A 72089-nucleotide genomic window follows, 5' to 3' on the forward strand; every position below is an offset into this window, starting at 1 on the left:
GTGAATGATTCCTATATCTACTCTCTTAGGGGGTATACTAGATGATTTTTGAATTCCAGGCTCCTAGCCAATCATGGACTCTGTTCATCAGGGCATAGTTGTTTGTAAGAGAATGAGCTAGTTCTTGCCTTTTAGCTTCAACTTCAGTTATTTTTCCTTTGACTATCCTCGTATATATTTCAACTGGGTCCAATAGTGTTGATCTTACTGTCTCCAGTTTCTTTTTCATATCAGCATTAGTGGCTACTAGATTCGAGCATGTTGCTTGGATATGGTCACAACAGCTTACCAGTGCACAGGCTGTGATATCCACTAGGGCTTCCATGTTTGCATCAATGATCGTTGGCCATAATGATCGAAATCTCTGTGTGACATGGTCAATCTGGGCTTGTAAATCTGTGTTTGCCCTTCTCCGCTGATCTCACTCTTCCATCACCATCTGTAGTTGTTTTTTCTGCTGCTCATACTCTTTGGCCAGATCATCATGGATCTTTTCGGCCCTATGTGTTGCTTTTTGTATGAATGCAAATATATGCGCCAACAACCAATGTTGTAGTGTGTTGGCTTTCAATTTGCTAGGCTCTGGAAAATGTTGTTGTATGGGTAGGCCGCTAGCTATGGATTTTTCGAAGTGGGATGTGGGTGAATGAATGTGTTGTAATTGTGGAGGGAACTGAGGAGTAGGGAGAACAATGTTATGGTTTAGGACCATCGATAGATTTATAGGAAAAATTGGTTGGTACGGTTTAACCCTTTCCCTATATGGAGTAATTGCGCTTGTGCTTTTCTGTTATGGTGGGTCTGACCTAACAAGTAGTGATGCTAGTGATGCTTGTTTGGTATCGCTGGCAGAGGTGGTGCCCTTATCCCACTCTTCTGACTCAACTTCAATTTCCCTAGTTGTTCATCGTCGGCCAGATAGGATGGTTTCTGACAGGGTCAGTGGAGGCTGTGTGTGGGAAAGATTCCTGCGACTGATGTGAGGCAGCGGAGGTGGTGGGAGGAATTTCTTCGACTATTGGGGATGTAGAAACTAAGAGTTCAACCTCATCAGTAAGGTCAGCAATTGGAGCTAGTGCAGCAATTCTCAGCCTTTTAACGGTCGGACTGCAAATGACTCTTTTCTTCTTTAGCTTGGGGACTGTTGGTTGGGATGGAGTGTGAGCGACTCCAGTGGGGAGTTTCATAGCCAACGGAGTTGTGATGATGGGAAAAAACATAGTGGAACCTTGAAATTGTAAGGGTTGGTTACTCTCACCTGATTGGCCTTCAAAACTTGCAATTGTTTGCCTCAGTGTAAACATTTTCTCCTCCATCTGCAACACCATCGGGTGAAGCACATCTTCAGCTGGTATCTTTTTGCTACTTTTCACTACACCTCCCCATTGCTCTTGTGGCTTCAAGGCGCTAAACAGATATTTGTACTTCCCATCAGTAATCTCGCAGTCCACCCCCGGCCATGTTCCCAGCTCAGTATGTAGTGCCACTTCATTCAGAATAAATTTTTGTGGCCTCATCTTGAATGTTTCCAGATGGATGAACTGTGGTCTAAGGTAGGTGTGCCCATGTGAGGCTTCGAACCAAAATTCTTCAAAAAACTCATCTAGAAGAGTTTTGGGTATCCTCTGCATCGACCTCATTATAGTTAGTATCATTTCATACTAGTCTCTAAAATTCGTTTCATTTACCTCCTTCGTGCTCAGATCTCCCGACCCTCTCCATGGTTCATACCGGAGTTCTAATAGTTGTCCTTCGACAATAGGCATCATTTCCATCTCTCTTGGCACCCTCCATTTCCACATGGCCAAAGACATTAGAATGTACCCAGACAAAAAATTGGTACTCCACCTATACACATATTCGTGTGCTTCAAAAAGTTCGTTGAGAACAAAATAAGACTAGTTGAGTACCTCCCCTTTGCAACAAGTCTCTGCAACTGAAATTGTGTCCAATGTGCATTCATTTCTCGAATAGTGTCTCATAGTTTTTTCTACTATGATGTAGCAGGAAAATATGATGTCGAAATTATTTATCATATCAATCTTTGCTCCTCTTCCACTCCATTTAGTTTCATATCTTGCATAGTAGTTATCTTTGCTCTGCTTCTTGGCCCTTTTAGCACCTTCCTGGAACATTGTGGTTACTATGTTCCCTCCGTCTAACAGCCCTGTCAGACGATGAATATCGTCTATGTGAATGGGGTACTCTTTTTCAAGCCACGTTGATCCCCCATGCATTATGTTGGCCAGTAGTTTAGTACATTACATGGCGGTGAATTGAGTGATGAAAACATGTAGGCTTCTTAAATTGAGTAATGTCAACCTCTACAATCCTCTAAAATCCTCCTTGACTCTAGAGGTCTTGATGTCATCATCCTTCTGGATGTCTTCTGTGTAGACCTCTGTCTTCAGATTTGGGAACTGGAAGCAATCCGTAAGGTCATTGTTGATTAGAATCTCCTTATCATATTTCCCATACAGATTGTCACCAAATTCAATTCTTTCATCTAACTGGTCTTGTGGAACTGAGATAATTCCTTTCGTCATCTCCTTGCATCTCTAATAAATAATTCTCACCTAAGGTTTCGCACTTCTGCGTTTCTGTAGCTATTCTTAAAAGTGGGCTTGGATTTCTTCTGCTATCTGCAATTGAAACTCTGTAGTTTCCTTCATTATCCTGCAAGTTAAGTAGTCAGTGTTGACACAACATTTCCTAACTGGAATTTTAGCAACTAATTACTCCATAAACTTTCCCCATGTGTTATAACCATGCTTTTCCAACATTGGTTGATCTAGAAATGACAATCATGACATGGAATGGGGAACGACCAAGTGGGTTACATGGCATATTAATTTTGCTGTGATGGGGTTATTTATTAACTAAACTTGTTCCTAACAAGAAAATATTTTATGGATCCTACTTGACAGTTGCATTATTAGTTACTTATTATGGAAATGACTACTGGTACAACGGAAAGGAGGGTTACAGCGTCTAACCATAAAGACTGAAAAGGTGTCTGCCTACGTGTATCCTGCGGACTGTGACTGCATATGTGACTACTAACTCTAATCCCCCCTACCCTGACCATAAATGGGTTGTGGCAAGATGATACTGTTGCTGCAACATTATTGGCATTTTTTTTTCTTATTTCTAGAAAAGGATATAAAAGACATGACTGCAACTAACTTCTTAACATGGTTGACTAACTCTCATTACCTCCTACCTACTTGCAGGCTCGTTTCAGAGACCCTATTTATCTTGAACTTGTGTTTGGTGACTTGTGGAAGGGCTTTAGGCATGTGCCATTTACCCATCCTTGCCACATGATTCAATCTAGTTGTGTCAATCTTACTGCTCCCAAATCTTTGACTTTTGCGACTATGAACAGGCCTAGCCAGTGCATTTGTAGTTTTCCTGGGAATTTTCTGGAACTTGTTGTCATATAGTAATACATGATCCCCAACTTTGAATGTCTTCTTCCTCATATGCCTGTCATTCCAAGCCTTTTTCCTTCTCTGATCCACTGACTGATGAAACTCGGCCAAGAACTTGGATTCATCAAGTTCCATTAGTTGACTTAGCCTTTCTCTCAATGCCATATCATTTTTCATTCTCATTGCTTCAGATATGAACATGTTTGGTATTATGAACCCTGCTGGAATTATTAATTCCTTTATGTATACTAGCTGAAATAGTGTTTGTTTATGAAATCTCTTCACCGTTGTTTTGTACACCCATAGAGCTGTTGGTATTCTCTCATCCCAATCATCCTTTTTGGCTGATATAATATTTGTTAGACCTATCTCCAAGATTTTATTGAATGCTTCAATAGTTTCATTGACTGGTGAGTGATATGGACTACTTTTATTGTGTTGAATCATGAAATTCTTCAGAAGAGCCTCAATAGTTTCATTTATAAAATGTGTTCCTTGGTCACTTGTGACGCTCTTTAGGAATCCAAATCTCGAGATTATGTTCTTGAAAATAAACCTTGCGGTCATGTCTGCTCTACAGTCCCTAACAGGTGCTCCTTCTGCCCATCTGGTGAGGTATTCAGTTGTGATTATTATGTATCTTGCACGTGAATGCCTTGCTGGTGGTGTGATGGGTCCAATGAAATATATTTCCCATTTCTCAAAGATTTGCACTGTGTGAATGGGATTTAAGGGCAGTTCATCCTATTAGGAAGGCTTCCCAACTCTCTGATAAACATCGCAGCCCTTAGCATATTCCTTAGAATCTTTTTGAAGGGTTGGCCACCATAGTCCCACCTGTAGTATCTTCCTTGCAGTGTCTTTTCCTCCCACATGGCCTCCTGCAACCCCCGCATGACATTCCCATAATACATCTTCTCTTTCATGCTGAAGTATGCAGCGTCTCAGTACTTGATCTAAGCCCTTTTTGCAGAGGTGTCCTTGTTATAGACATTTTTGTGCCTTACAGCATGAAGCATGAAATGTCCATAATCTAAGGGATCCAAAGTCCCTAAACATGTTGTTCCTACCCCTAGAGGAACAAGGTCAGCAAACCACAACACTGAATATCAGTTCTCCACCTGAAAACACTCAAAAACAAGCTAATTCTGGATCATGTCAACTGCTCCACTGAGCATCTGTGCTGAATGTCAACTGCTCCACTGTGTACCTGCGCTGAATGTCAACTGCAAAGAAGGCTACCTGCGCTGGGTGAGTTGGGACAAGTGGCACAGTCATTCTTCAAGGTGTCAATGCCCAGGAAGCTTCCAAAATGACACTTGGATTAGGGAATTCGACTGGTGATGAGTAAGAGGGTCTAGATCTCCAAGTGGAAGCAAGAACCTCCAAGTGGACTCAAGAACTGAAGAATAACTGAAGTGGGAGAGGACACTAGTCAGCTTCATGCCAGCTACAAGCTGACTCATCCTTTCTCCAAAACTCCTATATATAGAGCTCTCTCATGAGGTCTAGGGAGGCTGGAATCTGGTGAATGTAAGGAAGTGTTGTTGGTTTGAGTATAGAACTATTGGGTGATTTGCTTTGAAGGAGGTGAAGAGGAGATTTCTTTCTGCTGGGAGGTGATGCTGGATTGGGCCTTTTATGGTTGTATATCACTTCCTGAACTTTACTTCTTCCATTAATAAAGCATTTGAGGTTCTTCTATATACATGTGTCTCAATGGTGTATTGTTATACTTGTGTATTTGATTTATTCTAATCCTTGAATCAATTATGAATGTATGCTTCTTGTAGTTTCCCTCTCTTGCCATTTTGCAGGATTTTGGTGTAGCTGGCCAGTGAAAGAGCAAGGAGTTGGGAGCAAGCAGCAAGGAGAGAAGATTGGATCAACCATTAGCGAAAGACATCGGTTAGTGGATCTCCTTCTCCCCTATTTTACTTTCATAAAGAAGAAATCTTAGATAGCTTTACTTCGATTGTTGTTGAGGTACTATCACCCTTAGAGTGGGATAGGGTCATTCCGTATTGTATACTTTTCCCAACAAAATTGGCGACTCCATCGATCTTCACTCTAAGTACAAGTCGATCCATGTGAGAATTGCGCTGAAGTCGAACATGGAAAGACATCGCTTGATTACCGGTCAATGATGTAAACCATTAACAAGCGCGAGAGGAATCACCGAAAATGATAATGACCCTCAAGGTACTGCAGTACAATTCACGTGGTGTGAATAAAGGATTTGGCTTCGAACACCACGCAAAATCTTCTGGTCGAAGGCCATTGATGTATACCTATCGCCGGAAGTGAGAAACTTGCCATTGAGGCATGCAAGCTTCAAAGTACTGAGGGGGTTGTTCCTAGATCAACTTCTTGGATAATGAGCTGAAGTCGACAAGAAGCGATCCGTCAAAGGATGGCCTTAATGAATCCCACATCAGTGACATGGAACGGAGCTAATGATTTTAGTGGAGGTGAAAACAATCTGTGACATATGATTCAGGGTGGCGATCATGGATGGATGAAGGATAATGTATGGCAGTGGATGGGACACGGTTGACTCTTTCTGAACAATATCTCTTGAACATATAACGACACTGATGCGATGGATCGGTAGCATTACCCCAAAGGTGGATGGTTTGGCGAGACCAAGGTGATGAGACCGGTGAATGAAACAACCCAACCTGATGTGATACGGAGGAAAAGTGTCATGTTCAAGAGTGACTTGCTACCATTAAAGCTTTGAGGTTCTCCCAATTTTTCCCCAGTCATTTCTGACCAGTACCTCTTTATTTTTGTCAAGCTTGAGGAGGATAACATATGCTTGTTCTATAACCTGCCCTTCGGGCAAGCCCATCGCTATGTTTTAACGAGCCTAGCGATAGGGAAACTCGTTCTCGTCTAAAGACAAGTTTGTCACTATTTAATCATTTTAACGAGTCTAACGACAAGGAAAACTCGGTCCTTTTCATTTTTAGAGAGTCTGAAAAGGTACATAAAGTTAACTCCAAAATTCCTTTTTCATCATCTAATCCCTTAAGTCCGAAAAAGTATAAAAAAATACAGAAGGGATGAGTTTTCGATAACTTTAACGAGCTGAATAAAACAAGCGCTCGACCTTTTTGTGCAATAATCCCTCAGGTTCAAAAAGATTAAAATCTAGAGGAGGGATAGCTCTTCTGGTCACTTTAACGAGCTGGAAGGCCAAAACTCGGCAAACTTTTCATATTTTATGAGTCAGATGAAAAGAGCTCAAAGAAGACTCGTCTTTTGAGGAACGAGTGATAAACAGGGATAGCAGCAGATTCCAGGTACAGGTTGGAATTTTCCAATCATGGCAGTGTCACAAGGATGGCTAGGTGAAATCACTCTTCGCAGTTGTTCCTCAAAATGGGTAAACAATCATATGGAGGTGAACGATCGGCCAAATGGAATGGAGGTGGCAGGTGAAAAACACGACCAAGGCTTTTTATGGCTAATAAATTTACGATCACAGTGGTTATTTACCGGGATAGGTTCATTTTTTAATGAGCTTGAACTCTGGAGGAAACTCTTGCTCACAATCGCTTTTCTATTTTTTAACGAGCATAAATTCCGCGTTAAAACTGCTCGGATCTTGCGTTTATTTTTTAACGAGCATGAACTTTATGCTAAAACTGCTTGGATCTCGCTTTTCTATTTTTTAACGAGCATAAATTCCGCGGTAAAACTGCTCGATTATACCAGTCATAAGATGAGAAATGTCTCCTGTAAGATCCCATTTTTTATAGAGCTCGCGCCTTACCAAAGCTATGCTCCCTCTCATCCTTTCTTTATGCAAGTTTGGACACGGCTAATCCCAAAAACAGATAAATAACCGCTCTTAGCTTGCACTCCAAAAGGTTTGCATGCCCCCGGGTATAAAGTACAATTTCAAGGCTGCCCCTACTTATCCATTAAAATATTTTGTTTTAAAGGGTGAGGCTTGCCTCTCTCTGGTTACCCAAAGATTGTTTTGTTAACTTCTTCAAACGAAAACATTTCCTCGGCACTGTCTACCGAAGTAGACAATGGTGAATGACCTTTGTCAAACAAGTAACCTTGACAAAAGAATCCTATTCTAGAACAACCCCTCTTCCATCCACGGACGGGGTACGGACTAGTCATATTCTCTCGCGGAAATTCTACCTTATACCCAAAGTTTCCTCTGCCCGAAGCAGACTAGGATGCATGCCCCCTGGGTTCCAGTCCCATATTTCCGAATCACTCGCACTCATCGGGAAGGAGGACTAGGGTGGAGACATTTCTTGATTGAATAGACCATTCAGGGTTGGTATGTGACTATTTGCGATGCGTGATCCCGGAAATGAAAGTTGGTCTACGAGCTTGACCATCCTTCCTTCGTGCGGAAAACACATTACTCTAAAGAGTGAGGAGACTATTGCTCCCATGCAATATATATAGTCTCGTCCAAGGAGTAGGTTATAATCCAAGGGTCCTTGAACAACCATCACGTTCATTTGAACGGACTTCCCTTTCAATGTAACAGGCACATTGGGGAGGATCCCTAATGGTCGACTGGTTCCTTTATCAAAACCCGAGAGATTTCTTATCTCAGGCAAAAGCGCTAGGGAACCCAGTGCTTTCCAAGCAACAGAGGAAAGGATACTCACAGATGCCCCTTCATCAATGATAGTGCCGGCCATTACCATTCTATAAATTTGGATTATGATTCTGAATGGTATACTGGCTGGCAACCGGGGTCTGCCTAGTTGGTTCCAATCAAAGGACACAACCAGGTTGCTTGGTGGTGGGACCGAATACACGGCCGGATATGACCCTGACGATGTTCCTTCCTGCGATAAAGGAATGGGCGCATTGCCCTGACACTCATCAGAGTCTGTGTTGATGAAAAGAATCTGGATGGTGTCATCCTTATTCTCTTCAGTGAGGGTGTCATTTGAAGATGAATCTTCATTAACGGTGTCATTTGAAGATGAAACCTCCGAAGGCAGAACCGGGTCAACTGCCGTTTCGACCTTTGGACTTTCGTCCGGTCTGGATTTAGTAGGTTCATTTTCAATGACTGACGCTTCAGCTGACCACTTGAGCGGCCCAGCTGTATTTTCAACCAACGAAGGACTTGGCACGAGTTTTTTGTATCCAGGAGGAAGTCTCAACGGTGAAACCGGGCGATCTTCCAAAAATCTCTTCGCTTCATCTAAGAAGGGACAACGGTGGATGGCGTGATCGCCTTCACACAGTCTGCAGGGGGATCTTGCTCCCCCTCTTTGTCTTGAACCTTCACTTTCGCTGGTTGACGGTAAGAATTCAACATGGCTATCAGAGGTTGATGCTCCCGAATTGTGCAACCGAGGGGACCAGTCCCTTAGTATCCGGGGAATACAGGGACAATCTCTATGGAAGTGGTATCCTCTACATATGACACATGGCGATTTAGGCCCGGTCTGTGCTGTGTGTGGATTTTTGTCAGATGTCTTTTGCTTGCCCCCAGTCGCCTTAGGCTCCTTCTTCTTCTTTTCTCTCTTCTTCTTCTCCTTCTTCTCCATGGGAGCTTGGCTTTTGCCGGCTCTACCTTGCGAAGATGAAGGATTGGAGGAAGAGTTATAGGAAGTAGAAGGCTGGTGGGTAGCTCTAGATTGATCTAACTGTTGACTCGACTGTTCAGGAACCATGGTGTTCTGAACTACATTGGTTGAGAATAGCCAAATTGGCAGGCCAATTGTCAGTCCTGGAAGCGACAATGTGGCCATGTGGGGCGCACCGACTTCTCCCCAAGAGGAGAAAGGACTAGGATTTCCATCATGTGGAATTCCTTGGTTGGGGTGTTCCATGTTCTCAACCTACAGATCAACGCAGGAATAGAAGGTGATTATGTTCCGTTTAAAATAAATTTTATAACGACGCTTTAGACACAACTTGCTTTTTCACTTTTTAAGAGTCGAGAAAAAGCTAAAGATGACTCTAGTCTCCTTCGATGTTTTAACGAGCCCGAAGTGACAAATGCTCGGATGGACTTTTTCAGCTATAGAGTTTGAAAAAGGCCAAAAGAAACTACTCTGGAGTTCTAGGTAGAGGGTGTGCCAAACTTTTCGCAAAACCACAGAATATGTTTTATGGTACGAGTGGTCGATCTTCGTGAATGCTGTGTTCACTGCATTGCGATCAGTAGGGCGGCCGACACGGTTTCCGATGGATAAAGGCTTTGTTCCTATAGGGGTCTCCCAATATATACGCGACGGTACGTGGGAGCACAAGTCCGTATTGATACTTATCGCTTCACCGTGGAGGAATCACCCAACCACTCAACGCTAAGATATCACGTTTAACGACGCCGGAACACGTCTCTAGCTTAGACCTCTATGTGTTTGCGTTATGTTTCAATGCGTTGTTATGTAAATTCAATTTATTTTAAGGTTGATCTTGTTTATCAGTTTGCCTTTATGGATCACCACGAGATGTATAGTAACACTCCTAAATGCAGTCTAAGATGATAAGCAAGCTTTTCAATCTTTCAACTTTGAAAATCTTAACTACGGAGGGAAAAGAAAGACATCATCTTTTCACACAGATCATAGAGCACACACTAATGCACTTTTCCTAAATCAACATGCAAACTGTCAAAATGGACATGCACAATGCAGGTATTTCTTTTCTCTTTCTTAATGTTGATGTAATACAAAAAGAAAGCTGTTGTATAACTTTGAATTCAATTTCAAGTGAAAGCAAACAAGCTTGTCCAAAATCAAAAGACACCTTAAGATTTACTTGTTTCGACACTAGAAATATATAACTTCAAACCATATGACGAAAGCAAAAGCTCAATCAGCTATGAACAGCAAATAAACTAACTCTTAAGATCAAAACGACACTTATCACAGGTCTAGATCTAAGAGGCCACAGCAAGACTAGTTCACTTTCGTTACGGGAAACTGTAAATGATATAAGAAATACACAAAGAACAAATACAGTTTCTTTATACAACCAAGGCAGAATAGTGGCAAGGAAAGTTGGTTTCAGATAGGCACATTGACTGACAACAGGCTGCAAAAACAAGGATGAAAACAGGGCAATAAACAGCAGGGAACCCCAGTAGCACAATGCAAAATTGGTTCAGTGCAGGTAGTACACTGTCAGTTTGACATTCAGCGCAGGTAGCCCCTTCGGGATCTGCGCTGAAATGCAGACTGCCTTCACAGTGCCTGCATTGAAGAGATAAACTTTCGTTTTTCTCAGTTTTCGGGTCACAGATTGCTCAGAAATCAACAGTTTTTGGCCAAATCAGAAGCTATCAATCAAGTACACACTAAGGGATGAAAAGGAGGATGAAAAGCTATCACTAAGAGCTATTTAGAGTCCTTGTGGATCAGCTCTTCAAATCATAAACATGCCCAGAAACTAAGCTAGAGTAGCCGCCCTCTACTTTGCATTTGAAAGATCCAAATGCAGTTCGATTCGGTACTCCCTGTGTTTATGAAATGAATAGCAAATACACAAACAACCAACAAGATACGTTCCCCAGCGGAGTCGCCAATTTGTTGTTGGGAAAAGTATCCAATACGGAATGACCCTATCCCACTCTAAGGGTGATAGTACCTCAGCAACAGTCCTGTGATAAGTTGATAGTCTGTTGCCCTTACTATTAAGTGTCAACTTTGTGTTCTTGTATATGCTTCTGGGAAATTCCATGTTATCAATAGTGTAGCGATCTCTTCTAGGTGATCCGAGATTGCCTCTATTCTAAAGAAGTTGGCATCGAGCAACTGATCATCCAATGCTCCTTTGTCTCTCTAGTCTCTAGTCGTGAAAAATGGTCTGGCCCCACATTCCCTCTCTCTGGTTTTATGACCAACTCGAAAGTGAATTCTTGGAATAGTAATAACCATCGGAATATCCTACCCTCTAGTACTAGCTTGTTTAGTAATTACTTCAGTGCGTAATGGTCTGTGAAACACTTGAATGGTGCCCCCAATAAGTAATGCTTGAAATTTTGCAGAGAATACACCATGGCCAAGGCCTCCCTCTCGGTTGTCGTATAATTCATTTCTGTCTTTGACAGTTTTTTGTTGGTTTAATACACTAGGTGATCCATATTTCTTTCCCATGGTTGTGCTAAGACTGCTCCTAGCATTATCCCTGACGCACCAATATGCACATGAAACATTTTGTTCCAATCAGGATAGACAAGGATCGTGGCACTTACCATTTTTTCATTCATTATATTCAATGTTGCTTGGCAGTCCTCAATCCAAACAAACACTTCAGTCCTTTTCAGTAATTTCTCCATTGGTGTTGTTATTGATGTATAATTCCTAATGAAGTGCTGGTAATACCCCATATGGCCTAGAGTGGACGTCAGCTACTTCACGTTGTGCGGCGGCTCCATGTTGACAATTTTTGCAACCTTTCCTGAGTCTATGCATACTCCATCTTTGCAAATGATGTGGCCTAGAAATGTTCCAAACGAGACTACGAAAATACACTTCTTGAGGTTTATGGAAATTTGCAATTGTCGGCACCTTTCAAACATGACCCTTAGTAAGATTGTGTGTTTCTTCAGTAGGCTATATATTGTCCATTCATCCATGTACACCTCTAGAAACCTTTCAATGTAATCTCATAATGCAACAATGACAATCCTCAAGAAGACCGTTGGTGCATTCTTCAAACCAAATGGAATTACATTGTATGCATATGACCCCCATTTGATAGTGAATATTGTTTTATTTTTATCCTCCTCAGCTATTCGAACCTGATGGTAGCCTGAGAATCCATCTATAAACGAATATGCTTCATTACCTGCCACGTTGTCCAGGACTTCATCACTAAAAGGTGTCGAGAATGGATCATACACACATGCATTGTTGAGACTTATGTAATCAACACAGACCATGATTTCGGTCTCATCTTTCTTGTTTTGTATGACTATTGGACTTATCCACTCTACTTCATCTATCAGAAATATAATCCCTACTTCCAACATTTTGTCAATTTCCTTCTTAACCTTCTCCTTCATCCTAGGGCTCAGTCTATATGGTATACTCTTCATTGGACGGGCATCCGGTCATAGAACAATCTTCATCTCCCTTATTTCTCCTTTTATCCCCTTTAGCTCTACCACTTATGCTGGAAACAAGTCCTGATATTCCTGTAATAGGTCAAAAATTTCTTTTGTAGTCTGTTCATCCCAATAATCTCCCACAGACGCCATTTTGGGTTTATCCTTTGTCCCCACACTTTTTTTTCTCAGCTTCATTAGTAGAAGGTGAGCACCTTCTCTTGAGGGACTCTCCTAGATGTCTCTCTCTACTTCTGTTTCCTCGAAGGTTAGGTGTCTCAATCCATCTAAACCACCCTCATCTGGCTCTGCATCCACCTTGTCATAGGTCACATATTCTGGAGAATCCATTTCGTACAGACACTGTAGGAAATTTTCGTCAGGACGACCTTCAGCTAACTGTCCTGGGGCGAACAGAACCCTTTTGATCACATGGAGGGTCTCAGTCATGCATGGATCGTCACACCTGAATGAAAAGTTGCTAACGAACTATGCCTCCAGAACATCCTAATCCGTTGTTTGCCTATGGAGTTCCTCTTGCACGTACCAAGCTCGAGGAATAATTACTAAGGTATGTATGAATATATGTACCCAAAGTTCCTTTGGGATTCCATGTCTTCTCCAACATTTTATGCAGGCCTCAATGTGCCTCTCAGGAGTTGAATTCCCTTTGTATTTCGTATTATCTTGCATTCGATCTTCCTCCTAGCCAAACCTTTCCCTCATGGCTTGCTTTATGGCTTCCTAGTCTCGCAACGTGTTGTGGTGTGTTCTCCACCATCTTTCCAGTGTTTCCAGGAGCATGATATCAAGAAAAGGAATCTTTTGATCTTCCCTCATTTCTCTATCTACCTTGTTCAAGAAGACGTCAACTGGTTCAATGCCGTGGAACTTGAGATAATCGCTTACCTATGTTCCTATCTAATTAACTAGGCCTATCATTGCACAACGTCTAGTGGTTAGTTTGTATCTGCCTTTCTACCATGCGTCACATGTATCTTCTGAACCAACCTTTGAGCTCTGAATACTCCTCCAGCTAATGGATCCTCCTACAATAGGATTTATGTAATATTCCCTTTTTCCTGCCATTAGGGTGCATAGCCAGTCTAGAATTCCTGGCTCGTCCCGGTCATCTATAGGCTCTATGAACCTAGATCCTTGATGAGGGTCCAAGGGTTGGATCACCCTCATTCCTTCTGCTTTGAAAATCATCAATTATTTCTTTAGGTCGATGACAGCATAGTTTTTATATGACCAGTCGATCCCAAGGGGCACTAGATATGGGTCCTTATCTCCCATTACATCGATCTATTCGAACTCAGTGTGTGTCTTCACCCCCGCCACGTCTAGTTCTATGTTTTCTAGCCATCCAATGAGTGTTATACAATAATTATTTGCCATTCTTAGTTGAATCAATGAGTATTTCAGTTGCGGCTCCCCCATTTCCTCCCATGTTTCATAGGTAGGATTTCACATCCAATCCCAGGGCTAGCATTGTGTCCCTGATTTGGAATCCCACAACCTGAGCATTAATTCAGAATTCCTTTATGCTTCTCTTCTTGTTTTTCTGCACTCTTCTGGTATTAGTTTTTGGTAGGTTGGTCGATGATCATTCTGCTTCCCCTGTTATACAGGAAAATGACCTCCTCACTAGCTTAGAGGAGAAAGACATGATGACTGAAGAAATGTCCAAGTTCATAGGCCTAGTTGTCAAGCTAACGATGTCTAGGCACTAGCAACCTCCTTTATAAAGCTTCCTAGCAAGGCTAAGGGTGTGTTAGTGCCTAGGGTAACTCTGTCTGTTACCTCAGGAAGAGCATTAGTAAAACTAAATGAGTTTCTATGGGTCAAGTGAACAAGTTGACCAAGAAATATCCTAATATTCTCTCCTATGTTAGCTCACAAAAGCAAGGAAACATCAGAACTTGACATGTTTGGAGGAAGTACGAATTCCTAATGGAGTCTACAAATGGGAAAGAGAACAAAGGCATGGAAATATCACTGCTTTTGTGTAATGGAACTCATGGAAGACTTGCGAACCCTATCCTCACATGCTATATATGCAAGGCTAGGGCCATTATGGACGAGGTTGGACCATTTGAAAGTATTTCCTATTTAACTATCAAGCATAGTCTCTGACTAAGGCATCAGAAGAGGTTAAGAAGGGAGAGAGAGAGAGGAATTGGAGGGGTAAGGGAAGGTTGATACAACTGATGGTTGTAATCACTCTTTTCTACATCAGTATAGAACTGCAATTATGTTGTCCACTCTGTGATGTTGGTAGTATAAATTGTTTATATGTTTATGCAATGTCATTATTATAAGTGGCTTAGACATATTCAACTAGATATCTTTATATGTTCATGCATTGTTTATCAAGGTTTTATGTTGTGATATTATGCTTGTCTTATCTATGTGCATGTTTTGATCTAGAGCTGGCTCAGGGGTCTTCCACCTAGCTGCATTGCACTCTCCATCAACACCACACTCAGACTCGAGGTAATAAGTCCTTCTTCCGGCTTTTATATTCATTTGTTAAACATAGATATGCATGAATATTTGGGATAACTATCGCTAATCTGACTATCTTCCAAGGAATCCAAGAAGATCCTTGAGGGTTTCTACATCACCAAACACCCGTGCATTAATCCCTAGTCAATAATGAAAAGGAAGCCTCCTCAAGTCAAAACCCACCGCTGCCTAACAATTTGCACATCAAAAGGTCAGTTGGTGATCTTGTGATTCTCCCCCAAAATGGGTCATTTCAGTGCACAATGCATAATACATCTGCACGTGTTGCCTAGAATTATAGTATTATATAATATTTGGTGCAAGCACCATTACCTATGTCAATGCTCGAAGTATTACAAACCTTTCAAGCACAGAAAAAGCTTTTCTTTCGTCAATTGGTGGGGTCAACCCCTAGGATTCCATGCTTGCAATTTTTGACATGGACAAATGTAAACCTCCCCTTTCACACCAGCTTGCATTTCAGGTGAAAATATTTTCGAAAGGGTGACGAGTACATAGAACTGTCATTGACGAAGGTGCTTCAACTTGCATCATTTCAGCTTCATGTTGGCTCGCTTTGGGTTCTCCAACCCTATCCCCACCATCAAATTTCCTTAAATCTTTTGACGACCACACTTTCATCCCAAAAGGTTACCTAGCTAGCTACCCCATCACTTTGAGTGGGAAAATGGTAATGGTGGACATTGAAGTCGTAGATAGAAATCTCAACTATAATATATTTTTGGGTCACAATTGGACTTACGCCATGACTGCCATTGTGTCTATTGTCTTTCACATCATCTTATTCCCATTGGATGGAAACATAGTGATAGTGGACCAGCTGTCCTTTTGCACCCCTGATTATACCCTGTTACGCAGTGGCCTTGTACCCTTAGTGGGTGGTGTACCTGACTCTTATGTCAGTATCAGTACCAATCTATTGAAGGGCTTTTCCCTGATGGGTTGTTTCCCTCTTCGACCGCCCACGGTTCCACAGATGGTCTCTATGGTTTCATCCATTCCTCATGAACTGACTGATCCTTGGATCCTCCTAACCCCTTTAGACATTGACACTTACGGAGAACAAATGTTGTTGTCACCAAATGAATTGGCCTACCAAGCCATTCAATCTGTATCTAAATCTTTGGTCACATTGGTCACGGCCAACAGTTCCACCTCCCCTCCCATAACTACTCCTTCTTTTGATCTCCTCAATCAAGTCCTACCTTCGGACAAAGCTATTCGAGAGATCATGTGTTTAGAAGAGTGACCTTGGGAGGACTCTCACCATCATGTTTCGATATCTAATTCGGACATGATTCCCCTTCAAATCCTATTATTTGATGCACCTGAAATTGTTTCCTCACCTTATAAAACTATCCAAACTTCGGACTTGGAGGGAAACATGGGAAATATTTTAAAGACATTGCTCATCGATATTTTTGTCAAGACAGGCATCGTGGAAAACATCCAGGTTGGAGCTGATTGCACTCCTGAGGAAATTAAAAGCTTCACCTGCATTTTTAAGGAATTCCGCGATGTATTTGCTTGGTCTTACGAGGAAATTCCTGGAATAGATCCATCTATTGTCGAGCATGAGATCAAGATATATGACAATGCCAAGCCTGTCTACCAAAGGCTTCGACCAATCCACCCCTACAAAACTACAGCCATCAAGATTGAGGCAAAAAAATTGGTAAGTGATGGTTTCATCTACCCCATTCCCTTAACGAAACGGGTTTCCAATCTAATTCCTGTCAATAAGAAACAAGGTACCATCCGTGTATGTGTCAACTATCGGAACTTGAACATCGCGTGTCCGAAGGATAATTATCCGACACCGTTCATTGAAAAAATCATCGAGGACTGTGCCAGTTGTGAATCATTCTCATTTATTGATGGTTTCTCAAGTTATAATGAGATTTCCATAAAACCAATAGACCAGCACAAAACTACCTTCATTTTCCCTTGGGGAATCTTTGCCTATCGCAAAATCCCATTCGATTTAAAGAATGCTAGAGAAAAATTTCAAAGGGCCATGGACTACCCATTTCACGATATCGGATATATCATTCAAGCTTACATGTATGGCCTTCCATCCCATCCCAAGAAGCGAGCTCAACACCTAGATCACATACGAGCTATCTTTCTATAGTTAAGATTCTATGGCATATGCTTGAATCTACATAAATGCATTTTCTTTTTCAAGTATAGATGCTTACTTGGTTTCATTGTCTCCAAGTATGGGATTAGGGTTGATCCCAATAAGGTAAAGGAAATTACTCAATTGCCCAAACCACAATCCATTTTGTAGCTCAACCGTTTGTAGGGAAAAGAAAACTTCATACGACGGTTCATCATAAATTATGTTGAGTTGACGAAAGGCCTTATGTGCCTTCTCAAGAAGGGAGTTTCATACTTGTGGGATGGTCAAGATCAACAATCATTCGATACCTTGAAAAATGTGCTTATATCAGCCCCACTCCTCAGTGCTCCCAACTATGGGCGTGACTTTATTCTATACCTAGCAGCCTCACCATCCTCTTTAGGAATGGTCTTGGTTCAAAATCATGATGACCTAAGTGAGCATGTGATATATTATCTTTCGAAAGGCCTCGCTGGGCCCGAACTTAGATATTCACATGTGGAAAATTTATCCTTGCCATTTGTCTTTGTTGTCAACCACTTTTAACATTACGTATTGTTGCGACAGACTACTATAATTTCCATGGAGAATCCCATGAGACACATTTTGTCTCTTCAAGTCATTGGAGGGAAATATTCCAAATGGATAGTGATCCTCCAACAATTTGATTTGGTTTTCACCGCTGCCAAGGCGAAAAATTCCTTAGTATTCACTGAAGTTTTGTTGGATCTTCCCATTTTTTATCCTAACGAGATTTCCCATGATCCTCTCTCGGATGAAGTTGAATATCTTATCAACTCTGCTGACCCTTGGTATGGTGACAATCTTGTCTACCTCCAATGATCCAGGTGGACATTGGTGGCCACCTGCCAAGTCCACCTGGAACCCCACCATTGTTTCTTTCAATTTTTCAATTTCCTTACTTATAGCGCAGTTTACTATTTTTAGCAGTTTTTCAGGTCCTAAACTTCCAAAGCCGTTTTGAGGCCCTAAACGACGTTTTTTGGGAAATCTACCGCCAGCGGTTTTTTTGATATAAATCACCTTTTCCGTCACAATCCTCGGAGAGATCTTTCCAACGGGCTATCATGTGCGTCAAACGGAGATAATACGACCAATTCGCGACCCCGGGAAGTTGGCTGTCCAACTCACCCCAAAACGGGGCCCACAATTTGGCGTTTCATCTTCTAGGGTTAGGTTTTGGAATGTGAAGGGTTTTCCATTGTTTCTCAATAATAAATAGGCCTTCGAGCCTCATTGTAAAGATAGTTCGGAACAGTTCAGAGGCATGTAGCCACCAAATCTCTTCTCAGAGATAAGCTACCATCGCCCTAGCTGGCTTATTTCCATTTTTTGTTGTAAGCATATTTTAGTATTTTCCATTAATGAAATGAAATATTATTTCCGCTGCATCTTTGCGTATATGGTTATCTTTGTAATTTGTTGCGTTCTTGTTTAAATCCGGATCAATGGTATCAGAGCGGTCTGCTTTTTCTCTATTTTTCTTTGCATGTCCCCAACAAGGTCGGGATATAAGGAGTTAGGGCTTGAACTGGTCGAACCTTTGCAAGACCAGCCTCGGAAATCTTGACGGCCTCCCATGGCGAATGAGAAGAAAGATGAGGGGGTAGGAGATCCCATCAAAATCTTGCTCGAAGAAGCCCTCGAGCGACAATGGAACGCGATGATGGACAGCTTTGCCCAGATCCTTCAGGGCTACCCAGAAGCAACGCATCGGCTTCCAGCAGCTATTCTGGAAATGCCACGACCTTTAAGGTACAAGTTAATTTTTAAATCCCCTTATTCGAGGGTCAGATAGACGCAGATGCCGTAGATAAATGGTTAAATCTGCTAGAGGGTTATTTTTCTGTTCATGAATTTTCGAGTCGGGAAAAGATTGTTTTCGTTCTTCTCAAAGCAGCCCCCCACGTCAAGGACTGGTGGGAAACCTACTGTGAGCTGAAGGATGAAAGTACTGGCTCACTATTTTCAACCGCACCCACTTGGAATTCATTCCGGGATGCCATCAAGGAGCAGTACTACCCTGTCGGAAGCTATGAGGATGAATACATAAAGTGGACCACGCTGCGGCAGGGAAGGGACCAAGACGTGCCGGAGTTCACCAATCTTTTCCATACCCTTCACACAAAGTTGGGTATCAAGGATTCGGAGCAACATTTGATACTCAAATACCGTGGCTGCCTACACAAGTACAGCCAGGAAGAAATACAATTCCTGAACATCTCCTCGCTCGGCGCAGCATACCGATATGCCGTCAAGGTCGAGCAGAAGTTTAAAAAAAAGAAGCGAGACTTTGGATCTGCGAATCCAAAGCAGGGGAAAGGTGCCCCTAAACCATAGAACAAAGGACAAAGCCAAGGCGGGATAGCCCAAGACAACCCGCCGAAGCTGCAAGCAAAGAACAGTACCGCGAAGCCGAAAAAGGACACGGGAAAATGGTGTGAGTTCCATAAGAGCTCCACCCACAACACAAGTGAGTGTCGGGCCAAGCAGTCATTGGTGGCTGAGCTAAAGGTTTTAGAATCAGATGCATGTTCCGACTCTGAGTCAGAACCCGATAAGGGGAATGATAAAGGGAAGCAGATCATTGATGCGGATCCCAACGCCACTGTTGCTACTGCCAAGATCCAGAAAAATGAACTCGAAGATCCAGAGGAGGAGGAGTGTCTCTTCCACTCCCAGATGTGGGTAAAGGGCTCCCCGATACAGTTCATTGTTGATAGCGGGAGTCAAAAGAACCTCATTTCGGCAGAGTTCATGAAGCGGTTGGGCTTACCGACCATAGCACACCCACAACCATACACCATTGGGTGGCTTCACCAAGGACGAGATCTTCGCATGAGCCAGCAGTGTCGCCTTCCATACAACATCAAGCCCTTCACGGATGAGGTATTGTGTGACATTGATCCCCTTGAAGTTTGTGATGTATTATTAGGACAGCCATACTTGTGGAAGCGACATGTTGTGTATGAATCAAGGCCCCGTGCTGTTATTATTACATTGGGAAATAAGTTGTACAGGATACCAGAGGTAGCACCACCTACCGCCATCTCTTTGATTACTGCAAAACAATGTAGTAAGATCATTTCCAAAACCAGGAAATTTGTTTTCCTGATGATACGCCCTCAAGGAAAGAAGAAGACGGTGGCTATGGCATCCAGACGGGTCCCTCTGCACGACAACTACAGATGGACAAGGTTGTGGAGGAGTACGAGGACATCTTCACCTCCCCTGTAGGGGTTCCTCTGCACTGTCAGGTCAAGCACTCCATCGATCTGACCCCAGGTGCGCCGCTACCCAATGGACCAATTTATCGGTGCTCCGTTTTGGAGAATAATGAAATCAAGAGGCAGATTCAAGAGCTCCTGCAGAAAGGTCACATCCGTCCGATTTCATCGCCTTGTGGGAGCCCGATCGTGTTGGTACAGAAGAAGGATGGGACGTGGAGACTCTGTATTTACTATCGGGCGCTGAACAAGATCACTGTCCATAATAGGTACCCGATCCCGTGGATTGATGACCTCCTAGCCCAACTAAAGGGGGCGAAATATTTCAGCAAGATCGATCTGAAGTCAGGATATCACCAGATACCAATCGAACCCTTTGATGTGTGGAAGACTGCCTTCAAATCCAAGGAGGGCCTTTTCGAATGGTTGGTTATGCCTTTCGGATTGACGAATGCTCATGCAACCTTCATGAGGCTAATGGATGACATCTTGCGGCCATTCACCAACTCCTTTGTAGTAGTATACTTGGATGACATTCTAATCTTTAGCGAGAGTTGGGAAGAGCACCTCCACCGCATCCGACAGGTTCTCCAAACACTGCGACAACACAAGCTATGTGCCAATTTGGAGAAATGCACTTTTGGCATGACCCAGGTTCAGTGTTTGGGATACATCATTGATGAACAGGGGGTGCATGTCGATCCAGCCAAGATCCAAGTCATTCGGGATTGGCCATCTCCAACCACTCTAACAGAGCTCCGCAGCTTTCTAGGTCTTGCCAACTTCTACCACAGGTTTGTGTTGGGGTTTTCTCATATTACTTGGCCCTTGAGTCAAGTCACCAAGGGAGGGGCGAAAGCAAAATTCTTTTGGTTTGAATCTCAATAGAAGGCATTCATGGAGTTGAAGGATCGCCTCTTCATGACACCAGTGCTCGCGTTACCAGATTTACAACAACCATTTGAGGTCGAGACAGATGCCTCTGACTATGCTATTGGGGCAGTCCTTACTCAACATGGACATCCAGTGGCATATCACAGTGAAACACTTTTAGACACAGTCCGGAAGTACCCCACTTATGATAAAGAGATGTATTCCATTGTACAGGCTTGCCGACAATGGAAGCATTACATTTTGGGGAAGGAAACGGTCATCCACACAGACCACCGACCCCTGCAGTTCATACAGACCCAAGGGAAATTGCAAAATGATCGCCATCAGAAGTGGTCTACATACCTGCAACAGTTCCACTTGAATATCAAGTATAAGAAGGGCAGCACCAATAATGTTGCAGATTGCCTCAGTCGACCACCGATCATGGCGTTAAACACCGTGCTCAACTCTTGTGGGCACGAGACTTCTGATTGGCCACTTCTCTACAAAAGTGACCCAGAATTTGGCCACACATACCAGACACTCTTGGAGGGTCGGCATGTTCCAGATTTTCACCTCCAGGATGCCCTATTATGCCACCTCGGTCACATTTGTGTTCCTTCAAGCGAGCGTGCCAAGATGATTTGGGAAGCACACTAGAGTCGGGCTGCTGGGCATTTTGGGGTCAAGAAAACAGTGGCAGTACTGCAAAATTATTTCTATTGGCCGAATCTTCGACATGATGTTGGGAAGTACATCAGATCATGTACTGCCTGTGCCATTGCCAAACTGACCATTAAGAAGCACGGCCTCTATACCCTGTTGCCTACCCCTAGCCGACCTTGGAATCCATCTCCATGGATTACATGTCAGGCCTTCCTTCCACTAAGCATGGAAATGACTGTATTTTTGTGGTCGTCGACAGGTTCTCGAAGATGGCCATTATGGCGGCCTGCAAGAAGAATATCACAGCAGAAGCCACTGCTAAACTCTTCTTTGAACGAGTGTGGGTGCACTTTGGGATCCCACAGTCTATCAACTCAGATCATGACAATCGGTTTCTCAGCACATTTTGGTCCAGTCTCTGGTCAATGCTGGACACCAAACTCACGAAGTCCATAGCCTTCCATCCTCAAACTGATGGCCAGACAGAGGTTTTCAATAGGATGATTGTGCACATTCTATGCATGTATAACTCAAAGCATCCATGCACATGGGACGAGAGCCTCCCCTATGTTCAGCACATCTACAACCGAGCTCTTCACAGCTCCACTGGCCATAGCCCTTTTCAGGTGGGTTTGGGATTCCAGCCACTATGCCCCATTGATGTGGCCATGCCACTTGTAGCTACTCACATAAATTCAGCTCATGTCCAGTCCGAAACAGATAAGGCCACCAGCTTCATTGAGCGCATCCAACATATTCACCAGTAGGTCCATGACATTCTGGAGAAATCAAATGCCAAGTACAAGTAGTGACATGATCAACATCGGGTGCCACACAAGTTTCAGGTGGGCGACAAACTCTGGTTGCATTTGCAAAAGGAACGCCCTACTCGAGCCTATCAGAAACTGAGACCACTCCAATATTGTCCTTACAACATTACTAAGGCTATGGGAGATAATGCATTTGAGCTCAGCATTCCCCCATTTCTTGGCCTGCACCCAGTGTTCAATGTGGACCGCCTTCGGCCATACTTTCCACCATTGCTAGACACATCCAACATTACAGAACAACTCACACCCACAGAATTAAATCCAAATTGCATGGAACAAGCTGCAACTGATTGGATCATGGACACACAGATCAAGAACACTCACCAACAGAATATCCAACTGTATCGATTTGTCAAAGCAGGCCAACTCCTTCAGCAGGGAAAGTGGCTCACCAGGGAACAAGTTCAGCAAAAGCTTCCTCATCTCATGGAGGAACTCAACGCAATGGGGACCATTGCTTCCTAAGGGGGGAGGAATGATCCAGTTGGATATTGGTGGCCACCTGCCAAGTCCACCTGGACCCCCACCATTGTTTCTTTCAGTTTTTCAGTTTCCTTAATTATAGCGCAGTTTACTATTTTTAGTAGTTTTTCGGGTCCTAAACTTCCGGAGCCGTTTTTGAGGCCCTAGAGATTTTTCTGATAACAATCGTCTTTTCTGTCATAGTCCTCAGAGAGATCTTTCCAACGGGCTATCATGCGCGTCAAACGGAGATAATACGACCAATTTGCAACCCCGGGAAGTTGGTTGTCCAACTCACCCCAAAACGGGGCCCACAATTTGGTGTTTCATCTTCTAGGGTTAGGTTTTGGAATGTGAAGGGTTTTCCATTGTTTCTCAATAATAAATACGCCTTCGAGCCTCATTGTAAAGACAATTCGGAACAGTTCAGAGGCATGTAGCCACCACATCTCTTCTCAGAGATAAGCTACCATCGCCCTAGCTGGTTTATTTCCATTTTTGGTTGTAAGCATATTTTAGTATTTTCCATTAATGAAATGAAGTATTATTTCCGCTGCATCTTTGCGTATATGGTTATTGTTGTGGAGGTAAATCCTCTCTGCGGATAGAGACGATCCCTACTAGCCCAGACCGGGTCTAGCAACAATCACACAATGCTACCACGCATGTTCCTAATTGAAAATAAAAAGTGGATGGTGAGAACCTACTTGGATTCCAACGCTAGTGTTCGTAGAAGAGATGTCGCCCTCGTTCCTTTGCCTCGGCCGGCCACGATCCCCACGATCTCCGTGATTGGACACCTGCACATGCAAAGAACAACACGAATACAAGCATAAAATCTAGTAGATGCAATTATATATCAGTCAGAAAAGATATAACTCAACATCAAACATAAGACAATGAGAGTGGAACCATAATGATAGTCATCTATTATTAATAAATAACAAAGAAGAATACAACCATTGTTCTGACGTCAAATCCTCCTTTGGCTGGGTAGTCAGCTACACAAGTCTTGCAAAGCTTGTTGGGATGAGGAACAAGCCTCTCTCTCTTTGGGTGACAAGAATATCCTTACTTAGATTTGGCCTTATGGGTGCAAAGAAGGCTCTTGCAACTTCAAACTCTCTATCTCTATGCTAGAACTGGAACTACTATAACTATTAACTAGCTTGCTCAAGGCATAGAGACAAGATTTTATAGATAGAGAGGAAAGAGATAGGATCAACCACATTATTCATGGGATTGGCTTTATCACTTGGAAACTTCCATGAAAGGTGGCAAACCACTTTCCCTTCTATGGAGATTCGAAGCCAAACCATCCTAGCTCAACATAGATTCATTTGGTGAATGGGTTGAAGAGAACCTTCGGGAGCTTGTTGGTTAAAAACTTTACTCAATTCGGTTGGTGCGAGTGTGACTCTGAGACAGAGCGCCAATGGCGCACCCTCTTTAGAGGATTTCCCTCATTGGCGCGGGCAGTGAACTGTGGACCCGCGGTAATGCAAAAAGAGCTGTTTTCATTGATATTTTGCAGGAGATGTCTTCAGGGCATATGAAGCTCATACTTAGAGGAATATGATGCAAGTGGTTTCAGGTCATGTCACTTCTCACAGGTCCCGGAATGAGTACTCCAGTGTACGGGTGAGGGGTAACAGGGACGGTGACAAACGGTGACAAGTTGCTATGTAACAGATGCCCCCTAAAGCATGAGGTCCGAGAGAGAGAGGGGGGTGAAATGCTTTACAAGAACATGCATGACTGAAAACACGGCCGCCGGAGAACCTACGTAAAGAAGTACAACTGATATCTCAAGTACATGATATATGTGGTATGGGCGCAGCCATCCATACCAGAGTACATAATAATCTAGATCCAAGGCATGGACGCAGCCATCCAGAGAGGATCGATAAATAGACTCAGGCATGGTCGTAACCATCTGGTGAATGAGTCATGTAATGATCATAATAATCCACAAATCGCAGCCTGGATTCCAACAGACAAAATCCAGGGTCTTGCGCTCCATCTCGGCCCGAACAGAGTACAAGTCCAAACATGTGTTGGCATTTTGGCACAGGTGTGGCACTCCGGTACAGGTGTTGTCCTTGATGGCAACTCTCTTTGATGACAGCTCTCAGTCCAGACTACAAGAATGAAGAGAAATTTCATATACGCAGGTTCATTAAGCCCAAGTTGCGTATACACGCCGGTACGTTGTATACTAAGTCGCGGATACGCAGGTTTGCTATGTACGAAGTCGCGTATACACGTTGTTTCATGAACAGAAAAGAGCGTACATGTCGAGAAGCTTCCCTTTGGTCCGTGGTAGTTAGTCCTCGGTACTTGAGCCTATGTCTTTGGACCAAGGTATCTCGACAGACGTGTTGATCCCTAGTTTTGAAGTTGATGGTATTGGATTTCTATGGTTTTGGCCCGTGGTATTGAGCAAGGCCTAAGGCTATATAAGGAGAAGAAGATCATTAGGCAAGTGTATTGAAAAAGTCTTGAATATCTAATGAAGAAAGAGATCTAGTATGCAGGTTCTGGGTTGATGATACATTGCTTGATCTGAGCTAAGGAGAGATCACATCGGTTGATGGAAGGATAGATCGGGATCAAATTGTTTGAAATGAACTATCGGTATATGGTTGATTACGCATATTTTTAGATCTGCATACTGACGCAATGTTATGTTCTGAGTATGACTGATGACTGGTACAGCTGCAAGTTATGAGAAATTATTTTTAGATCTGTACGCAGGTTGGCTTCGGTAAAAGCACGTGTATACGCGGGTTTGTTTCATTGAAGTAGCATATATCTTTTGAGGCTTAATTTTTGGGTTGCAGTTGGGTCTGTCTGTTATTGCAGGGTTCTGTAGTCTGCTCTGTGTTCTGGTGACTAGGTGTTGACAGGGTTTCAGTGGTTCAGTGATTCAAAGTTTGATGATGCTAGTATTGGTTGTTCTGTGCTTCTATGATTTGCTATGAAAAGTGAATGAATCGTGGTCTTCAGATTGAAATGTTGTGCTTCAGGAGTATCCAGTCTGAAAATTGATGAAAAGTGGTACCTGAAGGAAAGAAGATTGTAGGCCAGCACCTACGTACTAGTATCTTAGCTAGTACAAGAGCAAAGGGGGTTGGAGCTCCCTTCCAGGAGAGTTTGGAAAACGAGAGAAGGTTGTAGCCTTCTGCAGGTTGTAGCCTACGTACTGGTATAAGGCTGCACCAGTACAAAAGATTGTAAACTGAAGTTTCTTATTAAAGAAAGATAGAGACGACTTGCAGCAGGTGGTTTTCACCCACATTGGGTTTCCACCTTATATCATGGTGTTCATGTGTGTGGCTTCTGTGTGATGATCTGTTCTGTTATACTGCACCTGTTTACTTTTAATATGGTTAATAATGTCATGATGCATTTACTGAAGATAAATTAACTGATTCATAAGATTTCTGGTTATACGCTGGTTGCTTTAGACAAAGTAGCGTGTACACGCTGGTTCACTTAACTGAAGTAGCGTATATGTTTCTGAGTATTGAAAAAGTTTTATTGATCTGATAATACTGATTCACCCCCCCCTCTCAGTATTATTTCCAATAATTGGTATCAGAGCAGGTCCTTCAGAGAAGCTTGATCGCTTGAAGGTAGATCATTCATCATGAGCAACTACGAGAGAGAAGCATCAATTAGGCCACCAGTTTTTGATGGGACAAACTTCAATTATTGGAAGGTAAGAGTTACTGCCTATCTTCAATCTCTTGGTACAGAAATTTGGGACATTGTAGAGACAGGCTACGCTTTTCCTTCAGCTACTCCTACAGATGCAACCGAGAAAAAGAAGTATGAAACAAATGCAAAAGCAGTCAGTACCCTATTAGGATGTATATCCCAATCAGAATTCATCAAGGTAATGCACTATAAATCCGCAAAAGAAATATGGGACAAAATTGTCACGAGCTATGAAGGAGACGAACAGGTAAAGCGTGCTAAACTTCAAACTCTCAGGATTAAGTATGAGACTCTCAGAATGTATAATGATGAAAGTGTGGCTAACTATTTCCTTAGGGTAGATGAGATTGTTAATTGCATGAAAAACTTGGGTGAAGAAATAAAAGAGGCTATTGTGGTTGAAAAGGTTCTAAGATCATTGTCCCCCAAATTTGAATCTAAAGTGTCTGCAATAGAAGAAAAGGAAAATCTACGAATTCTTACTATGTCTCAGCATCACGGAATTATAACTGCTTATGAAATGAGAAAAGGAGGTCCATTAGACAGAAGAGAAGCTGCTTTCAAGGCTTTGGGCAAAGGAGATTATTATGAAGCAAGTCACGTGCCAGAAGATGAAGAAGAAGAATCAAATTTTGTCAGAAATATTCAAAGGGATTCTAGAAGGTCCAGAGGTAAGTTACCTTTTAAATGCTTTGCTTGTGGAAGAGTAGGTCATTATGCTGCCAAATGTCCTCACAAAGATAAGAACGACAAGGGAAAGGAACCTGTTAAATGGAACAAGAAACAGAATGAAAAGAAGAAAAGCTATTACACTCATGAAGATAGTGATGGTCTTTCAAATAGTGACGAAGATGAACAGGGTTATAGATATAAACTTTTAATGGCTTTTGAAGATGATGACTACATGGATGCTATGGATGTAGAAGGCTTTTATGAAGAAATGAATAATCTCAAAGTTTGCTTAGAAGAAAAAAGTGCTATTATTGATTCTCTACAATGTCAACTGGCAGAAAAGGAAAAACATCTTGAAAAATTGGAATGTGAGATTGTTTGTCTTAGAAAGGAGATTGAGAAAACAAAAGCAATTAATCTTAAATTTGTTAAAGGATCTGAAACCTTGGATGAGATTATCAATGTGCAGCGTTCTCCTCTGATCAAGACAGGTCTGGGATATAATGGAGAAACATCTCAAGCTTCTACCTCTAAAAGTTATCTTGATGCAGCAAGGAGGAGCGAACAAAGACCAAATAAAAGTCATCAGGTGACACTACAACAAAACCAGCGATTAGCGTCCCTTTTTACTTCTTTTTTTGCATCTAGAGCCCATTTTTGGTGCTATTTGCATCCATTTATCAAATATGGTGCAAAACTTGACACAAAATTTGCATCAAGTTTTGCACCAAATCTTACACCAAGTTTAGCACCAGGTATTGCAATAGGTTTTGCACCACGTTTTGCACCAAATTTTATGCCAAGTTTTGTGTCATCCTTTACACCAGGTTTTGTTCCAGGTTTTGCATCAAGTTTGGCACCTAATTTTGTTTGACATACTTTTGCATCCTCATTTGCATCCACTTTTTGCACCTACACTTGCATCAACGTTTGCATCGACTTTCGCATCCTTTTTTGCATCCTTTTTTAAATCATTTTTTGCATCCATTTTTTCATCCATTTGTGCATCCCTTTTGCGCCAAGTTTTACATCGTGTTTTGTGTCTAGTTTTGCATAAAATTTTGCATCTACTTTTGTTGCATCCACTTTGCCCTCTTGTTTGGCATCCATATTTACATCCTCTTTTGCATCTATTATTGTACCCACTATTGCATCTAATATTTTTGTGCCTCAATTAGCGCCTAGTTTGGCACCTCCTTTTGCACCCACTTTTGATTATAATTTTGCATCCCTGTTTGCATCCTCATTTGCGTCTAGGTTTTCATCAACTACTACATCTATTTTTGCATCCCTTTTTGTATCCAATTTTGGACCGGGATTTGCATCGGGTTTTGTGTCTCGTTTTGCATCGACTTCTATTGCATCCACTTTTGCACACAATTTTGCATCCACTGTTGCACCCATTTTAAATTTCACTTTTTGCATCCCTTTTTACATCTTCATTTGCATCATACTTTGATTCTTTTTTTGCATCTATCATTACATCCACTTTTGTTATGCCACAATTTGCACCATGTTTTGCACTCACTGTTGTATCCACGTTTGCTTCCAATTTTGCATCCATGTTCACATCCTCTTTTGCATCAAATATTGTATCTATTTTTGCATCCACTTTTATGTCAGGTTTATGCATTGGGTTTTGCATCTCGTTTTGTATCTACTTTTGCATCTACTTACATTATATCCATTTTTTGCATCCAATTTTGTTTTGCCTGTTGCATCAATGTTTGCTTCCACTTTTACATCCATTTTTGCATCTTATTTTGCATATTTTTTGTCTATTGTTACATCCACTTTTGTTGCGCCATATCTTGTGCCTACCATTGCAACCACATTTGCTTCCACGTTTGCATCCCCTATTGCATCCACTTTTGTTTCATCCATTTTTGCATATACTTTTGTTTCCGTTGTTGCATCCACATTTGTTTCACCACAATTTGCGCCAAGTTTTACACCTACCATTGGACCCATGTTTGCTTCCACTTTTGCCTTCATGTTTGCATCCAAGTTTGCATTGACAACTGCATCTACTTTTGCATCCACTTTTGTGTCAGGTTTTTCATGTTGTTGTGCATCTACTTATGTTGTATCCACTTTTCATCCAATTTTACTTCTATTGTTGCCCCCATTTCTATGTTCGCTTTTGCATCCCTTTTCCAACACTCATCATATTTTCTGCATTGATGATATTCCTTATGGCATTGACAATTATGAACAATTGATGACAATGTCAATAATATTGACAATGATGAAAATGAAGATGATGGCGATGACATGAATTGTGATTATGATGATAAAGACGATAGTGGTTACAATGACAATGATGATGATGGCAATGATTATGATGATGATGATGCTAATGACGTTGGCGAATCTTCCCAATTTTAGATGTTGTCATTGTCATAATCATAAGCATTACCTTTGGTGTCATGATCATCATTTTCATCTAGGTCATCATAAAATAATGGCATGAATGATGATGATGCATGATTACAACAATGTCGATAGAAATTACATTAATGATGATGATGGGGATGATAAAAATGACAATGACGATGATAATGGTGGTGATGATGATCATCATCGACCATATGTCAAAAATAGAGTTGTTATTTCTCTTACGTATATCAATGTTTCCTAAACAACCCTTTTCTAGCACTGATCACATTTTTTGGGTTGATGATATTTCTTACAACATCTACAATTATGAACAATTGCAAACAATGTCCATAATGATGATGATGATGGCATGAATGGTGATTATGATGATAATGTAATGATGGTAATAACAATGACAAGGATGATGGTGATGATGATGACAATGATTATGATAATGAGAATGACCTTACAATCTTATGGATTCGTGAACAATTACTAGTTTCAATACCATCTTCTGGATACGTATTACTATCATACTTTTTAAATTTTCTGTCTCTCTTGAGGTATCTTACTATAATGGTGTTGTCAACACTAGAAAGATATCTTGTTGTAATGGTGGTTCTAATGTTAGCACTAGCAAAGTTTAGTAGGGAGGATGCTACTACAAGAGGAATTCATTCTAAGTGACTATGGCATTCAAAATGAGGCTTTATGGGCTACTTGTTAACACATGTTCTCATGCTCATATAAAATTAATGTGAAAAGTTTCTTTAATTGGTTCCCATGCATAATTGATATTGATAATGGGGTGGTATAAAATTGTAATGGGCATATCCGTTAGTTAGTTATGATGGGTCAACAACATTGAAACCATCCAAGTGACATTTCACCTTGGAACAATCGTCGCTCGTGCGAAAACACGAAGTTTATGTAAATGAAAGTTGTGATTGTAGTGGAATTAAAACCATCGATAAATATCAAAGAAGACGCTGCCTACCAGTTTTGAAAGACAACCAAGGCATTGAACAACTATTTGCGTTAGGATGTAGTGAGGGAATCGAAGGAAATTTGGCAGCCCTAAGTTGCCATTACTATTGCCAATCACACATTCAATAGTAACCATAAAAGGTAGCCACATATAAACAGAACCTCGAGGTGTTGACAGTCAGAATCTATTGTAATAGCTTTGACGTATATATAGTTTTGTGTTTAGATGAGAATGAAGTGGGCTTCATCTAGGGTTCGGATCAAACCTCGTCCATTCCATGCAGTGGTGTTTAATTCGCCAAGCAAGAGAATATTACGTGAGTGTTCAGAGTTAAATCAACATAAATCAAGGACGTGTGATTGTCAAATTATTGCTCCTCCCTTATGATTGAGCGCTTGATGCGATGGTCATTATCCTTGGGTGATACTTTTATTCCCCATTTTCTATTGAAAAAGTAGTGTTTTTCTGTTCGATTATGATAGGATTGGATGAACGTCGGTTTGGGTGGATGTAGACCCATGTTTTTTTGTGGTGATCTTCAAATGTCCTGAGGATAAGAAAAAAATCCTTGACCAAGGTCCATGTTTTTGGGGATGAGTTGGTCTTCTAGTGAGGCCATGGTTTCCCAACTTCAATCCTCTCACTATGTTGCCGATGACTACTCTAGTATGGGTAAGATTCCCAGTTTTCCCATTCACTTTACCCATCTAGATCTCTTAGAAAAAGTGGGCAATTTTATTGGAAGATTCGTCAAAGTAGACAGGGAAAGACTTTTGAAAGGCATTTTCACCTATGTTTGCATATGTGTTTAGGTAGATCCCAATGAAGTTTTGCGAGATAAAACTGAGCTCAAGTGGATGGGAATTGTGTATTCCCAACCCCTGGACTATGAAAATACAACTTTTCGATATAGGAATTACCAACAAGATAGACACCTTCAAACTGTCTGTCCCTTTCCAATAGGGGCTTCCTCCTTACAGTCATCTAAGAACTCTAGCTGCAGTTGGAGGGATCTTAAGGAAAGAGAGGGATCCAAAATGTAACACCCCTCCCTTGTGTGTCAAACTTTGCAAACCTAAGCTGAGAAAAGCTAGGTATGATGTGTAATATGAAAAGTAAATACATTTTTAATAAATTAATCACTTGGAAAAGCGAGACACCAAGAGATGAGATTCTTGCCAAATCACATTGGTGAATGGGAAAGGATAATTCTTTCATGGTAAAGCTTCTCGATTTAATTCTAGATAAGTTGGATGGATTGGAGATAAATATCCATTGAGAAAAACATAAATTGTGCGGGAGAGAAAGGCAATCTTCTATGAGGAAAATCCTCATGGGAGAGAAAGGTGAGCTTTTATGAGATAAGCCTACGCAAATGGATAAAAAGATCCATAAAAGCGAGACACCGCTAATGGAAACCATATCATGAAATAAGGTATTAAATACCCATTGCATAGATCAATTGGAGGCGGTTGATCCATGGCAAGAACCTTGAATCGATGGTGAACTGAAGAGTCATTTCTAGGTTGGGTAGCGGTGCTCTATTTTCCAAGTGTCGTTCTCTCTTTTGATCTAGTTTGACTCACTTGCGTGGATTGTTCTGTATGTTGGTTTCTTACCCTCTATGTTATAAATTCCTTGGCATATGAGAGAATTTGCTTGAGTTTTAAATGCACTGCATGTGGCGTTAATGAGATGATTTTATGGATGCTCGCATATGAACAATCATGGTTTGCAATCGCATAAACATTGCCCCAGAATCGATCCACGAGCCACCAGATCTCTCTCTACACGACTTCCAACAGTTCATCTGCGTTTCTTCGTGGTCAAAACGATTTCAGAAAAGGTATTTTTCTGCAAGAGAGTGCTAAAATTGCAAAGCGCCATTATTTTCTTGTCGCCGTCATGAATCCTCTACGCCTTGTCCTAATGAAATTATTTAGAGTTATTGATTGGAAAAATTTGCCATATTTCAACTTTCTAGAAATATTTCATTAAATAAGCTACCGTATTATCTAAAATAAATCTGAAGAAAGACGCTGTGCTCAAAACAATGTTTTAAGCAGCAAATTTCATAAGGGTTATTTCTGGTTCAGTTATTCTGAGCTTTCAATGGAAAATTTTGACTCTATTTTGGCTTACAGGCAAGATTTCATAAACTAACGCTCTCTATAAATGGACTAGACAAGGTTGTGCTCAAAATTTTGTTTAAAAAATGGTAGAGTTTGGGAAGAAGTTCTTTAAGTTAATGGATCAGCATTCAGATGCATTTCAAGTGGTTTAATTGAATGATTTCTGTCTCAGTTCCGCACATTTAAAAGTTTTGGAGAATGGGAATTGATAATTCTGGTATTTGATGGTGTTCTATTCAAATTACACAGAAGAAGATATAAAGCTAGGGCTCACAACCCCTACCTAAGAAATTCTGGTATTTGATGGTGTTCCCCTGACCAACCAATTGTTAGGCTCACAACCCGGCTAGGCAAGGTCAAGTTTAGGAACAACCTAGCTAGGCGAAGTGAGAGAGTACCATAGTTAAGCGCTGCAGGGTCAAAGAGAGAAGGTGAAGGGTTGGATGCCTCACCGATCAATGGGCTAAAGTAGGGGTTGGGTGCTTTGTCAACCCCCCCCCCCCCCGCTTCTTATTCACCAGTGTCGTGTCGAGAGCAAGGAACATTCTGGCAAATTCAATATTAAGCATCAATCTACGATGAAACAGGGGATTCCTCTATAATCGGATATGGGCTTATCTAGAAGGGCACCTCCTGGCCTTATGACTGGCATCTACACCTCCTTCCTTCCATATGCTAAAGTCAATGGTGAAGTGGGTCTAATCTCTTGCTATGGAACTTCATGCATGGACAAGGAATCAATATCTACCTACTATGCCAAGGGGACTATTAGAAGGGTACTAAATAGGACTAAAGACTATTGGCTATTGGAATGGCTAAGTTATACTAGATCTAGATCTTTATCTCGGTAGAGAAGAGAGTAAAGAAGTGAAACGTAGATATGCGAGTATCATATGTCTAGATGAGTATAATATGTATAGAGCTCGAGAACGAGTATCATATGTCTTTCTTATGCTAAAAAAATATTCTCATTATTTGCTTTGTAGCTTCTCAATCCATCTCTCAAACTCCTGAGGGTCTCCATCTAGTTAGGGGAATTTTTCTTCAACCTCTTTCCCACCGATTCCTCTTCCTAATGATGATAGGATTTGGGCATGTTGTATTCTACCATTCTGCTGCTCATTTCTTTATCCTTGCTAGAATTTTCATATTATTCTGTGTGTGTGTGTGTTTGCACACACATGAATGTTAGCCAATAAAAATAAATCAACTCAATTTACTGATCACCTCAGCATATCTGTAATATGCATGTTGATATGAAACTAGCTAAAATTTTAAATCCCATAAAATATGCATATTAGGAATCAAAATAACAATTATCAACCTGTCAAACCAACAATCACATCAGATGCAAAGTCATCATTAACACACATGTACCATGTAACAATTAAATTATCAAGTCAATTTTTTTATTGTGTGGGTGTGTGTGAGCCTCTTCGGGTTTAGTGATTGCTCTTTTATGATCCACTCTGTAACTCTTAACAAAGCTTCTAACTTTATCTTTCAAGGCCCATCTAGTCCAAGTGTTGGACTTGGACCCTGATACCACTATGTAACTACCTCCCTTCCACCCCATTAAAGGTTCCCAACCAGCTGAGGGGGGTGTTACTTATCGTCAACCCGATCCCCAGGGTCCATTACGAAGATGGGGTTAGAGAAAACTCTAATTATTGTAAGTCTATGGAATTAAATTTCGATATCACCATTGCATTTAGCTTGTTGAGAGCTTTCCGACAATACCAATTTTACCTTAATCATATTCCTAGATCAATAGTTCCACTTGATTAAAGCTCATCCTATCACAAGAGGCCATGAAAACATATAAACTATGGCCTTTGCATAACTTTGACAAGACATCTTGGTGAGTCCCACCATCAGGCCCACGTCATATCGTTACAAGTTATTTCTACCCACGGTGCTCGGTGTCAACCAAGAAGAAGGGTGGCAGGAGGCGAGTGGTAAAGGTGGACTCAAGGTTCCACTTTGGAACTTTGATCGGGTCAGCCATGCCTCCATTGATGCTCTCACTATGTTGTAGGTTACAAAGAACTCAACAACAAGTGATGAGTAGTGGATGGCAAACAACTCTCCCAACGCTCTTAGTTCCACCTAGGCCCCACACTCAACTCTTTTGTCTACACTAAATTGCGTTGGTTATTGTGTTGATTTGATTGGTTTATTGAGGACATAAACGACAACTGATGGGTGATGGTCGGCGCCAGTTCATGCGGCATGGTTTTGTTGGGATGTGGTTCCACCAGTGCCCACTTAGTCTCGGGCTCACTAGCATAGGGATGAAGTTCAGTTCTCACACTACCTACCCGTCCTAATGACGTGGATGTAGTGGGCTTATAAAGTAGGATGATTGCTACCTCACCTAGCCTAACTACTCAAGGCCTTAATGTGTAATATAACCCAAGGCCTAAAGCCCAACTCTCGATTCACACTAAATAACCAGTGCATGAGTGGTCTGAACTATATGTTCATCAACATGTTCTTAGGGTACATTTACGTATACATAAACACATAACTACACTTTCATCATGAACATAATAATAAATAACATAGCCCAAGTAAGTATCGAAACCATAATTTTGCAAATGTTATTCCACTCATGAACATATCAACGAACTTCAGAGCCAGGGAATTATCACATTTACAAACACACAAGATATTGCTTCAAAACAAAAGTCATGATAGTCCATAAGACAATATACACAAACATGTTACACTTATCTATGTGTTTCAATATGGTTGGAAACTGAAGGAGGGACTTCAACTCTCCATCCAACCATAGGCTAGTCACACTGTAGCCTTTATTGTAGCTAACCACCCGCCCCTTCGAACCAGATCTAAAGTTCGAGGGGATGTGTATTCAAGGAAATTCACACCCAAGGCTTAATCACATAACCATGATGAGGAGTCCACTGTCTAGGTGGTTTATCAATCACTTTCTAGCAGTAACCACCATAGTGATTCACTTGCTCTTTGGGTTAAAACACATGACTTCACCTAAGGCTAAATGGGTTATATCTCAGTTCCAAGAGGCGAAATCCATTGCTTTTGGTGGTTTATCAGTTGCATATTCATGGCAAGAATCGTAGGGGTCCATAATCCAATGTCCAGGTGGTTTATCAACCTCATGGCAAGCACCATAGTGACCCAATTCCTCCAATGAGTTCCCACTGGCCCTCCAAGCTTAAACACATGGTTCAATGGCCTTCATGTGGTCACAAGAAATGTATTCCTAATTCACAAAGCATTGGGTTCAATCGCACCCATATTTACACATGTTATCTTCTCACCAACAACTTGACACAAATTTCTTCTCTAGTGTCTTCTCCCAAGACTCCCTTGTTTCACAGTCTCTAGCATTTTGCATGTTCTTTGTGCAGCAAGCTTCTGTACCCATTATTATGTGCCTCTTCCACACACTTCGACTACTCTTCCACACTCTTCAACTTGTTGTCTAGTCATACTTTTTTTTCCCTTAAGGCTATCATCCTGTCTCAGCCACATTCCTTCAGGAAGGGGGACAATATGGGTGATGTCCTGTCTCAGCCACATTCCATGAGGAAGGGGGACAATATGGGTGATGTCCTTCCCCAATCTGCCCATTCCAAACTTCACTGCATGTTAGTGCAATCAAAGTAGTCATGAGTTTATTTTCACATAATTTACATATATTCAAAATTTACATAGTTGTATTCACATACACCAAATACAATGAACTAAAATTATTACACATACCAGAATTTATCAACCATTTAATTTATATAACCACATTAATTATTAATTATCACAATTATATTATTTCTTCTAACATACATCACCCATCACCTAACACCACCCACCACCTAACACAATCCCATTAACAAATGCAAATGAAAGAAAATAACTATAATCAACCATTTTTATATTTATTAATATATTGATATTTTAATTCATAAAACCATTTTTCAGTTTTCCTTCCCACACAAAAGTCAACCATCCACTCTTACGACTACATAATTAACTAATATATCAACATAATATATACTAACTAAACATATAAAAATCATAAATGTCGAAGGACACACCGTTGGGCAATGTGAAAACCAAAGATGAAAAAATTAGTCTGGGCTATTCAGATTCATTGTTATGAGGCTGGTGTTGCCATTCCACACCGATAATACATTTTGATTCAAAAGGCCTCTGCTCCTGCACTGCTGTGATCTTTTCCACGTAGTTCCCTGCTTACAGACTCTAATACAGACCAGAACCAGAAAATGGCAGCTGCTTATAGCCCTCTTCCAACATCGTCATCTGCAGACACGGTGCCTACAATAACGATGTTGCCAACGACGCCGACAGTCGCTCGTGTTTTCTTCTATGGGCTCTTAGAAGGTACCAACAACGCCCTTTCCCAAAGGAGGCCATGGTCGGAGCTCGTAGACCGCAACTCCCTGGCAAAGCCCGCATCCATGGCAGAAGTGGTCACCAGGGTTCGCAAGAACTGGACATACTTCCGCGTGAATTACCTCCTCCTGCTCTCTGGCGTTCTCGCTTTCAGCCTTTTGTCCAACCCTATCTCGTTTTTCCTCCTCGTTGCTCTCCTAGGGGCTGGATATTCCTTTATCTGTTGAGGAGGGAGCCCCTGGTTCTGCTCGATAGAACCTATAGCGACCGGGAGGTGCTGGGAATCTTGACAGTCCTTACGATTGTTATCGTCTTTATGACGAGCATCGGGGCTGTGCTCATTTCGGCGTTGATGATCGGGGTAGCGATGGTGTGCGCACATGGCGCGTTTAGGGTTCCTGAAGATCTCTTTTTGGACGAAGAGGAGCCCGTTCCTGAATTTCTCTCCTTCCTCGGCGGCCCTACCCTGGCTGTTGCCAATGTCTGAGGGGTTTTCCATGTACGCAAATTTGCTTAATTTCTAATTTTTCAGTTTGATCTGTATGAATTTTAAGAAGAATAGCAGGTTTAAAAAAAAGACCATCTTAGGGTTTCTCTTTTTTCTTTATCAATTGGGGTTATTTGAATCTGGGAAAAGACATCAGGGTTGAATTGGGTTTCTATGGACAAAAAAATCATCGTAAGGTTTCTCTATTTTTGTTTCTGGTGGGTTTATGTGAATATGGGGGTAAACATTATGGTAGAATAGAATTTCTATGGATTCGACTAACGCGAGGGGAGAAAAAATGACTTTATATCTTTTTTTTTCGATCAATTTATGCAGTTTTCTGGTTCAAAGAAGTGACGGAAAATAAGAGACAGACGATTAATTGAAATTGCCATTGTTTAGAAAACTTGTGAAATAATTCATCCCACAGTGGGATTCATTTTTCCCTTGCGTTTTATTTTTCTTTAATTGTTTTATCTCTGTCAATTTTAAGAAGAAAAGGAGAAAAAACAACCATCTAAGGGTTTCCTTCTTTTCCTTTCTAAATTATGTTCGTGTGAATTTTGGGAAAAAAAATTAGGGTTGAATCGTGCTTATTCGGTTTATAAGGAAACTCGAGGGTTGTAAAACAATGTGTATATGCACCCTTTTTCTATCAGTTTATGGTGTTAGCTGATATGACAAGAATTGAAGACAATTTAATGGCATTGCTTTTATTGAACAAAAATTGGTAAAATAATTCATCTCCCCGCGGGGTGTTTTGCCCTTGCGTTCTATTTACCTCGGTGAGAGTTTACCTCTCCACTGGCCTAGGTTCGAGTCCAAGTGTGTTGTTTCTTACATCCTCTCACACATACGTGGTAATCCCCTCGGCGACACGTCCTAGGAGATTGATCCGTTCCTTCCAAAAAGAATGAGTTGTTTCTGTTAAAAAAAAAGACGAGCTCAAATAAATGGACCCGCATCCTTTTTTAATTATATCAGGTGATGTCTTGGAAAATCTGAGTAGGTACCGCCTGTAATTTCTTATTGGCCAGCAAATGGGTTTATGCATGCTCAGTGTTTCTGTTATGGTAGAACTGGTAATTGGGAAAAAGTTCCAGATCATCCTTTCTTGTTTAATTAGTGAAATGGTTTTTTCATGTTCCTTAATTTAGCTATCTTGAAAGGGAAAAGCTTGACTGTGGTGGGTTTACCGTTATTCATGGAAGAGTGAACCTGGTGTGCTTGCCAGTACAAGTCAAGGTGTTAAAGTCCCTGATTCAGATCTGTTCTTAGTGGAGTTTTGTTATGTGCAGATTTCTTTAGGTTTGAACTAGCAAATATTGTTCATAGAAAGCATTGTTGCTATGTCCTTAACAAGATCCCATTGCATTTTTCATTTCTTATGAATTTCGGAAAAATAGATTCAGTTATACTGCAAATTTGATGTCGTTTATGCATTCCATACTCTCCATGCAATTGTTTGTCGTAGTAGCAGTATATATGGTTTTGTGAGTGGGATTTTGCTTTAAAATAATTTTTGCTCCATATTTTTAGAATTGTAGAGATGGTTTCATTTAAGGGCCGTCGAAAGCTGTTTTCAGTTATTAAAGTTTTTCATATCTGTAGTCTTTAGTTCCTGTTATAAAAGTGAGTGGGTATTCTTTGCTGCAAGGAAGGTTCTTGTTTTGGGGGTTGATACCGATGCAAAAACTCATTTTAAATTTGACAACATCCAATTTCGGAAAAATTGCATGTGAAATTTAATTTTGATAGTTTTATCATTTATGATTTGAATTTTATAGTCATTATCAAAAGTTTCTTTATATGTTGGACTGTTGTAGTTGACGGTATCCGTAATGGACTCTGCATACACTCTATATGGATGGAAGATAACTTTGGAGTAACGCACGGCCTACAAGCAGGAGAGTGAATATCTGACACAGATTTGTCTGACTGCTAGGTTCGGATTGCAACCAAAACTTAGGCTTATGAGAGATTTTATTTGAACTCATCCATGAAAACTTGAAAATTGACTGACATGACCCAGCTTATAGATAAATGTATCACAAATAGAATAATGGTTACAAAGTATGGCAGATTGTCATAAAATGCAAATTCGTTTTTGCAACCTTCTGAGAGGTTGAGCAGATTTGGAATAATCAAAGTTGACTGTCTAAGATGACTGAATCCTATACGCTCTGTTCATATGTCTCCCCGTTGTCCAATTCTGCTCAAATTTTGTCCCTCTGTACACCTATGGGCAATATCTCTAAAAATATGTCCCTCCACACATCTAACATTCCTCTGTAGTAGGTTGTTCATATTTCTTCATTTCGGTAAATGTGGACGCATTGCTTTGTTGTGCATGTTGTGGGCATGTAGCCCCCTGCTGCATGTTGTAGGCTTTAAGAGATGGTCCCTGCCTTCCTATGTATTATCTATAAACTCCTAGAACATGTGTTCTTGGTGCCTCCCTATTCCCTATACATGATCCAAAATCTACAGCTGCTAAATGACTTTTCTTAGGCCCTCAAATAATTGGCCATCAAGGTGATCTGTGATGACCTCCACCCAAAGCCTCCTCGGCAACACATGCTCCTTGAACCTAATGCAAGGTGCGAGGCATTAGTATATGAAAACTTTCTCAAAAACTTTCAATCCATATACAAATTTATATATTTTTAAACGTTTCTATGTTCGAGTGAGAGATCTCAATAGCCCCGTGAATCTAGATTCACAATCTCCTATGGCTCTGTCTACTGGGTGCATTAACTTCATTCAATTAACTTTCTGTAAACCCTTTTGAGAGGTAACGTTTTTGAACTTGCTACTCAAAAATTACCTAGTTTACCAAAGGAATATCTAACCCAAGCTACAGTAATAAAGTCTTCCACCATAATAAGGTGTTACTCTTAACATAAAAATTCAGCATCTATTCTTTGTGATTAGTATAATCATGTACCTAGCCATGTTCTCTCTCCACCAATATCACACCAAAACCTTTTCTCGTTCTTTATATGGGTTGCCTCTCGGGAAAATTGTTGATTCCTCACTCAAAATTGAATTACGACTAGATTCTATGTTTAGTTAGTATTTTCATTATATCAGTGATTTTTTGAAATGATTGCATCGTGATTATAACTTCACAAATAGATATACTATTCTGACCCCTCTCTCTTTGTTGAGCAGGTTGGCATGTAATTTGTACTTGGGTTCACTAATAGATATACTATTCTGATCCCCCTCTCTTTGTTGAGCAGATTAGCGTGTAATTTGTACTTGGTTTCATGTGTAATGACCATTTGTTGCCCTATCTTTTCCTTTTTTTTTCCTGTTCTATCCATCACAACTCGATTATGCTAGGGCCCTAGGAGCAACAGTGGGATCTAATAATTTGTTAGCTTAAAGAAAATTAATATGAATAACTTTAACAATCTATACTGCATGCAGGTCCATAGGTCCTAGTGTGTAAAATTGTGCTCTCGTACCATTTGAAATGTTATTCACAACACTATAATGACTAAACTATATATATATATAATTGTGTGGAATTAAATGTCCTAAATAATCTCAAATAAGTGTTAATTCTTTTCAACTAAATGACAACACGGGCTACTTTAAAGCTTCACATAATTCCATCATACTTGATATTGCTATTTCAATACTTGTGTTTGAAACATATGCAAATAATAGAGGGGGTTTCTATTATGATAATAGAGAATAGCTTCGATTATGTATAGAGCTCGAGATAAGAGTAAAGAAGTGAAACGTAGAGATGCGAGTATCATATGTCTAGACGAGTATAATATGTATAGGCGAGTATCTTCAGGTGCTCAAGAATGATTACTAGAACAGTAAGTTAATTCTGCAATTTAAAGGATGAAAAAGGAGGTTATAGGAGTCTAGTTTTGGTTCTCATCCACAATGTCACACTAGTTTGCCTGGGCATGGTTCTCATGGTTTAATAGTGACTTGAGGAGTCATAATACCACAGATCACTAAACACGAACAGCTAAGGTAGCCCAAGGACAATAGCCATCTTTACACATTAATTAACAGGTCTTACATTAATTATCCTAGGTGGTTTTAATACTTCCAAATGCTTAAAAAATAGTTAGCAGAGCATTCACATTACACATTCCAGCAATCTTTTCTATAAACCAACCAAATGCAGTCAGGAGAGCCCTCCTTTTAAACTATACAATCTTATTGTTAGTATGATCAACCTTATTTTAATATATAGTGGGACAAACTGAATGTGACAGGCAGGTGGAAAACTTTTCTCGAAATTGACTAAGCGACGTCCTGCGAGCCAGACTTGAGACGGAAACCCTCGTCAGAAGTATATGCTTGGCTCTTTTCCAAACAAATGAAGAGTCAATGAGGTTTTGTGTAATCACTTCTGGTATCGTATTGGGTTAACCCACCCCCTTTTTGATTCCAATAAGCAGAGGTGGTCACTATGGTAATCCGATTTCAATTTGTAGTTAGAAAATGGGGTCACAACTTTCCATATTTTTTGTTTTGTTTTGTCTTTTTACATCAAACAATAGCATATTTATTAGAACCATAGTCAACTAAACAAATAGGAAACAATTTATTTAACAGGTGGAAGAAGTGATAGGCTTAGAGCAATTTAATTGTAGGCCATGCTTCTTGACAAATTAATGAACATATGTCTCCTTACTTGAGATTTAGGTTGGCACCATGGCACCATCCTGTCCATCATTATACACTAATATTGTCATTATCTTCTTCACTGTGAATGACTGGCCTGTTCCCTGCAAATTGATCTGGGCATAGAGGAGCCAATCCAAGAACAGTAATCTCTAGCACAAGACAATATTAATGATCTAAATACCTAATCCTGAAGCTTGAGTTTGATTTTTCTCTACTGGTTCTGAATCTCTGATTGAGAATCTCCCACTCGTCATTATCAAACCTTCTCCTTCATCATTGGCATCAGCTGCACTGCTGAGGTACTTTGGTTGGTTGTCATTGGACTTGAGAGCTTGAAGTTTCAAATGATTATAGTAACAGACAGCCAGAAAAGCCAGTCCACACCCACTCAAGTTTATGACTGTAACCTTTTCATTTATTACAGACAAAGATTATGTTATGAGCAGCCAGTCCTTGACAAGACCAGCGACATTCATAGTCAAGGCTGAAGTCTTTCCTATCAGAAGAAACACCGCAAGATTAAGAGCCAAGGCACAAGCAAAAATGTCATGTAATCCAAATCAAAGGAAGAGACCCTGATTATCAAAAATGGGTATTCTACTAAGGCCCAGGGGGTGCTGAGAAAAACAAGGCAACAAGGAGCAACAAAGATGTGATGGGATTCAACTTAATCCCTTTTGATGTTCGTGGAATTTGTATGAGAACCAATTGGGTAGTCTCACATGCAACTGCACTTAACTGGAGAATCACCTCCCATGCATTCATCTTGGCCTCCCCATAAACTGAAATAGTAACTCCAATGGATATGGCCAACATATTGGCCTCAGGCTCACCTTTATAAGCTTCTTTCTTCAGGGAAACCACAATCAAATACACAGCAATGGGAATTAGAGCTTTCAGCATTTGAAATAATGATACTGAGAGGAAAACATAGGCAGAATTTGAAAACCAGAGACCCAAAGAATACACTTATCAATACTATGGGTTCAACGAGCTTGAAGACTCTTACAATAGCAACAACTAGTGTTGAGTAGAAGCCCATGTGAATCATGGTGGGACTGATCACACTAAATTTGTCAAGCAATGGAAACTCCAATGGATATGGCTAACATATTGGCCATGGCCTCACCTATATAAGATTCTTTCTTCAAGGGAACTGCAATCGAATGCATATCAAATGGGCACAAGAGCTTTCAACATTTGAAATATCGATACTTTGAGAGACATGCACCAAGGGCTGCATCATTTAGGATTTGTACTCAGTTTAGGTGTCATATTCAAGGGGAAGTTGTTATGCTTTCCACCACTTCATAGATTGTTAGAGTCATGAAACAAAAGAGGCTCCCTCTTGAGGCTAGATTATGTCATTCATATCAGCTGTGTTGTTGATGTCCTAGCTCAGCCAGGTCTTGCCAAAACTCTGTTGAGGTTCAAAATTTATTATAAACTGAAATGTCTTCACAAGAATTGACCTCATAAAATGCCATAATCACAAGATATGCCATACATGGCTGTGATTATGGCTCGCAAGACCCTTAGACTTTGAGCAATGAGGCTCGCAACATCGCTTATGATTATGCACTCTACAATTCTGTGACCAGCTGAATGTCAAGCAATTGAACCGCGATTTAAATCCTATTTTGTCAGCAATAAGTACTATACTTTGTCTTTATTTAGTGTAGAGAACCAAGCACTTATTCTGCTCATCTATAGAAGGGACAATGGTTGTTTGCCTATGAGGTATAAGGAAATCCTATCAGATGTTTTGTATTTTCGTATGGAGTTGAATCATACTCCTGCACACTGTAACATTCATATATATCAACCTGTAGAGGCTTTAATAACACCTGGTATTCTGGTTAGTGATTTTATTGGACCTCATGTGCATATCCTACATGCACAGGATGGACTATTTATATGTTACAGGGTATTATTCTTATTATTTAGGGTGCACATCTTCAGGTGCTCAAGAATGATTACTAGAACAGTCAGTTAATTCTGCAATTTAAAGGATGAAAAAGGAGGTTATAGGAGTCTAGTTTTGGTTCTCATCCACAATGTCACACTAGTTTGCCTGGGCATGGTTCTCATGGTTTAATAGTGACTTGATGAGTCATAATACCACAGATCACTAAACACGAACAACTAAGGTAGCCCAAGGATAATAGCCATATTTACACATTAATTAACAGGTCTTACATTAATTATCCTAGGGGGTTTTAATACTTCCAAATGCTTAAAAAACAGTTAGCAGAGCATTCACATTACACATTCCAGCAATCTTTTCTATAAACCAACCAAATGCAGTCAGGAGAGCCCTCCTTTTAAACTATACAATCTTATTGTTAGTATGATCAACCTTATTTTAATATATAGTGTGACAAACCGAATGTGACAGGCAGGTGGAAAACTTTTCTCGCAATTGACTAAGCGACGTCGTGCGAGCCAGACTTGAGACGGAAACTCTCGTCAGAAGTATATGCTTGGCTCTTTTTCAAACAAATGAAGAGTTAATGAGGTTTTGTGTAATCACTTCTGGTATCGTATTGGGTTATTGTTAGAAGCGATAATTGTATTCGGATTCTCATCGAGTGAGTTGTTCTGCTTTCTCAATTTGAGAGGGTTTGTTTGGAGGGAAAAACAAAAGAGGACATACAAGAATAGTGAGGGGAAAGATACAGAGGAAGAGGATTGAGAACATCGCGAGTAGGAAGGCTACATTTTCCAAACGTAGGTGGATTGCTGAAGAAAGCTTACGAGCTCTCGGTGCTCTGCACTGCAGAAGTTGAACTTGTGATTTTCTCCCCAGCAGGAAAGCTCTATGAACTGTTTTTTAGTGCAAATCCTACTATTTTGATTCTAATAATCATGGCTATGCAAACCTCATGAGATTCTTACTAATAACCCCGGTGGTGCAAGCCCTAGTAAGTTCGATGTTGAAAAACTTAGTGTAAAACCTCCAAATCGCTGGTTTTGTTGTAGTGCTTATTGGAGAGTATATAAAAAATTTCACACCTTTTTATGAGATATGGGAGGAAAACATGTTAAAGATTTTTAATAAATATAAAATTTCCAAAATTATGCTAGTTACGCGTGATTCTTTTTTCATTGTTTGTGATTATGAAAAATGAAACTCAATGTTTTTTCATTAGTGCACACATATTTCATTATATAATTGCATATAGAAAAATCATTCCAGAGCCGATAACAATAAAAGTGAAGAATTTATGGTCCAACGTTATATTTAAGGGAGATGTTTAAACGTTTGAATTTTGTTTTTCATTTTAAGACATTTGGAGCAAATATTAGGAAGGACTTTGAGAAAGGATTGTCCTTGATTTTCGAAAATGGAGTTGTTCCTTTCCAGCCATATGCCCCAAGTGACCATCAAAGGGAGAGCTCATATGTTTTTTGGATGTTTTCTTTATAGCCATTTTTTTACACATATCCATAGAGTCCCCATGCCATTGATGTGAATTACTTGTTCGGTTTTCTTTAACCAAAATTTTTACCCAAACAAGAAAAATTAAAAAAATGCCTCAAGATCAAAGACTGAAACAAAGACCTATTGACATACCTTTTAAAGTATGGAAAGAACTTGTAAAATCATATGAGAAGTTGGATGCACAAAGAAAAGCCGGCAATGAGAGCATTCAGGTATTGAATTTTTCATTAAACATTATTTAGAATGTATTAATACCTATAAGTATCTTAGACATGTATTTGTGTGAAAATAAATTGAATTGGTTTATGTTTAAGGACAAGGCATCCAAGGCGAGGTTAACCAAGACAAAAGTCACTCATCGTAGTGGCCAGAAAGGTTTAAAAGCACTGATAACAACCTTTGTAAGTATATTAAACATGTGATATTTTTTTAATAAATTTTGTACTAGAAGAAAGTCATTGTTATCTAATTTCTCCTTATTTACTGATTGATAGGAACTAAAATATGGAAGACCTCCAAATCATTTGGAAAAGGAGGTGCTGCAGCAAAAGAGATGGGTTGAATTTGTTGTTTGGATGGACTCTATGGTATGTAATCTTAGTTGGATTTTCAATATACTTTTAAACCATATTTTCATTTTATTTTTTAGTATTATTAGATATTATATCTTACCTCATTTTATGGTTAACATTGTATAACAAAAACATGCGTTTGTGTTATGTAACTAATACTAACATGTAATATTGATTTTTTTTGTCAGAATGCTATAGGTAATGATTGCCAAGACGATGATCCAAATTATGTTCAACATATATCAGGATATGATGAGGATGATGGTGGTGAAGGAGGAGATGATGATGATAGTTGCGGTGTTGGTGATGATGTGGATCAGAGTAATGAGGATGGTCAAGATGATCATGAGGATGATCTTGGTGGTGGTAGCTAGGCATGCACATGCATTGTTTTTTATGAAGAAATTATTGTGTAGAATGACATTGCTATGTTTAGATGGGTGTTGTGAATTTACCCTATATCAATGAGACATTTTGATTTTGTAATCATACGATGAGTTTCATTTATGTATGTTGTTAATTTATCGTAGAATAACGATATTCATGAAATATTTTCATTTGTTAATCATATTTGAATTTTAATTGTTTTGATTAAAAATAATATTGATTTTATTAGTATTATGTTGCTATTTTATACATGTTTTGAAAATTGTTAATGATACATTGTTATTTTTTTGGATGGATGTTGTCAATTTCTCTTAAATTTCTTTACAAATGATTTTGAATTGTGATATCTGCTTTAATGATATTTAGAAACTATCATATATTTCACTATGAATCTATAAAGGGGGTCATATATGTAAAGAAAAATATACTCTATATAAGAAGTCAAATGCGGATGTAACCATGGATGCAAAATTGAAAGTAAAATTGGATGTTAAATTAGGAATTAATACAAAATGCAAACAATTGACATACAAAGTGTTTTAAATTAGAAGTTAAAAATTGTGCAATAGTTGACACAAAGAAGGGAACAAAACATGTCATACAAAAGGATATCAAATTGGGCAAAAACAAGGACACATAAATGGGCACCAAATTAGATGCAAAAAAAGACAACAACTAGATGTAAAATAAGATGCAAAGTTGAGCATTAAAAAGAAGCAAAAAACGTTACAAATTAATATGACAAATGATGATGCAAATAATGGTGTAAATTTTGGATGCAAACTTGGGTGCAAAAAAGGAAAAAAAAAAAGATGTAAGAAAAGACATAAAACAAGATGCAAAATGGGCCTGAAAAAGGTGAAACCAAGGATGCCATATTGGATGTAAAAAATGATTCCTAATCACATGCAAATTTAGGCTCAAACTCAGACACAAAATTATATCCAAATGTGGACACAAAATGAGGCAAAAAAAGATGCAAATTTGGATGGTGAAAACGATGTAAAACTAGACACCAAAAAAATGCAAAATTGGATGAAAAAGTTGGTGTAAATAATGGTGCAACATTCGACACAAGTAGACGCAAAAAAATGGTGCAAAAAGGGACATAAAATAGCTTAAAATTGGATGCAAAACTTGGTGCAAAAACAAATACAAAAGTAGACGTAAAAAATGGCTCTAAATTGAATGTACCATTAGACACAAAATAAGATGCAAAGGTGGACACAACACATGACTCAACATAAGATGCAAATATAAATGCAAATTTCGATGCTCAAAATGATGTAACATTAGATGCAAGAGATGGTGTTAAAAATGATGCAAAATTGGATGAAACAAATGACGCAAAATATGGTGCAAAATGAGATGGGAAAAATGGAGACAAATGAAACGTAAATGTGGATGTAAAAAATGGTCCAAAAAAAGATGCAAAAATGGGCACAAAAATGGATGCAAAATTTGGTGCTAAATCAAATTCAACACATGGTGCAAAGATAGGCACCAAAGCTGGTGCAAAAATAGAAGCAAAAACTAGTGTAAGACTAGATACAAAACCTGGCGTAAGACTAGATGCAAAAATTGACACAAAATGGATGCATAAAAAGATGTTAAATTGGATTCAAAATACAGTGTAAACTTGATGCAAATGATGGTGCAAAAATGGAAGCAAAGAATGACAAAAAATAGGAAGCAGAAGAGAATGAAAAATAGATGCAAAAAATGACACAAAACTAGAAGCAAAACCTGTCATAAAATAAGATGCAAATCTTGATTCAAAATTTGACGCAAAAAATGATGCATAGTTTGGTATAAAAAATGATGCAAAATCTAGCGTGAAAAAGGATGCAAAATCAGGTGCAAAAAAGGACGCTTTAAAAATTGTACAATAGAGCCATATTTAGCGCCAGGTTGCTCATCACAATTACAAAAAAAATGCACTAAAATCTGGCGCTAAATCTGGCGCAAATCGCTGGTTTTGTTGTAGTGTGAATCAGGGACAGTTTACCTCAAGAACAAATAAAGACTATCAAGAAGTTCGGGGACGAGCGGTCTTAAGGACAAACAGAAGCTACAATCAGCCACAGGTAAAATCTTCCCAATTTGCCCCAAGAATGGATGTCAATAGAAGCTACAATTGGTTGGATGATAGATCTGATTATCGGAGAAATTTCTTTAATGGCCAATGCTTTTCTTGCCATAACTTCGGTCACAAAGCAGCTCAATGTGTTGCCTACAAGACAATCATGACTAGAGAAGTTCAAAAGCAAAGAAGTATGACTGGAACCATGAAAAGGACTTATAACAACTTTTCGGTTCTTGAAAATGAAGTTGAATGCTCTATTTGTAATAACTTTGGTCATGAAGACTCTGAATGCAGGAGCAGGTTCTGGAAGACAACTCAGAAGGAACAAACTTCAAATGTCAAAACATGGAGAATAAAGGAACCGCAAGCAGAAAGATGTGGGATAGCATTTTATGCAGAAGGTCAAGAAATTCTATGGTACATTGACAGCGGATGTTCGAAGCATATGACAGTGGACAAAGATAAACTTGAATCATATACCGCATTAGAAAAGGGAAAGAAAGTTTCTTTTGGAAACGATATCTCTGCAGCCATAAAAGGAAAAGGCGTTGCTCCGTTGAAAGAGAAGGTCAAAGCTGGAAATGTTCTGTATGTTGATGGATTGAAGCATAATCTTCTGAGTGTCAGTCAGATGTGCGATCAAGGAACAAAGGTAATATTTAGATCAAATGGATGTTGTGTTCGTGATCTTGATACAGGTGAAACAATGATCAAAGGAAGAAGGACTCCAAATAATCTATACATATTTGAAGAAAGACAACAACAATGTTATTTGAGCAAGAATGATGAACACTGGATATGGCATCGGAGGTTGGGGCATCTAAGCTTTCCACAAATAAGGAAAGCATGCAAATATCAGGCAGTTTGTGATCTTCCAGATATCAAAATTCCAGACAACACCATATGCAAATCATGTCAGTTTGGAAAGCAAACCAGAACTAATTTTCCTGAGAAGGAAGGATCAGCTAGCATGCCTCTTGAGCTAGTACATACAGATACATGTGGTCCATTCAGAAAAAGAACACCTCGAGGAGAAGAATATTTGATATTATTCATTGACGATTTCTCCAGGTTTGTCTGGTTAGGACTTATGAAGCACAAAGATGAAGCATTCGAAAAATTCAAATCCTTCAAAGCCTTAGCTGAAAATGAATCAGGACACAATATTAAGTGCCTCAGATCTGACAGAGGTGGGGACTTTACCTCAAATGAATTTTTCGATTTCTGTGAAGAACATGGGATAAGAAGAGAATTCTCTACAGCTAGAACTCCGCAGCAAAATGGAGTTGTGGAAAGAATGAATAGAACAATCCAACAAATGGCTCGTGCTATGCTTGATGAATCAGGTACTCCCGCAACTTTCTGGGGTGAAGCTGCACATGCTGCGGTTATTATTCTCAACAAAACAAATGTCCGAGTAAACAACACTCAAACTCCTCATGAGCTCTGGTGTGGTAAGACTCCTTCGGTGAAGCACTTCAAAATCTTGGGGAGCAAATGTTATATTAAGAATACTGATGAGCAACTTGGCAAAATTGAACCAAGAGCAGACGAAGGCATTCTTCTTGGTTATTCTCCACATAGCAAAGCATACAAGTGCTACAATAAAAGACTTGGCAGAATTGTTGACAGCATTGATGTTGTGGTTGATGAGAAGGGATACATTCCTAGGAAAGTTCATCATGAAGACATCGAAGAAGATGAAGGCTACCCTCAAAGACAGAATGATGAAGAAGAACCTCAAGAAGAACCAGAGGAGCAGACAAGAATAGAAGAGAAGACTCCATCCAGATATGTCCAGAAGAATCATCCAGAATCTCAGATTGTGGGACAGAAAGAAGTAGGAGTACAAACAAGAAGAACAATTGCAGAAGCTTCAAGCTATTTGGCGTTACTCTCCTCCACTGAACCACAAAATTTGAAAGAGGCATGCAAAGATGAATGTTGGGTCAAAGCAATGGATGAAGAACTTGAGCAGATTGAAAAGAACAACACTTGGGAATTGGTTCCTAGACCAAAAGATAAGAATGTCATAGGGACAAAATGGGTCTTCAAAAATAAATTGAATGAAAATGGAGAAGTAATTAGAAACAAGGCCAGACTTGTTTGTAAAGGGTATGCGCAATAAGAAGGAATAGATTTTGAAGAGACCTTTGCTCCTGTTGCAAGACTTGAGGCCATCGGAATGTTCCTTGCTCTCTCAAGTTTTCAAAACTTCAAGGTATTTCAAATGGACGTGAAATCAGCCTTTCTGAATGGAGACTTAGAAGAAGAAGTATACATTGAGCAACCAGATGGTTTCATTCTTGGGAATGATCCAAACCTTGTGTGCAGATTGAAAAAGGCTCTCTATGGTCTCAAACAAGCTCCAAGGGCTTGGTACTATCGGTTGGACAAATATCTTCACCAACAAGGCTTTTCAAAAGGATCAGCAGATAGCAATCTCTATATGAAAGTTGAAAATAACAAATTGCTAATACTTGTTGTGTATGTAGATGATATTATCTTTGGCAGCAATGAAGAGGCTATGAGTCAAAACTTTGCCTTGGTTATGCAGAAAGAATTTGAAATGTCATTACTTGGAGAATTGACATACTTTCTTGGATTGCAAATCCAAAAAAATGAAGGAGGTATTTTCTTGTCTCAAACCAAGTACCTCAAGCAGATCTTGAAGAAGTATGGCATGGAAGATTCAAAGCCAGTATGTACCCCCATGGTTACAGGATGCAGCCTCAGTGCAAATGATGAATCAGCAGCAGTTCATCAACCAACTTATAGATCCATGATTGGGAGTTTGCTTTATTTGACAGGTACCCGACCAGACATTATGCATGCAGTAGGAATTGTTGGAAGATTTCAAGCCAACCCAAAGGAAACTCATCTTCAGGCAGTCAAAAGAATCTTCAAGTATCTTCAAGGGACTCAAAACTATGGCCTATGGTATCCTAGAGATACAGATCTCACTCTTCATGGTTACACAGATGTAGATTGGGCCGGAAGTGTGGATGACAGGAAAAGCACAAGTGGTGGTGCATTCTTCATGGGTTCCAGATTAGTATCTTGGTTCAGCAAGAAACAGAGTTCGATTGCCTTATCTACAGCGGAAGTAGAATATGTGGCTGCGGCATCTTGTTGCACACAACTTCTTTGGATGATGCAGACCTTGCAAGATTTTCAAATCACTTGCACTCCACCAGTCTCTATCTTATGTGATAATACAAGTGCAATCAGCATTTCAAAGAATCCAGTCATGCATTCAAAGACCAAACACATACCGATCAAGTATCACTTCCTCCGGGAACAAGTGCTTGAGCAGAAGGTCAAGTTGGAGTATGTTCCTTCTAAGGAACAAGTTGCTGATATTCTCACAAAACCACTACCCAGGGAAACTTTTGAATATCTCAGACAAAAGCTGGGAGTAGTTGATGCTTCATCTTGCTGTTGAAGCTTGTCTGTTCTAAAGAAAAGTTGGTGTACACGTGTTGTATAAAGGATATCCGTGTACATACGCTGTTTTATGAGGGGAAAGTCACGTATATGGTGTACGCGTGTTGTATAAAGGATATCCGCGTACATACGCTATCTTATGCAGGTGAAGTCGCGTATATGGAGTTCTGAACAGCAAGGGCAGACTCTGGTTGGAGAAGGTCTGAGATGGGTATGCCAGAATCCTTCAGGCACAGTTTCAGGGGGTGCAACAGGCACAGTTTCAGGGGGAGTAGCTTAAAGTCTAATAAAGCATTGTTGGCATTTAGATGTTTTTGGTTCTAGTTCACAACTGTTGTTGGTTTCAGGAGAAGGAGCACAGAAGGAAATCTTGGTTACTGATCTAAAAGATGATTATCAGATGTTGTTGATGACTTTCATAAGTCTTGATCTAGATCTTTCGTCTCTATGTCATGTATCTCTTTTGTGATATCTCTTTTATGGTGTCAAGGTCATGTAACAGCCTATGTTGGTTTCCCCACTATGCCTGGGATGAATGATGTAATATAATTGGTTGTTATATGTAAATTTCTGGTGTATCCCCTCTTGTTTGGGAGTATGGATGTATGTATTGAGTCTTTTGGTGATAGGAAGGTCCTTTATGGTGTATAAGTCTTGGTTCTTTTTGAAGAACACCTTTTGCAGATCTTGCCTACAGTCAGGGGGAGCATGTTCAGCACAACAGAGCAGAGATATCAGCATGTACTCAGGGGGAGCACAGCCCTTTGCCCTTGATGACAAAGGGGGAGAATGATTCTAAGGATCTTGGGGTTGCCATCAAGTCCAAAGGGGGAGATTGTTGGCATTTTGGCATAGGTGTGGCGCTCCGGTACAGGTGTTGTCCTTGATGGCAACTCTCTTTGATGACAGATCTTAGTCCAGACTACAAGAATGAAGAGAAATTTCATATACGCAGGTTCATTAAGCCCAAGTTGCGTATACACGCCGGTACGCTGTATACTAAGTCGCGGATACGCAGGTTTGCTATGTACGAAGTCGCGTATACACGTTGTTTCATGAACAGAAAAGAGTGTATATGTCGAGAAGCTTCCCTTTGGTCCATGGTAGTTAGTCCTCGGTACTTGAGCCTATGTCTTTGGACCAAGGTATCTCGACAGACGTGTTGATTCCTAGTTTTGAAGTGGATGGTATTGGATTCCTATGGTTTTGGCCCGTGGTATTGAGCAAGGCCTAAGGCTATATAAGGAGAAGAAGATCATTAGGCAAGTGTATTGAAAAAGTCTTGAATATATAATGAAGAAAGAGATCTAGTATGTAGGTTCTGAGTTGATGATACATTGCTTGATCTGAGCTAAGGAGAGATCACATCAGTTGATGGAAGGATAGATCGGGATCAAATTGTTTGAAATGAACTATCGGTATATGGTTGATTACGCATATTTTTAGATTTGAATATTGACGCAATGTTATGTTCTGAGTATGACTGATGACTGGTACAGCTGCAAGTTATGAGAAATTATTTTTAGATCTGTACGCAGGTTGGCTTCGGTAAAAGCGCGTGTATATGCGGGTTTGTTTCATTGAAGTAGCGTATATCTTTTGAGGCTTAATTTTTGGGTTGCAGTTGGGTCTGTCTGTTATTGCAGGGTTCTGTAGTCTGCTCTGTGTTCTGGTGACTGGGTGTTGACAGGGTTTCAGTGGTTCAGTGATTCAAAGTTTGATGATGCTAGTATTGGTTGTTCTGTGCTTCTATGATTTGCTATGAAAAGTGAATGAATCGTGGTCTTCATATTGAAATGTTGTGCTTTAGGAGTATCCAGTCTGAAAATTGATGAAAAGTGGTACCTGAAGGAAAGAAGATTGTAGGCCAGCACCTACGTACTAGTATCTTAGCTAGTACAAGAGCAAAGGGGGTTGGAGCTCCCTTCCAGGAGAGTTTGGAAAACGAGAGAAGGTTGTAGCCTTCTGCAGGTTGTAGCCTGCGTACTGGTATAAGGCTGCACCAGTACAAAAGATTGTAAACTGAAGTTTCTTATTAAAGAAAGATAGAGAAGACTTGCAGGAGGTGGTTTTCACCCACATTGGCTTTCCACCTTATATCATGGTGTTCATGTGTGTGGCTTCTGTGTGATGATCTGTTCTGTTATACTGCACCTGTTTACTTTTAATATGGTTAATAATGTCATGATGCATTTACTGAAGATAAACTAACTGATTGATAAGATTTCTGGTTATACGCTGGTTGCTTTAGACACAGTAGCGTGTACACGCTGGTTCACTTAATTGAAGTAGCGTATATGTTTCTGAGTATTGAAAAAGTTTTATTGATCTGATAATACTGATTCACCCCCCCCCTCTCAGTATTATTTCCAACAACATGTGAATACAGGACTTGAAGTCGAACATGCATGAACATCGTCTGATTACCAGTCAATGATGAAAACTGTTAACAGACGCGAGAGGTACCACCATTAATGACGATGGTCCTCAAGGTACTATAGGTACAATCTACAGTGTGTGAATCAATGAGTTTGTGTCAAACACCCGTAGAATCATTCGATCGAAGGCCAATGATGAAAACCTCTCGTCGAACATGAAGAACCTGCCATTGAGGCATGCAGGCTCCAAGGCACCGGAAGGGAGTCTCTAGATCAGCTTCCTAGATAATGAGCTGAAGTCGACAGGAAGTGACCTTGATTGAAGGTGGGCCATAGTGTTTCCCACATCATCGACACGAGACAGAGGAAGAATGGTGTGGTGAATCAAAATTATGTGAGGCATTAGAGGGAGGTTGTAATTCTGCAGAGGTCAACAGCTCTTGAACATATCGGCAGCACGATAGTGGACTTGGCAATATTTGACATTAAAATGAGCAGAGATCATGGTGACAAGGCAATGAGCAGATGAGAGGTCAAATAGGATAACCCAAACCCACGGAGGCAAGTGTAAAAACAAGATGAGATGTCCCCACCCAGACACGAATGCAGACTAGTGCCATGTTCAAGAGCGACATATTGCCGACACGACAATAATTATGGGTCCATGTTCCCCACCATTTTTGGCGAGTACCCCAGTTATTTTTAACAAGCTTGATGGGGATAGCATATGCTTGTGAGCGTCATTGTGACGGAACCCGATGTCATTAAGTTTTAACGAGTCTAACAAAGGAAGAACTCGGCGTCTTTTCCTGTTTAGAGAGTCTGAAAAGACAGCAGAAAAGAAAACTCTAGGGGGGTCCTTTTTCGTAAAGTTGTGTCTCTCGAGCCTGAAAAAGTATAAAACAATGCTCGAAAGAACCGCCTGACCATTACGATCGAGGAGTACTTTTCATTTATAGTGACATCGATATGAAAAAGTAAAAAAGCGATCAACATCACGTCGTTTCGTAACCATTAATGAACCGGAAACGACAGGGGTCCGACGATCTTTTCGTTTTTACACGGTCGGAAAAGGGTTTAAAGACGACCGCCTCTTATCTATGTTTAACGAGTCAAGATGGGTAACTCGGCGATCTTTTCATTTTTAGCGAGTCAGAAAAGAGCTGAAAGATGACTCCACAGTGACTTTTTCGTGTATTTACCGAGTCCGAAAAAATATAAAATACAACTCGTTTCACCATTGAAGTTGCACAAAGACCTGTCATGGCACCAAAAGCAAGCGTAAAATCCATTTTCGACCAAAAATATATTAAAATATTCAAAAAAACAACTTTTTAAACCTAATTACAAGTCAAAAAGTCTATAAATATGGTGAAAATGTAAAAAATAGAATTACTTTTTACTTTTTACCTCTTGCATAGTAGTAGTAGTCCATTTGGGGAGCAAACTTCAAGTAGCGATTACCGCCAATCTGTGCAACCATTTGAGATTCCGCCAGTTCCAGGTAAGAGGCGCTTCCCTTAGCTCCATTTTCATACTCTTTTTATGCATTTTGTTCCCTAATTGAGCCTCCGCAAGGGGGATTTTAAAATTTAGGGTTGCGCCCCATTAGCGCGAGTATCCGGCACGGGTCCGCGCCAATGGGGTGATTTGCCCAAAGGCGTCGCGCCATTGGCGCGACTGTTTTAGAAACAGTCACACCAACCGTGCGACCTAACTTTTTGCTCGAATTTTCCCATCATTTTTGAAATTTTTCCAGTTTGTAAGCCTACCAGGGTTTCAATAATGATCTATTCATCCTTGTGGGTGCAGGAAACAAGCAAAAATGGTGGTGGAATGGAAAGAACGGGAGCATGATGCCGTAGATGCCTTGGCCATAGCGGATGAGGGATGTATGAATGCTTTGAGAGACTGTGGTCTCAAGAAGTTCTTCCTCACCTCTTATCTGCAAGCTCAACCAGAGCTATTACAGTTCATAGTGGATGCTTGGGATGTTGATGACCAAGTATTTCACTTACGGGATCAAACCTTAGAGCTGGATGTATCTGATGTGTACTTCATTACTGGGCTGTCACGGAGAGGGGCGAACCCTATTTTGACCGGAAGCAGGCCTTCCGAAGAGAAAATAGGTGAAGTGAAGGCCCGAGTGTGTCCAGAGGCACAATTTGGGAAAAACAGCGCCAAGGTGGATATCCCCACCATCCATGACTTGGTTCTTAAGGTGATACTGTTCACCATCACGCGTGCAGCTGGGGTACAGGCGCCCCATGAGGCGAGCAAGAATCATCTGTTACTAGCGACAGAATGCCTCAGCCCCACCATTTTTGACTGGGCTACAACGGTGACTACAAATATCAAAAGGCAGCTTACAAAGTGTAAGCGCGGGGGAGTGAAACAGTTCGGGTATGGCTCGATTGTGGTGTCGTTCTTATTGGAATGATTACCCCTCTTCCAGTACCAGGGAGCTGTATTGGCGGACCCATTGCCACGAGAGCCTAGGATGGCTCGCTGGGTAGCATTGATGCCCAGAGGAGGAGGGGGCCAGCAGATGTCTTGGCGGCCCGAGTTCTTCATATGGCTTCGCCGTCAGCTGATCGTGGTAGAGGATTGGCCATACGCGGGAACCAACTTCATGGGGGATCCAGACCTCCCACTACCAGAGGGAGAGGAGTGGGAAGAGGAGTTAGGTATGACCTCTTCTCTTTGATGTTTTTATGTATTTTCATTTTTTATTGTCAATACATGCATGTTCTAATGACAGTTGTATGTATATGCAGATGTGGGCCCAGAGCGACCAGCCAGCTTGTCTCCTATAGCGCGGAGGGGCCAACCTGCAGCTGATCCTTAGGCAAGGGGTGCCGTGGGGGAAGAGCTGGTGCAGAATCTCGAGGGACTTACCCAAGGGATTCCAGGTTACGCGAGATTGGCAGACGTGCCTTTTGCATACCAGAGGCACACAGTCGGGGTGCCAACCCGCATCCATCGTCTGTTGAGACGTTTGGTGCGCGCGGTGACGTGCTATCATGAGCACCACCACGAATAGACTTCTAGGCTTCTTTCATGCATATTTTTTGAGGGACATGTTGTCCGAGGATGTATCAGGATGAACATGTATTATTTTTTAGACTTATGTAATGCACGCAGTGCAAAACTTTGCGACACACATATATATACATATGCCTATCGTTTATTATTGTGCTTTTATGTGCTTGCTTGTATAATGTTTTGATTATAAATTACGCAAATGTCTATCTAATACATGATTAGCCAATGCATCAGATAATGTGTTTAATCATCTTGGAATATGCTGATATGTGATAAAGTCAAAATTCCTTTCTAACAATTTAACACTTAAGTACAACCTTAAAATGTGACGGTCTCTGACGGAATATCGCCCATTGAGCTGATGGACTACAAGTCGAGAGTCTAGGTTAACAAGCAATGTACGAATACCGAGATTAATTGCCTCGGCTAATAATTCAATAACAACGTTATATTCAACAACATTGTTTGTAGTACAGCCTAAACACACACCTTGAAGATCTATCAACTCATCGTGAGGATCGTAGATCACCCATGCCGCAGAGGACAAATTACTAGTGCTGCGGTAGGCACCATCAGCGAAACCAATGTAAGGTGCACCTGACATCTGCACAAGGAGAAAAAAGACACAATAAGGGGCAATCACGCTTTCACACCAAGCCGAAAACATGAAAACTCACACACACACACACACGCATGTACAAATCGAAGTGCATGAATCATGCATAGTACTTTTTCAAGTCTAGCCCATTTCGGGGCTTATCAAGAGGATTACCTTCGTAGTCAACTAGCTCATATGCCCCTTTTTGCAACACTCTCCTTACAATGTAAGGGCCTAGCCACATGGGCTCGAATTTGCCTGCCCCCAGCATGTCATTTGCTTGGCCGTATAGCAGGACTAGATCTCCCTCAACAAAGGAACGAGGATGAATGGTATGGTCAAAATGAGTTTTGACTCTCTTCTTTTGAGCTTCGATGGCTAGAGAGGCTAAGCGACGGGTCTCGTCTAACCGTTCTAGATAAAGAAGCCATTCCTCGACTGGAGTAGTGTTGGGAAGCAACTCGACGGCTATTTTCAACGAAGGAATTTCACATTTTATAGGAAGGGTAGCCTCCAATCCATAAACTAGTTGAAATGGAGTGAAACCGGTGGCATCCTTCACAGAGGTTCGGTAGGCCCATAAGGCGGGAAACAACATCAGGTGCCAATTAGACTTATGCATGTCAACAGTACGTTGAAGCATCGTAACCAAAATCTTATTAACAGCTTCAACCTGGCCATTAGACTGAGGATAGTAAGGGGTTGAACTATCGTGTCGTAAGCCTAGTTGGGTTGTCAGCTTGGTCATCATGTGATTACGGAAATGCTTTCCGTGATCTGTGACGATAGCCTGTGCAACTCCGAAGCGTATAATAACATGATTGAACAAAAATTGTGCCGCTGTATGACCGTCTTCATTTAATGTGGGCATCGCCTCGGCCCATTTTTTAAAGTAATCGACGACAATGATAATAAACCCATGCCCCCCGGCCGAGCGAGGCTTACAGGTGGTATAATCAATGCCCCATTTTGCAAAAGGGCCTACGGTCACTACAGGGTGCAGCGGGGCCAGTGGCGCACGCATCTTCCGCTAGTATATCTGACATGCATGACATGAGCGGACAACAAGAATGCAATCCTTAAAAATGGATGGCCAGAAATAACCCACGCGAAGGATTTTTTGAGCTGTGGCATATCCAGACATGTGGCCACCATAGGCGCCAGAGTGGCAGTCATTCATGACTCTCTCAGCTTCCTCGAGGGTAAGACATCGGCAGAGAACGGAGTCAACGCCGAGACAGTACAGGGTGTCCCCTATGATACGATAGGGTTGAGACTGATGGTGGATCCGCCGCCGAGCATCTTTGGATACAGCGGGGCGGAAAGAGGACGTTTGTAAATAAACGATAATATCCCCGTACCAGGGATCGAGGGTGCTGATCAGAAAAATAGTTTCGTCCGGGATATGATCTTCTGAAAGAGAGGGTGCAGAAGGAGACGGCAAAGAATAGAGTAACTCAGCGAAGACCAGAGATTTCTTAGACTTGGCAGCAGTAAATTCCAAGTCAAACTCTTGGAGGATTACGATCCATTTTGAGTATTTTCTCCCCAGCAACTGATGTGACAAAATGTACGTCATCGGGTTGCAGTCAGAAATCACGGTCGTGGTCTGCAACAAGATATAATGCCGGAATCATTGGACGGCACAAACAATGGCCAATGCCAACTTCTCGACGTAAGCGTATCGAGTTTCCGTATCCAGGAGGTTGCGGCTGAGATAATATATGACATGTTCATTGCCATCATCATCGTCTTGCACGAGAACCATGCCGATAGTGGTATCGGCGGCGGCTAGATATAGAGTATAATCACGCTGGTAGTTCGAAGGTCGCAACAATGGAGCAGAGACAAGGAGACCCTTGAGTCGCTCGAAAGACTCCTGAGCGACAGCATCCCAATGGAAGGGTGTATCTCGCTTCAATAACCATGTGAAACCCTTAGCCACCTCCACATAGCTCGAAATGAATCGTCTTAAGAAATTTGCTTTACCCTGCAAACTCTGCAACTGCTGCAAAGAAGCAGGGGGAGGAAGGTTCAAAAAAGCTTCGACTTTGAGGGGGTCCAGACGGATGCCCTCTCGGGAGACGATAAACCCAAGTAGTCGGCCTGATTCAACACAGAAGACACATTTATGAGGATTGAGCCTAATACAGTAGTGTCGACAGCGGAGAAAAATTTCGTGAAGATGGGAAGGATGGTCCTGACGCTTGACTGAATGAGCTGGAAGATCATCCAGGTACGGCTGTACAATGTGACAAATGTCATGAAAGGTGTAGGACATTTCACGTTGGAAGGTAGCGCCGACATTCTTTAAACCGAAAGGGAGCTTCTTATAGGAAAAAGTGCCCCAAGGACAGATAAAAGCCCTCTTATGTTGATCAACGGGCGCAATATTGATCTGGTTATATCCAGAAAAACCGTCCATAAACGAGTAGATTTCGCTTCCTGCACACTCATCAATAAGCTGATCGATGAAAGGTGTGGGGAAGTTATCCTTAGGACAGGCGAGGTTAATGTCACGATAATCAACACAGACTCGAATAGTACCTTGCTTTTTGTTCATAGGGACTATATTAGAAACTCAATCCGTGACTGGAATGGGGTAAATAAAACCAGCCTTGAGAAGCTTTTCGACTTCTGCTTTAATGGCTGCGGCCTTTCGGGGGTGCACAGGGCGTAGGCATTGACGAACAGGCTTAGCACCAGGATACGTGGGTATCTCGTGCACCACTATGCTAGGGTCGATGCCGGGCATCTCTTCATAGGACCAAGCGAAGATATCACGAAATTCGCTAAATAGATCGGTGTAAAGTTGAACTTCCTCTGGAGTGCAAGTGACTCCAATATGAATATGCTCGACAATCCCTGGTTCCACAGAGATGTCGATGGGTTGGGTTTGTGTAATGTTTCCCATATTGCCTTCAAAAGACACTTGATAAATCTGAATAGGTGTTTGAAGGGGCTGGAATGGGATACACGAAGCAAACCGTTCGAGACATGCGATCATTTCCTGATGGACAGGGAGAAACGAGGAACGGTGGTGATGATCTGACCAAGGGAGTTCCTCAAGAGACATGGTCTCTATGATAGCTTCATCAGAAGGAAATATTTCCTTTAATGGATCCGAAGTAGCATCATCTCCAAGCCAAGGGAAATGAACATATGAGTCAGGAACACCGTTCGGACGATCATGTTCGGGAGGGGGATCCGATGCAGTAACGATTTCTACGTAGTTGAGCTCGACAGGACTCAACGGCATCATATCGCCCCATGATTCTATCTGATTAGCGGGAGGAAGGACCCACGGATCAGAACGCACGGAATTCATGTTAATAGGGGCGAGATTCGGAGGTGCAAGGGGAAAGACACCCATTAGGGTGGGATCCTTAAAGAGCCCAGCTCCCACACTCTCGAATGATTTGGAGGTATGCTCCACGAAAGGCACATTGCCTTCGGAAGAAGAGGCGAAGAAGGAGAGCTGGTCCACCGTGACAATTTTCCCCTGATGAGGGAAACGAATGACACGGAAAAGGGAGGAAGCCACAGCTTGCATGGGGTATGTCCAGCTACGTCCGAGGAGGAGATTGTAGGTAAGATTAGCGTCGACAACTTCGACCTCCACTTCTACCGTCTTCCCTTCCAAGGAGATGGGCAAGCGTTGGAGGATACCATAAGGACGAGACTCTCTTCCATCAAAGGCTTCTAATGTCGTAGGAGACTGGCTCAGTGTTGGAGAGCCAATAGCTTTCCAGTAGGCGACAAACATGATGCAAGTTGAGGCACCTTCATCAATGACTGTACGATGAATCGTTTTACCATTGATGATGACCTGTAAAAGGAAAGCGATTTGGTGAGGCAGTCTCGGTGTATAGCCCTCGAGATCAAAAGAAATCAGATCCGAGTCAGCCGGGTCTATGCCACTGATGGCCGATAGCAAGGACTTCCTCTGGAAGGGGCAACTCTGGAGCACTTCTAAAGTGGACATAGCAGACGGAGCCTGAGCTAAGTCTTCAACAATGCTGTAGTGCTGGGCATCACGAGCATTATGGTTGTAAGAAGACTTCCGGAGTACACCTTTTGGAGGGGGTCGGATAGTCGTCTCAGTGCTAGGTCTTTCGATGTGGAGTGGACCAGAACTGGACGGAGGAGCACTGTAGGGGACCTCCAGCTCTTTCCCGGCGTGAGATGGATATTCTTTTGCTCGAGTAGTGACATGGATGGGGATTGTCCCAGCCATAAATACTTGAGAGCCGAATGAAGAAGAGGGTTGCGATGGATCTGCCACCATTTGAGTTTGCTGTGAAGGGAAAGGTTCTTTAAGCTCAGCAGGAGTCCCAGGAGCACCTTTCAACAATCAACTAACTTCGGACCACCTAGGGCAGTCTTTAGTGTAGTGATCCTCATCACAGATAAGACAAGGATACTTAGGTTTACGTTTGGCTCCTTCCTCGGGTGGAGGTTTAGGGGAGTCTTGTTTGGGCTGTTCGGATTTATTTTTGGCTTTCCCTTTCTTTTTCCCTTTTGAGGATTTATCCGCCGTGGTGGACTGAATGGCATTAACTTCGGAGGTACTTCCAGAATTATATTGAACCTGAGAAGTGCTTCCATTAGAAGCATTCTGTTTTTGCTTCCCAGGGTTCGCAGATGATTTCTTTGAAGACGCGTTTACAGAGCCAATAACTCCGTCAACAGATGGTTTTGGCGGAGCTTTGGATGTTCCGGGTCTCGGGGCATCCGGCAAATAATCATATAAAGTACCTGACTGAGAATATACTAAGTCAACGTACTGAGAACGCGCGATAGCTTGCTCTTCAGTTACACAAGCTCCCATGGCGATGTCTCGCGCAATTGCACGGACAAAGGAAGTCGTGAACCAATCGGTCAGGAGCTGATCAGGAATCCAAAATTTGATCAAGCGATGACACCGTCTCCATTCATGTATATGATCGGATATATGTGTGGCCGTGTCCTGTTTGAGAGACGTAAGGAGATGTGTCCCTGTCTCATACCGAATGGGTAACTGAAAATGAATTAGGAATGCCATAGCCAGCGAGTTGAAATCTTGAAATGTTCCGCGATTCAACTCAATATACCACTTAGTGGCCGAGCCGGTGGGAGTCCTTTGGAAGAGGCGGAGCCAGATGGAGTCATCAAGCCATGAGTTGGATGAGCACCAAAGGTGATAGGTCATGACATGGGCTTGAGGGTCCTCACCAGCTTTTCCATCGAATTTCGGGCAATCACCGAGTATCTTAGTCGGAACTGGTGGCCAATATGGATTATGAAGAATGGGGTCATTCGTCAACTTGGGCACATCTGGGAGTTCCAACGTCGCTAAGAAAGGCAACTGAGGATTAAATGACATTTGTGGCTGTGGAAGAGAAGTAGTACCAGGGTTCCAACCAGGTGGTGGTTGCCCCCATGGACTTTGTCCGGATGGGCCTGGCCCATAAGGGTTCTGCCCATAGGGATTTTGCCCATAGGAGTTCTGTCCATAAGGATTCTGTCCATATGGATTCTGTCCATAAGGACTCTATCCATAAGCAGACAGTTGACCCTGGGTCTGCCCCCCAACACCCCATGGATTAGCAACTTGACCTGCAGGTGCAACATACTGTTGCTGATAATTCTGGTAAGGAGTGACCTGCATTCGTTGGTAATTTTGATAAGGGGTAAATTGAGTTTGCCCCCGGGGTTACTGGTAGCCATACGATTGCTGAGCTCCATATTGAGCTTGGTAGGAAGGTTGGGGTTGTGGCCCACCTTGCATTTGATAACCAATTTGAGTCTGGGGCCCAGAAGGATGTCCTTGAACAGGTTGAGCTTGGACCATCTGGCTGGAAGGTTGGCCTAGTTGGGTTTGGGACGAACCCATTTGCCCAGAAGGATGTGCTTGCTGGGTACCAGGCTGTCCTTGAGCAACCGAGGGTCGTCCTTGCGGAACCGATGGTTGAGCAGGCTGGACGACTGTTGACCTTGAGGTTGGCCAACCTGTCCAGAGGGATGACTAGGCTGGGCAGTGGGTTTGCCTTGCTGTGCAGAAAGCTGACCCGCTTTCCCAGTAGGATGACTAGGCTGAGCAGCGGGCTGGCCCTGCTGTACGTAATGCTGCCCCCTTTGCGCATAAGGGTACCCCTGTTGGACTGCTGGTTGACCTTGTGGAATATAAGTTTGTCCAGCTTGTCCAGATGGATAACCTTACTGGATACCAGGTTGACCTTGTTGGATGTAAGATTGTCCTGGTTGTCCAGACGGGTAACCTTGCTGGGTACCAGGTTGCCCCAGGTAACCAAAAGGTTGAGTCAAATAAGTAAAAGATGGACCACCAGCGGCCAAAGGTTGTCCCTGATAGGGTTGTCCTTGTAGGTCCCTAGGTTGTCCTGGGTGAGACTGGACATAATATTGCTGCCCTTGGGGGGTTTGCACATAAGATGGCTGGCCTTAGTTAGGCAGTCCCTGAAGCTGCGCAGGCCTTACTTGGCCCCCATGGAAAGTGGTGGCGTTCCAAGTAACGGATAATGGTACCGAAACCTCAATAATAGGTTGAGTAGGCAAGGGTTGAGAAAGCTGAAGGTATTGACCAGCAGAATCATAATAATAGAATGGACCTTGCGCATTCGGATCCTGAACAGCTTGTCCATAGGCATCATATGGCCCCCCTCCTAGGACAGGACCAGAAGAGGGTGGTGCACTTTGTGCAGGATGGATAACTTTAGGTGTGTGTGCCGGCTGGCCGCTACTCACTTGACCGTGAGGGGGACCAGCACCAGTGTTCAAAGCTGAAGACGCTGTAGCGACACTAACAACCTGAGTTGAATGTGCTATACAAACAGTTGGATTTGTCGGAACTGAAGTGACAGGTGTAGTGTGGACTTGTGAAGCAAAAGATCCCATGGTGGGAGTGATGTGGGGGTCCCACATAGTCGAAGCAGGGGTCCTGGCACTTACCCTATCCCTCAACGACTGGTAGCGTGGGGGGAGTGGAGAAGTAGCTGGGATGGGAGTGTCGATATTCGACAACACTGGTGTCTCGCTTACTCTAGGAGATGTCTCATCCATGTGAGAGGTAGACATTGGAGACGAAACACCAGGGGGGGTAACAGGAATATCGTCCTCGTCAGGCTCCCAGATGGGGTTCCAATCGATTTCGTAATCCTCATCACCCGAGGCACGAGAGTTGATCGGTTGGATACTCGGGATAATAGGAAGAGTATCACTCACAACCGACACCTCAGGAGCAATGGAAGACGGAGACCCTTGATCACTTGGAACGGGAGTCGATGGCTTAGCCAGGATGATAAACTTCAAATAGGACCTAAGGGAATCTAACGATAAAGGACCCTACTCAAACTAACGCACACAAGATCTAACCAGGTAATGTTAATTGTGGCCAAATAAATTTTAAGACGCAAGGACACAACTTGACCTTTTCATGTTTTAAGAGTCGAGAAAAGGACAAAAAGGTGACTCTAGTCGCCTTCGAATGTTTTGTGAGCCCGAAGTGACAAACTGCTCAAGTGAGCCTTTTCTTTTAATGAGACTGAAAGGGATCAAAAGTGACTACTCTGGAGAGACTAGGCAAACGGTTTAGCAAACAAATCCGTAAAACTGCATATACACCTTGGCAGTCATATGAAAACCAAGGACTTCCCGTACGGCAGTCAATCTTCCCGAATGCTGTGTTCGGTGCGTTACGGCTTGTAAGGCGACAGACACAACTTCCTGTAGATAAAGGATGATAACCTAGTGGGGTCTCCCCTATATACGCGATGGTACGTGGGAGATCAAGTTTGTGCTAGACCACTATCGAGTCACAAAAGGAGGAATCACCCAACCGTAGTGTGAAACAACAGTGACTAGGTTTAACGACGCCAGAGCACGTCTCTAGCCTAGACCTCTAATCAGTGAGCGTTATGTTCCAATGCGTTTTTAAGTTCATTCAGTTCATTTTATGGTTGATCTTTAGTTAAGTTTCAATTTACAGGTCCTACCATATGTAATCTCTCACAATTCCCTAAATGCAAACTATATGCCAAAGAATACCATTTCGTTCGATGAATACTAACTACGAGAGAGTTGAGAATTTTTCAAACAAAATGACCACAAACAATCAAGAACCACTCTAATTCAGCTAATGACAAATAAACGAAACTTTTCTTTGTTTTAAATTGCTAATCAAATGAAAAGCTTCTAATTTCAATTAACTAATGCAACGCAAAAGAGATTGTTCGTTTTCTTTTCAATGGAAAAGTTCACTAAACAAATTTTGAGAGATAGTAACACCGAGAAAAAAAGAAATTTCACTCAATGAGAACACAATCGAATCCCCAAAACACCAAAACAGTCCTTCAAACCAAGAAGAAAACACAAATACCTCTACGAGCTATGTAATCTAAGCTCAAACAAAGTCAAGCGACATCCAAGCGGAAAAGGAGAAAATCACTTGAATATCAATAAAAGGCTTTGACAAATACCGAGCAAGCACAAAAGTAATCACAAAGTCGATTGGACGATCAAATAACCCAAGACTCCTATGGAAGGCTCGATGCACAAAGCCACTAGATGCCCTAGGGCTAAAATATGAAATCGATAGAAAAAGGCAAACACCCGAAGGATGGAGGTCTAAAACCAGTCAAACAAGGATCAAACACACTCCAGTAATTGAAAAAGATGTGGCAAAATACAAATCCAAGCTCAGAGGGCTTGAAAACAAGCAAACTAGAAAAGTTGACAGGCCTGGCGCGACTGTCAAGCTGCAACTCGTGCTTTTATGGGATTGGCGCGGGTTGTCTTTGAGAAACTTGTGCCAATTGGTGCGACTATTAGGCTAAAAAGTGCGCTAATCGAGTTTTCTAAGTCAAAAACGAAAGCAAGCAATCCAGGGCTTGAAAACAATATCTAGGCAAACCAGGAAGCAAGAAACAGCAAGAAATCCGACTCAGAAAGCTATCTAAGCAATCAAACGAGAAACCAAAGAGACAAGACTCCCCAGCAAAGTCGCCAAATTGTTGTGGAGGTAAATCCTCTCTGCGGACAGAGACGATCCCTACTAGCCCAGACCGGGTCTAGCAACAATCACACAATGCTACCACGCAAGTTCCTAATTGCAAATAAAAAGTGGATGGTGAGAACCTACTTGGATTCCAACGCTAGTGTTCGTAGAAGAGATGTCGCCCTCGTTCCTTTGCCTCGGCCGGTCACGATCCCCACGATCTCCGTGATTGGACACCTGCACATGCAAAGAACAACACGAATACAAGCATAAAATTTAGTAGATGCAATTATATATCAGTCAGAAAAGATATAACTCAACATCAAACATAAGACAATGAGAGTGGAACCATAATGATAGTCATCTATTATTAATAAATAACAAAGAAGAATACAACCATTGTTCTAACGTCAAATCCTCCTTTGGCTGGGTAGTCAGCTACACAAGTCTTGCAAAGCTTGTTGGGATGAGGAACAAGCCTCTCTCTCTTTGGGTGACAAGAATCTCCGTACTTAGATTTGGCCTTATGGGTGCAAAGAAGGCTCTTGCAGCTTCAAACTCTCTATCTCTATGCTAGAACTGGAACTACTGTAACTACTAACTAGCTTGCTCAAGGCATAGAGACAAGCTTTTATAGATAGAGAGGAAAGAGATAAGATCAACCAGATTATTCATGGGATTGGCTTTATCACTTGGAAACTTCCATGAAAAGTGGCAAACCACTTTCCCTTCTATGGAGATTCGAATCCAAACCATCCTAGCTCAACATAGATTCAGTTGGTGAATGGGTTGAAGGGAACCATCGGGAGCTTGTTGGTTAAAACTTTACTCAATTCGGTTGGCGCGAGTGTGACTCTGAGACAGAGCGCCAATGGCACGCCCTCTTTAGAGGATTTCCCTCATTGGCGCGGGCAGTGAACTGTGGACCCGCGCTAATGCAAAAAGAGTTGTTTTCATGGATATTTTGCAGGAGATGTCTTCAGGGCATATGAAGCTCATACTTAGAGGAATATGATACAAGTGGTTTCAGGTCATGTCAATTCTCACAGGTCCCAGAATGAGTCCTCCAGTGTACGGGTGAGGGGTAACAGGGACGGTGACAAATTGTTGTGTAACAGTTATCTCTGTAATTTGTTGCGTTCCTGTTTAAATCCGGATCATCCAAGCATAAATTTTCTGCCTTGAACTATCGTCAAGTGACCATTGTCGCATCTACCACCAAGTGCGACACTATTTAGTGCTCAATGATACGCTATATCGTCGTGGTGATGATACAATTCTTCAATATTGCCTCACTCATGAAGAGGTGGAACCCGTTGTAAATGACTTCCATGCTGGGGCATGTGGCAATCATATTTTTAGCATATCTACTACTCAGAAATTTTTTCACATAGTTTATTACTGGCCAACCTTGTTCAAAGATTGTATTAATGCTATCCGGCAGTGCCACCCTTGTCAAGTGTTTACAAAGAAAATGTGCACTCCTCTAGCCCTACAACACTTGGTTATCTCCATTGACCCCTTTGCCAAATGGGGGATAGACTTCATCACTTGCAACCCCACTACCTCTGCCAGACACAACTACATTATCATAGCTATGGACTATTTCATGAAATGGGCCAAAGCCCTCCCCACTTTCTAGGCTAATGGAGAAACCACGACACTATTCTTGTTTAATCAGGTCATCTGTCACTTTGGTGTGCCCCACATGATCATTACAGACCATGAGTCTCATTTTCAAAATCACATGATGTCCGACTTAACATTGTTTCTCATTTTTCACCAGGAACAATCATCCTCCTACTACCCCCAAGCTAATGGCCAAGTAGAAGCCACTAATGGTGTCTCAAAGCCCATGATCCATAGGTTAGTAGGGAATCATAAAACCCACTAGCATTGAATGTTATGTATTGCATTGTGGGTGATCCAGGTGGATATTGGTGGCCACCTGCCAAGTCCACCTGGACCCCCACCATTATTTCTCTCAGCATTTTCAGTTTCCTTAATTGTAGCACAACTTACTATTTTTAGCAGTTTTTTCAGGTCCTGAACTTCCAAAGCAGTTTTGAGGCCCTAAACGAAGTTTTTTGGGAAATCTGGGGCAACATGGGTCCATGGACTAATGTTGCCTCCCAAAGTGGTAGTGCTCAAATAGATCTTTCTAACGAGCTATTATACGTGTCAAACGGAGATCGTATGCCAAAGTTACAACCCCGGGAAGTTGGTGTACCAATTTACCCAAACGGGGCCCACAGTTTGGCGTTTCATCTTCTAGGGTTAGGTTTTGGAATGTTAATGGTTTTCCATTGTTTCTCAACAATAAATAGGCCTTCGAGCCTCATTGTAACATAGTTCAGAGGCATGTAGCCACCACATCTCTTCTCAGAGATAAGCTACCATCGCCCTAGCTAGTTTATTTCCATTACTGTTTGTAAGCATATTTCAGTATTTTACATCAATGAAATGAAGTATTATTTCTGCTGCATATCTGTGTTTATGGTTATCTCTGTAATTTGTTGCATTCCTATTTAAGTCTGGATCAGTGGTATCAGAGCGGTTTTCTTTTTCTCTGTTTTTCTTTGCATGTCCCCAACAAGGTCGGGATATAAGGAGTTAAAGCTTGAACTGGTCGAACCTTTGCAAGACCAGCCTCGCAAATCCCAATGGCCTCCCATGGCGGATGAGAAGAAAGACGAGGGGGCAGGAGTCCTATCAAAATCTTGCTCGAAGAAGCCCTCGAGCGACAATGGGACGCGATGATGGACAGCTTTGCCCAGACACTTCAGCAGCTACCTAGAAGCGACACATCGACTTCCAGCAGCTACTCTGGAAATGCCATGCCCCTTAAGGTACAAGTTAATTTTTAAATCCCCATATTTGAGGGTCAGATAGACACAGATGCCGTAGATAAATGGTTAAATATGCTAGAGGGTTATTTTTCTGTTCATGAATTTTCGTGTCAGGAAAAGATTGTTTTCTCTCTTCTCAAAGCAGCCCCCCACGTCAAGGACTGGTGGGAAACCTACTGCGAACATAAGGATGAGAGTATTGGCTCACTATTTTCAGCCGCACCAACCTGGAATTCATTCCGGGATGCCATCAAGGAGCAGTACTACCTTGTCGGAAGCTATGAGGATGAATACATAAAGTGGACCACGCTGTGACAGGGAAGGGACCAAGACGTGCCGAAGTTCACCAATCTTTTCCATACCCTTCACACAAAGTTGGGTATCAAGGATACGGAGTAGCATTTGATACTCAAATACCGCAGCTGCCTACACAAGTACATCTAGGAAGAAATACAATTCCTGAACATCTCCTCACTCGGCACAACATAAAGATATGATGTCAAGGTCGAGCAGAAGTTTAAACAAAAGAAGCGAGACTTTGGATCTGCGAATCCAAAGCAAGGGAAAGGTGCCCCTAAACCACAGAACAAAGGACAGAGCCAAGGCGGGGCAACCGAAGACAACCCACCGAAGCTGCAAGCAAAGAACAACACTGCGAAGCCGAAAAAGGACATGGGAAAATGGTGTGAATTCCATAAGAGCTCCACTCACAACACAAGTGAGTGTCGGGCCAAGCAGTCACTGGTGGATGAACTAAAGGTTTCAGAATCAGATGCATGTTCCGACTCTGAGTCAGAACCCGACAAGGGGAATGACAAAGGGAAGCAGATCATTAATGCAGATCCCAACGCCACTATTGCTACTGCCAAGATCCATAAAAATGAACCCGAAGATCCAGAGGAGGAGGAGCGTCTCTTCCACTCCCAGATGTGGGTAAAGGGCTCCGTGCTACAGTTCATTTTAGATAGCGGCAGCCAAAAGAACCTCATTTTGGTAGAGGTCGTGAAGCGGTTGGGCTTACCGACCACAGCAAATCCACAACCGTACACCATCGAGTGGCTTCACCAAGGACGAGATCTTCACGTGAGCCAGCAGTGTCGCCTTCCATACAACAGCAAGCCCTTCACGGATGAGGTATTGTGTGACATTGCTCCCCTTGAAGTTTGTGACATATTATTAGGACAACCATACTTGTGGAAGCGACATGTTGTGTATGAATCAAGGCCCTGTGCTGTTATTATTACATTCGGAAATAAGTTGTACAGGATACCAGAGGTAGCACCACCTACCGCCAACTCTTTGATTACTGCAAAACAATGCAGTAAGCTCATTTCCAAAACCGGGAAATTTTTTTTCCTGATGATACGCCCTCAAGGAAAGAAGAAGACGGTGGCCGTGGCCTCCAGACAGGGCCCCTTTGCACGACAACTACAGATGGACAAGGTCATGGAGGAGTACGAGGACATCTTCACCTCTCCCGCAGGGGTTCCTCTGCACTATCAGGTCAAGCACTCCATCGATTTGACCCCAGGTGCGCTGCTACCTAATGGACCAATTTATCGGCGCTCCATTCTGGAGAACAATGAAATCAAGAGGAAAATTCTGGAGCTCCTGCAGAAAG

The 72089-nt window shown here is 41.5% G+C and overlaps 1 protein-coding gene and 1 pseudogene across 2 annotated transcripts; both read left to right on the plus strand.

Moving 5' to 3' along the window:
• Nucleotides 1–37246: 37246 nt before the first annotated feature.
• Nucleotides 37247–45905, plus strand: LOC149160676 (PRA1 family protein B1 pseudogene; annotated as a pseudogene). The gene is made up of 2 exons (XR_016261804.1): nt 37247–38016; nt 39831–45905. The product of XR_016261804.1 is annotated as a PRA1 family protein B1 pseudogene (transcript).
• Nucleotides 45906–46195: 290 nt separating this feature from the next.
• On the plus strand, nt 46196–47175 carry LOC149160677 (uncharacterized). The gene is made up of 4 exons (XM_089436758.1): nt 46196–46326; nt 46429–46515; nt 46609–46701; nt 46875–47175. The coding sequence occupies exons 1-4, from the start codon at nt 46204–46206 to the stop codon at nt 47058–47060; spliced, it is 489 nt and encodes a 162-aa protein (XP_089292884.1). The 5' UTR covers nt 46196–46203; the 3' UTR covers nt 47061–47175.
• The last annotated feature ends 24914 nt before the right edge of the window (nt 47176–72089 follow it).

Source organism: Pinus tabuliformis, chromosome 5_2 (assembly GCF_031772625.1).
Source record: "Pinus tabuliformis cultivar Carrire ecotype Pingquan chromosome 5_2, CPIR1, whole genome shotgun sequence".
NCBI classification, from domain to species: Eukaryota; Viridiplantae; Streptophyta; class Pinopsida; order Pinales; family Pinaceae; genus Pinus; species Pinus tabuliformis.

What these genes read in the sequence shown, in the direction of transcription:
- LOC149160677 (XM_089436758.1), top strand. Translation starts at nt 46,204, where the DNA reads ATGCCTCAAGATCAAAGACTGAAACAAAGACCTATTGACATACCTTTT. An exon ending in AAGCACTGATAACAACCTTT is followed by an intron (nt 46,516 to 46,608) that starts GTAAGTATATTA and finishes ACTGATTGATAG; the next exon opens with GAACTAAAATATGGAAGACC. An exon ending in TTGTTTGGATGGACTCTATG is followed by an intron (nt 46,702 to 46,874) that starts GTATGTAATCTT and finishes TTTTTTTGTCAG; the next exon opens with AATGCTATAGGTAATGATTG.